Source organism: Lissotriton helveticus, chromosome 12 (genome assembly GCF_964261635.1).
Source record: "Lissotriton helveticus chromosome 12, aLisHel1.1, whole genome shotgun sequence".
Lineage (NCBI taxonomy): Eukaryota > Metazoa > Chordata > Amphibia > Caudata > Salamandridae > Lissotriton > Lissotriton helveticus.
Window position 1 is genome coordinate 165,220,474 of NC_136073.1, and position 72,089 is coordinate 165,292,562.

Sequence of the window (72,089 nt, forward strand, 5' to 3'; positions counted from 1 at the left end):
GCTGACTCTGCTTACGTTCCGAAACAGGGGTCATATTCAGTGACCCAAACAATGGAGACAACATAGTAGAAACAGTCTCTGTCATTCGTTGTCGAACAGAAGGAGAAGAAGCAGACATAAGAACAGGAGAATAAGTATTCTGAGGCAAAGAAGGTGTAGGCATAAGAACAGTAGGAGTCGAAGAAGCAGAAGTAGAAGGCAAAGGAGTCTGAGGCAAAGCTGGTAGCAAAGCTGGCGACCCTAGAGCGGGTTGCGCAGGAGGAGGCAAAACCATCTGTGGAGCACCAGGTGGCTGAACAACAGCAGGAGGTTGAACAACAAAGGGTGGAACAACCAGTGGTAATAGAGGTGCAGTAGCACCCTGCACATAAGGAGGTGGCAATCTCAACAAGTGAGAAATCAAAGGATCTTTTTCAAGATCTTCAATCGCTTTTGGAGGAGGAGACGGCAAGGCTGGATAACATTTATCTATGGCCATACAAAGCTGCCTATCTAGAACTTCACTCGCTCGCTCCTCTCCATCATCCCTGTACTGCCTAGCAGCTTGTATTATTGACATATTCTTATCTTTCCCATCTCTCTTAGCTTGTTTAATTTCTCTCTGTTTGGCTTCCTTTCGCGCCAAAGGCGGAAAGAGTCAAACATTGCCGGCCGGGCTTTCTTCTTGAATAAAGCAACTTCTAGATTATCTAAAATATTTGATTCAAAACTACCATATTGGGGCCATCGTAAAACACCACCTTTTTTAGTGTAGCGGATCCATACTTCATTATAAGTAATAGGACCCACTCCGTGTTTTGAATAGAGCTCATAAGTCGGAGTTCCAACCGGAGGTATCGGACACGAGTTCTCTAGTCGGGAATCCTTGTTGCAACCATAACTAAACCATTTTCTAAGTTTGCTAAGACCAGGCATCTTACAGCTCACTAATCTAGCTTCCAACTTCAAGGGGTTATTGACTATCGATACTCTCGCAAATATACGAGCCCCTTGGCTTCGATTGCTGCAGCAGCGAATCAACCAAGAACCAAGAACCAAACCAAGAACCAAACCAAGAACCAAACAAATTCGTGGGAGCGACCCACTTATACTTAACCAAAAAATCGGTCACGCCACCAGAAGACCGTCTATCGTCTCGCTCTACAAATCATCTATCGAGGGTCCAAGACAGGGCGACAGTCAGGGCAGCAGTCCTTCGTAGCCGTCGGAAAGCGGGAAGCCTCGCAGCAAACACCTTCGGTCCACGTCGACATACAGGGGTCGATGAAGTGGCGGCCTTCCTCCAGAATTTCCTCACGAAGCTCCTCACGATCCTCGGGCTTGGACCGGTACCGCTGAAGTCGCCCAACGTTGGGCGCCAACTGAAGAACCGGGTCAATCAGAACCTGCGGCATCAGGGACACGCCCGAAGTCTTCGGATTCCCCTGTCCTGGCAAACAGAGACACGGAATACTTCTAGGTGGCGTCAGAGATCACATTTATTGGCTGCAGCCAGTAACAGAAGTCCTAGAAATCATCACGGTATAAGTTCTCAGGCGACTGCTCAATTTTACAAAGCAAGACATCCCTTTTTATGCCAAACATTATGCTTCAGGCAAACATTCCTTGTTTACAGTTTAACCAATCACATGTTTCTACAACAAAAGTATTGCATGACGACAAACCCATTTTTCAGTTGCCCAGCCCATGATCAATCATCGGTCAAACCCAACATTCTTCTTTAGACAGGTAGAACGAACCCATAATAAAAAAGGCCACAACCCAATCATAAATAGACCATAAAGAAAGGCACAGAAACAGGTGAGAGTAGGATAAGGCATATTTGTGTGCAGTAAAACTTTATGATGTCCTGTGATCTGATCCTTAATCTTGATCAGCTAAAGGGCAGGAACTGGTTTAACAAGGTCAGCTTCAGGCAACAGGGTCAGTTCACTCAGGTCAAACAGAAGTCAGCACGAACTGGAGCTAAGGTGTACATGTCCTTAAAAAGACTAGTTCAGCCACAGTCATCGGCCTATGTGAGGGCAACCACAAAATGGCTGCCATACACAAAATGGAACCCAAGGGTTCAGAACGAAATCCCTAAATACGTAGTGAATCCATCGGTCTAACATGATGAAAGCACTCGTACTTGCCGCACTAACTAGTTACGGTTCGCTAATATCAAATTCGTAACGAAACCATGACCTTTATGAAACACCAGCCTTGCATGTATTTGCATTTTAAGTCATATGAAGGAATTGGATTCTTTTGGAATCACAGAATGTGTTGGTCAAATATAGAATGGAGACTAAAACCACACCACTACTCTGTTGCCTTTAAGTTGCATTATAATAGGGTTTGATGAATGTGCTTTAAAAGGCAACAATTTGCACTTATTTCACCAAAACATCTCCAGCGAAGAATAATATGAAAATAGCAATAAACAATGAATACAGTACAATAGTGTTAATCATTTTTATACCAACCACAGTGTACTAAACAATCTCTACAGGAAAAAGTAGCACAACTACAAAATTAAACAGAACCTATGGTGTGCATTAATATCTAACCTCACTTTGCAACATATTTTCAAAAAAATCCCATCATGTTGAAGACCCTAACCCAAGGCCCTGATCAACAGTGCTCGTGAACCTTTAGTTCAATTATTTTATGTTCTTATCCTCACTGAGGGCCATGTCCCTAAATCCTAGGTTGTTGGTTACGGCCCTGTTTGCAATGTTGGGATATTGACATGAAAAACACAGGTACTGAGGTCTGTTATTTCATATCTATAATCCTCTACAGGATTTATTGAAATCACTACTTGGTGACATATAGCTTTGCCATATATGATGTACTGAAATGTCAAATACTGATAAAAAAAAATACTTGTGCATCAGTTTTGGCCACTTTGCGCCCCAGCGGCATTTAGTGAATGTTGTACTGTACCATTCCAAAAAAGACGGTGAAATCTCTGTGGTCTGGGTGTCGAAACATTACTGTGCATTCAAAATTTTTGTACTGCAATGTGAAACTATGGGACAAACTATAATTATTATTTCTTTACTGTGTAATTTCCCAAAGGCATGCATAGAAGCTTTGTTAAGTTGATAATTTCTAATCAAAAAACACAAATGTTAGCCCTGGTTGGAAATGCTGATGCTTTTTTTTTGCCACTGATTTTGTAATTAGATTTTTATATAAGCTAACTTACCTGAGTTCATTATATGTAATCATTGTTTTTATGACTCCAGGACTTTGTCCACTTGTTTTAGGACCAAAGGTTACACCAGAAGCAATACGTAAAACCTCAATTCGCTCAATGGAAGTGAGTGTGAGTACCTGCAAGGAAGGAAGAGGAGTGTGTTAAGAAGTATAAGAGAGACAAGTGAGTTAGTGCTTGCATTGGTGAGGAGTGTGAAATCCTTGCACCGGATAGGACGTTTGAGTCTTCAAGAGAGCCTCTCAAGTGTAAGCTTCCAGGGCGTGTCAAACCTCTCCTGGAACAAGCCTTGAACTGGAGAGAGAAGGCCTTCATTTGGACTCTGAAAAGGCTTCTGCAGCAGCATCCATGGCTGATCACAGGGCACCAGAAATGAACCATCAGCTCGATTTCTGCCTTGCCACTGAAGAGGACTATGAGGGGGTCATGGCCATTTCTGGAGACGTGTATAAAGGCGTAGACTACTTACCGGTCAGATACCACAGCTGGCTGCAGGACACCAAGCGCAGGACCTTTGTCGCCAAGCGCCAAGGAAAAGTGGTGAGTAAACCATGTGGATGGTCTTAGAATGGGAATCTCTGCTTGTTTTCTCATCACCTAAACATCACAGAGCATGATTGAGACCCGGTACAAGTTAGTCCAGTTTAAACATCACCCATCGTTGCCTTATGTACGTCTATCCTAAAAAGGCTGAAGTTGTCTCCTGTATAAATGGCATCTGTGTCCTACCAGTTTCGATATTACAAAAATAAATCACATCCTTTTCCTGTTCTTTATTAACACAAATCTGAATTTTGCAATAGAAATGCGTTCTTTTTATTAAATGCTTAGCCCTTGCATGTTTTTCTTGCTGATTTTCACCATTCAATAAAGAACACAGCAAACAGTAAAACGTTCTTTGTGCTCCATAAACTCTGTTTTATGAGAATTCGTATCGTCCCTGACTTTTGTGACTTCATGTTGGCCTCTGTTTTCCTCCTGTAGCTTCATGTTGGCCACTGTTTTCCTCCTGTGGCTTCCTGCTGGCCTCTGTTTTCCTCCTGTGACGCCATGCTGGACTCTGCTGTAGCTGTCTGATGAACTCTCCTCTGCTTCTGACCAATCCGTGCCCTCTGTGTGACTGCATGTGGCCTTTGTTCCCAATGTGGTGGTTGCTATGTGGCATTTGTTTCACCTGCCATGGTTCTTTGTTTCACCTGCATTAGTTGTACAATGAATTCTGTTCTTCTCCAGGGTGGCTGGAAGATGTCCAGTTTTCCCTATCGCTGCTACATAACGACCTCTGTTCCAGCTACTTTAGCTTTCTGATGGTCTCCGTTCTTCCTATGGCAGCTGTTTGATATCTTTTCCTATCGCACTGTTGCAGAAAGAACTCAGGGGCATATTATCAAGGGTGGCGATAGGGAATTTTCGCCCCTTTGGCGGCCGTTTTCGGTCGCTAAGCGGCGATAATTCTATCGCCCTATTAGCAAGCTGTCGCTAACAGCAGTTAGTGACAGCTTTTAGGTGATAGCGAGCGGTTTGGGCCCGCTTTGCATGTTAGCGATATTTGTCGCTAATGACATGCAAAGTGGGGGTACCCAAACTGTTAGCGACTGAAAACAGTCGCTAACATCGCTATCGCCTATTAGCAAGGCAGGCGTAGCGATGGAAATATTCGCGCTAAGCGCAAATATCTTCAAATACTAACACCTGCCCAGACCAGTTCTTAGCCACGTTATCCAATGGTAGGTGGATAACATGGCTAAGAGCATTTCGTCGCTAATGTGTGAATATCGTATTCTCAGCGATATTCACGCATTTCGCCACTATCGCCGGAAAATTTATCGCTTTGGAGATAAACGTTGCTAAAAGCACGTTATCTCAGCGATAAATTCCGGCAATGCTCAGCGATAAAAAAAATCGTCGCTAAGCCTATTTAGCGATAAATATCACTGCTTGTTGGTAATATGCCCCTCAGTTCCTCCTGCTGTCGCTGTATGATGGCTCAGGCTCTTTCTGCTATGGGACTGTGTGATAGTACAGCTACTGTGGATGTATGATAGCCCCTGTCACCCTATTGTGTCTATATGAAGGTATATAATCACCTATGTTCCCTCTGCTCTGGCTTGATGATGACCACAGTTCTCTCTCTGTGAGTGTATGTTGCTCTCTGTTACCTTTAAGATACTTTCTGGTCCCTGTCTGTTGTTGAGCTCTTTTCCCCCTACTCTGGTTGTGTGAAGGCCTCTGTTGCACATACTGTGGTTGCATGATGGTTCATTCCCCCTGTGGTTGCAGTTTGATGGCAATGTTCTCCCTGAATGCGCTGAATGATGGCTCCATACTGCGACTGTAAGATGCTCTTTGGTCTCCACGTGTGATTTGTGGCAGCTCCTGTTCATTATGCTCTGTCTGTATCATTGCCTCTTTCTTTACCTGCTGGGTTTGCATGGGGTTGCATGGAGCCTTTTTTCCTATTCTTCTGGTGACATGATGTCTTTTTTCTCCTTGCTGTGACCGTGGTATGCTCTTTGTTGTTTCTGACCTGCCTGTGTGATGGTCTTAGTTCTCCACAATATGACAGTATAAATGCCTGTACTCTCTCTGTTCTAACTGTATGACAGTCTCTGCACTTCTTTTTCTGACTACATGTTGCATCTGTTATTGCACTGACTGTATGGTGTCCTCAGTTGCCTCTGTTGTATGCATGATGAGCTTAGTCCTTCTTAAGGTGATTCTGTGTTGTTCTTTCATCTCCAAGATTTCACTGACAAATAATCTCGCTGCTCTGACTGTCGGATGTTTTTCGGAAACCCTTTGTTCCCTCTGCTTTTACTCCTCCAATTCTCTTTATTTTCCACATTTACATTATAAGATTATTGACATTTTCTCTGCCTTGACTGTACTATGGCATATATTGTCTGTACCCTTACTCCTCTAATGCTCTTTATTTTCGATATGTTAATAGTCTCTCTTCTTTCTGCTTGAATGCATGATGTTTGCAGCCTTCATGCCCTGACCACATGCTGTCTTCATTCTCCTTTTTGTGACTTTTAGATGTTGTTTCTGCTGTGGGTCCTATTGTATTGTACACACATTGGCTGTATGATGTCTGTGATCTATGTGCTTTCAGTGAGTGATATTCATCTCTCTGCTCTCAAAGCAGGATGGCTTCTGCTCTCCTTACTCTGTTAGTTTGATGTTCACAATATTAACTCGGTTTTCTCTTCTCTGCTTGCTTGTCACTCTTATTCCTCTGTGGTAGACCTCAATTCTCTCTTCTCTTACCATATGATGGTCCCTGTATTTTCTCCTTTGTATGTGAATGTCTCTGTTGAGTTTGCTGTGACTGTTTATTATCCAAGTCCAACTTTTATTTAATTCATTTTCTCTTGAACTCATTTTATTAACTGGTTCTCTTCTAACTCTGTATAAGGGCCTCCCTACTGTGGCCATATCAAGGTATTTGTTCTTTCTGGATTATCGTGCCTGTTGTCTCTGTTCTGAGTGAGTGATGGCTGTTTCTCTACATGCTCTGACTGTATCAAGACTCTGATCTCCCAACTGCGTTAAATGTATGCACTTGTTCTCCCTGCTGTTCCTGTCTGACGATGCTCACTGTTCCCTTCACTGTCTGTCTCATTGTCTCATGTTTAGGTCGCTTTTGAGTCGATCTGCCTGGTGGATGACGGAAGCACTGCTGTTCCAGAAGGCCTGAGGGTGGCACCCGGGGAGAGGGGTCGCGGCGTTGCCGGGTTGATACAGAACTTTGCCAAGGGCTACATAAAGAATGAATTCCCTGCTGTTAAATATATTAGATTATCAAGAGTAGAAGACCCTCCTCCATCAATGCTTTCACAGTACAGACTGCTACAAGTCAAGGTGAGAGGAGATGGGGACCAGCCTTGTGGGAAGAGGGGCAATTGAAGACTGTGAGGGAAGAGGGTGTGATACAGGTTCACTTTAGAAACACTGGAGGCGGTGTCTACATGTTGCCATAACTGATAGTCTATTGGTTGCTGTTTCTAGAAAGTTAGAATCAATCACAGGAAGCCTGTGTAATAGGGTTTTAGATAGAGAGGAGGTAAAAATACTTATTAAAAACTCGGATACCACAGTGAAACAGAACTGACCCTTAGCATGACCAAACCGTGTTCAGGGGTTCCTTCTAGGTTAGTGTGAAAACCGGACAAAGGAAGAAAAACCTATTAGTGGATGATACAGCTTGGTTAAGAATTCAGTAGTGTAAGAAAATCCTCTGATTTTCCTTCACATACTACCATGGTAGTGAAGGAAATACCATCAGTGGACTCGCCTCTGAGGTAGAAATTGCTCCAGGAATGGAGAATGTTTAATTACCACCCAACTCGAAATCAGGATTAATGTATTTTCTACATATAGGTTGAAGGAGAAGAAAGACACAATGCAGCATATGGTGAGATAATAAGGAACGAGTTAGATGAAAATAGTGAGATGTTGAGAGATTGGAGTAGACTCTATTTTGAGTTATAGTGACTCAGGGATAGTAAAAATTGTGTAATGAGATCAGACTAACATTTCCAGATCTAACAAAAAGCAATGTACTGTATCCACTTTAGGACGTCCTGTTTCTCATCGGACACCACTCATTTCCCAACCATCACTCCATATTCCACACTCCTTATCCCATGTTAGAAATGGGAATTTCTGGTTGGCTGAGGCTTGCGCCAAAGCCAGGCAAAAACCACCACTCTAGTCAGGGCAAGGAAGTTACCCGCCAAGATAACCCCTGCTCACCCCCTTGGTAGCTTGGCACGAGCAGTCAGGCTTATCTCAGAGGCGATGTGTAAAGCGTTTGCGCGCGCACCCAGCAACAACACCCAAGGCCCACCACAAAGGAAACTCCACACAAGGGTATATATAAAAAATAGTCTTTGTTTTATACCACAAACATTAGATAATAAACATATACTTTACAAGGTGCCATGGGCACAGTCAGAATTTACAGGGGATAGGTGAACAGGACAGGGCCACATGGACCACTGTCAGGAATAATCACTTTTAGAATTAGCACGTAGAACGTAATCATACTGTAGTACCAAAACAGCGCATATAGCACACAACCAGTACTCACTGGTAACAGGTAAACACCACCTACGTAATCCTAAAACACCTTAGGTAAATATCACGCAGGGCACCATGACCTTACTGGCATCACTCTTCTAGGGCAAACAACCCCCTAGGCATAAAAACACATATTTAGAGGCATGGGCAAAAGCATTGCATCCATCACATTAGGCAGGAAATCACATCTGCGCAAAACACATAGGGCCAAACCTGTACCCCCCCCCGCAAGGGCACAACACAAGAACTCTCCCAAATGTCAGAGGCCTAAACGGAGCAGCTGCCCACTAAGTGCTGGGCAGCTGTGGAGACAAGATGTGGCCAACACGGTGGAGCCTCGCAGGCTCTGGCCAAAGCACTCGTGTCCCCCAAGAGCCTTGTGCCTCTAAACAAACAGAATGGCCCCCTGAGCCTCTCTCGGCTCGAGCAAATGTGGCAACAATGGGGGAGCGGCCCGCTGTCTGCCTGGGCCGCTCTATCACCCAACAATGCCCCCTGAATGTAGGTAGAGCCTCTCGGGCTCTAAATAAACAAAATGCCCTTAATAACGGGGCAGTCCCGCTCGGGGGACTCAGAACAATGGCCCCAAATCAGGAGGAGCACTTAGCAGGAGGGGGCGGGCACCAGCAATGTGCCCCGACGCCCCCTCTAACAATACTGAACCCCGGAGCCCCTCGTGGACTCAAACAACTAGTTGCCCCGATTTGGTGGAGTCCCTCTCGGGGGACTCGAACTACAATACTGCCCCCGGGAGCCTCTTAGGCTCGAAAACAATTATGCCCGCACGGAGGGAGCACACTGGGGGGGGCCCCGACGCCCCCTTCTGCCCCAAACAGTACCGTGCCTCTCTCACCGGCTCTGTAGGACTCCTCGGGTCAGTCCTGCACTCGGGGCCTTTCCTCCTCGAGCAGCGCGGGGCTCTTCTTCAGCACCGGAGCCCCGCCTGTGCTTCCAGCCGCTCTCCTCTCCCGGCAATCTGCTCGCTCTCTGGGTCTCTCTCTCTCTCTCATGGGAGCCCCGGTGGAGAGGATGCCGGCTTCCTCCAACGCGCCGGAGCGGCCTGGCAGGGTCTGCGCACACTCCTGGGCTGCGGCGGTGAATTGGAGGGGTAACACACGAGGGGTAGGCTCCCTCGGTAATTTAAATATGAAGCGAGGTGGGCACTCGCTTGGGGTCCAAAAGAAATAGCGGCAAGGTCCCTGGCGGGGTGGGCGCCTGCCAGGGGACTTTAAAATATCGGCAAATGAACGGGACAAATGCCGGGTGGGCACCGGCTGAGAACAAAAAGCGCTCCCTAGCGCTAGGCAGAATGAAGCGCTCTCAAGCGCTGGGCAAAATAAAGCGCTTCCAGGCGCTAGTATCCCAAAAGTCCAGGGACCAGCACAAAGTCCTTCAGGAGGTGGGGGGGGCAAGGCTGGGCCCAGAGCCAGCTCACAGGGTCCTCTTAGGCAGGGAGGCAATCCCCAGTGGTGGTCCCCCTGGCGCCCAGCAGCAGCCCCCTCAGCAAAAGGATCCAGGAAGAGAACACTTTGTAAAGGGACACAGCCCATTTTTATATAGTGAAAACCTTTGTCTGGTTGTAGGGTGGGAGAGAAACCAGTCGCATCTGGTTTTGGAGCACTCTTGATGTGCCCAGCCACCCTTCCTATTCACTAGTTAGGCTAGGGTCATCAGTCGCACCACAGGGGGCGGAGCCAGCATTGTGTGGGGAAAGGCCAGCCCTATTGAGGTCCTAGGTGCACCCCTCCCTCACATCAGCATGCTAATCTCTCCACTCACCACCGGGGCAGACCCATCCAGACTCCTGGAGCCAGGCTCACCAGCCATCTCCAGCCAATCACATGCCAGCACACTCACTGCACACGCACACCCATGTCTGGAAGTGGCACTTCCACACTAGACCCATTCACGCCACACACATCATTGCGCAGCATTCAATCTCACGAGTTCGCACATACCAAACTCGAGCCTGCACTCCCCACGCATCAGGAACTAACACGGTCACATACATTCCCCATGCATTCCTATGGGAGGGCAGGCCAGCCTCACTACACGCAAGCACTTTACCCTGGGACACAGGGAAAAAGTGCGCCAAGCCAGAAATCACAAACGCCAGGTCGCCATCAAAAGCAAAACGTTCAGGGGTGAACCAGCCAAAAAGGCCCGGTTCCAACATCCCACATCTCTGAATTTTAGGTTGAGCCTGGGCAGCACATGCGCTGCTGTGCTAGGCATGCTGCAAATCAAGAATATTCCGGTAATTTTTACCGAAGACCCGTTATTCAAAAAAGGATTTAGTTGCATTGAAACTAAGTGTAGTAGGGACCTTATGGTCCTTACTATTGAAACTGCAGCTCGGATCTCATTACAATAACTAGAGGAAATTGCAAAGTTGGAATCAGAAATATCTAATAACCAAACAATAACAGATTCTAAGGCTTTATTAGAAAAAGTGGACAAAGAAATCCAGGAATTTAAGGACTATACCATCACTCAGAAGAATAACCCGTTCGAAAAAGACAAAAATATTTCTTCTTTAGAAAACGTATATCCTTTCTACAAGTGGATTTTTACACAAAATCGGATTCACGACGCTATTTACCGGATAATCGTGGAAGATCGCTGAACCAATTTATAACTTTTTCCGACACATCATCCTCCTCTGGAGGCGAAAGCGACAACAGCAACAGTAGACCCAATAGGAACCGCCAATGGAATCAGCCCCAACAACAACAGGGCTCAACTTCAAATTCTTGTTTAGGGAGAGGCCAATCCAGACCAAGAGCAAGGGCAAGATATACACAACCGTGGGAAATGACAACCCGCCGCCAACATTACAAAAATGTGCGACGTCCCCGATCTTCAATTTATCTGCAAGAATTCTAACTGATGCAGAAGAGAGTGTCCTCGCTAAAGGATTGTCATTCGTGCCATCCAAAAAAACGGATTTTGTAAAGATGAAAACAGAATTCATCGAATTCTGTCGTAAACTACGACTAACTAAGTTTTTCGCTGACAGCACATCTATAATACCATCTGAAGTGACTGGGCTATGCAAGAAATCTACCTTTTGTCCTCCAGGCAATAAAATACCTAAAGAAATAATGTTGTTTGAAAAGACTGTTTTGTCCGCTATTTCTGATATGGAAAAACAAAAAAAGTTTGTCAAACAGAACATCTCTAAGGAATAGACTATTGCTTTAACCACCTTACGGAATGACCCTACAATTACTATAAAGCAAGCAGATAAAGGCGGGTCCATTGTTGTTTGGGATACCACGCAATACACCGCAGAGGTAATGAGGCAACTCAATGACCCGGCGTGTTATCGTAAAATTGCTAAGGATCCAACTATTGAATTGCAGAATCAGCTATTTTCCATTATACAGGAAGGGTTCGAACAAGGCTTCCTAGGCCCCAAGGAATACGAATTTCTGCAAAATAAACACCCGAAGATACCCATGTTTTACATCTTGCCAAAGATTCATAAGAACCAAACGAGCCCCCCGGGAAGACCAATTGTGGCAGGGTGCGATTCACTACTCGAACCTTTTTTTTTTTATTTTTTTTTATTTGTTTTCAATGGCAGAGGCATACAAGGTACAGGGATGAAAAAGAAACATTTTAAATTTGACATAATAATGCTCATTCACGTAGCAGTCGATACATTATTAGAAGAACCAGAGACGAGAAAATAAACCAAAGAAACATTGTTAAATTAAATCCAATTATCAATAGGAGACCATAATTTCCTAGCAAGTATTCTCTTTCTCTGTCCTTTCAATTTATACACTGCTTTGTCCATTCTATACACATCTAACAGCTTACCCAGCCATTGTTCGAAAGATGGTGGATCGACATCTAACCATCTTGAGGTAATACAGAAACGATAGATAGACATTCCGATAAACATGAAATATTCTTGGTCAGCCGTTAGACTCTTGGATGGAAAATATAAACCAAAAATAATCACAGATGGACATAGCTTGATATTAATATTGAGCAAATTAGTCAAAAACTTTTCTATTCTATTAATATATACAATTAATTTAGAACAGCTAAAAAACATATGACAAGAATCTGCTGCTACAGTACCACATCGGCTGCAGTTAGTGCCTTTAGTAGCTTTCCATTTGGCCAGTTTTGCCGGCGTATAGTAAAGATCTAAGCAAGCCATATAATGTTGGCTTTTAAGAGAACTATTGATTAATATTTTGTTGCTAGTCTCAAATGCCCTTGCCAGATCTATCCCTTCTATACACAGCTTCCTTTCCCATTTTTGTGTTTGTTGGTCGAGATCATCGTGCAACCTATTGACCATTAATTGGTATATTGTGCCAATACGGCTATCCCTCCTACCACTCTCCATAACAGCGTTAGCCTCCATTTCGTCATTATATAAAAGGTTTTTTTTCCCCAAAAAGCTACGGATTTGTAGGTATTTAAAAAATTCCTTTCTATCGAGGCCAAATATATCATGGAGTTCGGAGAAGGACATCAAAGCCCCATTATGGTAGAGTTGCCCAATTGAATGTATCTGTCCCAAACGAAATCGATTCGTAGGAGCATCCTCAGGGATATCAGGTATTGGTATATTACAGCAGATGGGTGAATAGAAATTATATTTTGAAATTATCCGTAAAGCTTTATTGATTTGTCTCCAAACCAAAAAAGCAGAAAGAAAGACCTTAAATTTTGTTTTTTTGTAATAGCTCTGTTCCATAAAAATCAATAAACATTGGCGTGCGTGAGTACCCATAAGCATTTCGTAAATGGAGGGTGAAACAAAAATTTCATTAACATGATCATGAAATAATAAAACCTTAATTGTTTTGAGAGTTATAGCCCAATAGTACACTCTAAAGTTCGGAAGTCCCAACCCGCCACATCCTTGTGGTAAAGTGCACCATTTTAGCGATCTCCTTGAGCGACGATACCCCCATAAAAATCTAGACAGCATCCTATCTATTTTGTTAAAAAGAAGCATAGAAAAAAATAAGGGAATGGTTCGGAACAAATAAAGAAATTTTGGGAAAATCAGCATCTTAATAACATTAGTCCGTCCAAATAAAGATAGATGTAAATTATTTATTCTTTCTAGGGTTCTATTAGTAGATATAAGTAATGGATCCAAATTGAGTCCAACAATATCTTCTACTTTCGATGATATAGTTACACCGAGGTATGTAGCAGTATCATTGATAGGAATATCGGTGGGTATACCAGTTTTAGAATGTATAATTTGGGTTTTTGAGATGTTTAATTTGTATCCGGACAGTTTACCAAATTCGCTAGCAATTTCTATTATTTTAGGTAGTGCAGAAGAGGAGTCAGAAGTTACGATGGCCACGTCGTCTGCGTAAGCTAAAACTTTGTGGTCTTTCTCATGAAGACGAACAGATGGAATACCAGGTTCTGTGATTAGTCTATTTAAATAAGGTTCTAAATAAAGTGCAAATAAAAGTGGAGAGCAAGGGCATCCTTGCCTGGTCCCCCTTGTGATCGAGAATGGGTTAGAAATATCCGTACCTAGTCTTATAACACCCTGTGCGTTAAGATAAAGTGATTGTATAGCTTTAATAAATTGTGGTGGAAAACCCTTCCATTTTAGCACAGACCAAAGGAACCCCCAGTCGACTCTGTCGAACGCCTTTTCAGCATCAAGCAAGATAATTCCGACTGGGGATTCCTTTGCCTGAGCCCAATCCAATAGTGCAATAACCCGTTTCACGTGATCTGTGGTGTCCCTATGTTTTATAAACCCATGTTGAATGTTAGAAACTAAACCCGGCATAACATCGTTTAATCTATTTGCAAGAATTTTGGAGTAGATCTTGCTGTCAGCTGTAATCAAAGAAATAGGACGATACGAACCTAATTCCTTTGGATCTTTATTCTTTTTAACAAATACAACTATGGTAACTATAGACCAGGAATCAGGAGCTTTATCTTGAAATGCCACATTAAAAATTTTTATCAGCTCTGGTTTCAGCAAAAACCTAAATGTCCGATAGAATTCGAGGGGAATCTGATCAGGCCCCATGGCTTTACCAGCAGCAAGACTCATAATGGCCCTTTCGATCTCTTCCCAACTTATTGGGCTAGTAAATAGATCTATGTCATCTATACACAAAGAGGGTTGGTTAGTGAGTTGGAGGTAGTCTATGGGATCCAGAGTCTTATCAATTTCATTATTAAAGTCATTATACAACATCTTATAGAAACCCTGAAACGCCGCTAATATTCCTTCCCTGCTTTCGCAGAGAATCCCATTTGTATCTTTAACGCATTGTATTTCATTATACGATGACTTTTGTCGTAATCGCTGGGCTAAAATTTTTCCCGTACGTTCGCTCAATTCGTAGCGTTCCGTTTTATATTGTTTAAATTTTGCCGCTACTTCTTCAGCAATATGCGTGCGGAGACCTGAACGTTCGATGGTTAATCGCCTTTGTACATCCTCTATGTTAGCCTTATTTTTGCATGCGATAGATAAATCCAGCTCGATCTGTCTAATCTTATTTAGCTTATCCCTGAAATCTGTTTGATTTTTTTTCCTCTTATAGTTTGCAAAACTAATAGTCTCACCCCGTACAATAGATTTAAAAGAGTCCCAGACTACTTGTGGAGAGGCAGTGTCATTATTAATCAGAAAATAATCTTTAATAATATTGACCATATTTTGAAGATAATCTTCGTCTAATAATAGATTTCTTTGAAATGACCAGGGTCTAATGACATTTTGGCAGTCTACAGAAAATTGTATCTCAACCATTATTGGGTTATGATCTGAAATAACTTGTGGTAATATCTCAATACGAATTTTTTCTAAAAGAACTAATGATACAAAAAAATAGTCTAAACGGACAAATTTTTGATGAGGAGTAGAAAAGAAAGTATATCCGGGATCATTAGAATGAAATTTATTCCAGACATCAGTTAGGCCATTACTAAGTACTAGATCTCTAAGAGCTTTATATGATTTAACCTTTCGGCCCGTATATCTCTTCGTTGATCGAATATTCCAACTAGCTGGTATGTGTATATTTAAATCTCCACAAACTATAATCGGTTGAGTCCAAGTTGACAGCTCTGTATTCATAGTATTAAACAAGTCGGCGTCATCCAGGTTAGGGCCATAGATGCAACATAAAGTAAATTTACAACTTCCAATTTTTAGCTCGGCCAGTCCCCATCTGCCCCATTTATCGGAAAGTGTTTTTATACAGTTCCCTACTCCCTTTCGCATGCAAATTGCTACACCTCTTTTGATACCCATTTGTTTAGAGGTAATCAAAACTTCCAGTCCCAAATTATTCAAAAGAGAGCGTTTGTCCCATGAAATATGGGTTTCCTGTATACATAACAGATCAATATTCAACACCTGGAGCATTGTTCGAAACATAGCGATCTTCTTGACGTCGTTAAGACCATTAATATTGATAGTACATATTTTCACCTTTTTATGCATGTCAAAAATGTAAAAAAAAAAAAGAAATTTATCGACCAGCATCACAAATAATTGTTCCTTAATAGTATCATTTAAATGCCTTGCAATCATCCCTGCATTGAGCACCTCTGCCTTACACCCCCACCACCAACCCTTACCCTTACCCACCCCCACCCTTGATCCCCGAACCCCTCCCCCCACCCTCCCCACTACATGAGGCACAGGAACTATCAGTTCCTGAAACGTATGGGTGCCGTGTCCCTAACCCATGGCGTCCTTGCTAAAGAAAAAGTAAGGAAGAAGAAAAAAGAAGAAAAAGGAAAAAAAAAAAAAAAAAAAAAAAAAGAGGGGAAGAAGGAAAGACAAACTAAGGAGGAAATACAGGAAATACCGAGAGGCAGAAAAACAAGACAAGAGTATAAAGGAGATAATAGTCCAATGTTTGAGTAATTATTAAACAATATAATTATGCCCAGGATCTAAGTTTATCCTACTATACATTACAATCCTTCTCATTTATTCAGAGAGAGTCCAGATACTCTTTAGCTTTGATAGTAGAGATAAAGTATTTCGTTTGGCCCTTATATACTGTCTTTAGTTTTGCAGGGCCCTGCAAAAATACTGCTACTTCCTTCTTTTGGAAATCAGGAATTAGTTGTTTCAGTTGCCAACGTTGAGCCACAGTTGCTTGGCAATAGTCTGGTCTCACAAAAAACTTACAGCCAAGACCATCCGCTTTCTTATCTGGTCTGGCTTTTGCAAAATCAGTTCTCGGGCAAGAAAATTATTAAATGAGACCAATATGGCCCTGGGATAGTTTTCCTGACCTTGTCGCGGTTTCCTAGTTATAAATGGGAACCTGTGCGCTCGTTGTATTTCACGAGCCCAGTCCCAGTCAGTAACTTCTGGAAAAGCTTCAATCAAAAGGTTAATAATAAACTTCCTCGGGTCCCCTCCTTCTTTATTTTCTGGAATCCCCAAAAAACGCAAATTACTTCTGCGGGCCTGGTTTTCCAAGCTAGCCAGTTTATCGGATAGATCATCCTTCTGTACTTTAAAGTCTCCCACTTCTTGTCTTTGGGCCATACATTCTTCTTCAAGTATAGCTATCCTGGCCTCTGCTTCGGTGACCCTGTCAGCAGTCTCAGAGCATAATTTCATTGCACGTCTAACTACGTTTTTTACTTTAGCACATGTCATTTGCGTACGTTGATTCTCGGCCTTACTTTCTGCTCTATGGCACATCATGGTGTCGAATATTGTTTTCAACGTGATTTCATCACTATTCTCCTGCTGTGAACTAGGGTCCTGCGTGACATTATGACTCGACCCTAAAGTGTCATAGGCAGCAGGAGCAGCAGATTTAGAAGATGGGTAATTCGTGTTGTTAACCGTATTATTTAGTATATTAGAGGCAGCCCCTTGGCTCGTTGTACAAGAAAGTCTCTTTGTTCTCCGCTTCTTTTTTATGGTGGTAGCCGCGTTGGCATTATCAGGGCTCACACTAGTCTCGCTCACAGAGGATATACTCTCGCCACTAAGATCTGCCCAGTCTTTATTCACTTCATCGGATGAAAGTTCTGATAGTGAATAGAAAGTTTCAGGGAGCTCTTGACCATGTTGCTGAACAATAGTTTCTTTCACTGTTTCATTTGGGGCTTCATTCAATAGTAATGCCAGCGATGGAAGAGAGCATGCTCTATTGATAATAGCACCACCCAAAGCTGGAACTACAAGTCCCATAACACCACTCCTTGATGAGTCCAGCGGTGACTGAGTAGCGGCCACAGTGGCAGAATTAATAGGATTACGTTGATTGTCACCGTTTACAGATAGTTGATTAATAGGTTGTACTGCAGTTATATCAACTAACTCAGTATTTTGGTTATCAGTGTCAGTTACTTTCTTTCTTGCAGCATGCTTTTCAAACAAATTTGGTAAAGTTTGAAATACTGGACTTTTTATGCCAATGGATTCATTAGATTTAGCAGTAGCCCCTTTATTAGAGTTCTTACCCTGTTTAGTAGTGGTTTTTTTGCCAGAGATCGATGGTGCTGCCTCTGCCATCTCAATCTTCTCGTTCTCTTGCGCCGCGTTACTCAACTCAGACCCAAGGACAGTTTTCCTGTTACTGCGTGTGGTAATAGAAGGTGGAAGCGGTGTCCTCTTTTTCTTCCGTGAGCCACCTCTGCCAGGAAAAACGTTACTCTGTGCCCAGCACAGACAGAGTGTAGCACGCCACAGCGGTGACCGCCGGTTGAACTCAAAAAAATTCAGCAACATTCGTATCACCGCCTGATGTTGATGCTGGGATAGCTTGTAGCAAATTGTAGCAGATTAGTGGAGCAGCACGATATAATTGTATCTTTCCCAGTTTCTACGTGGCGATGTAAGTTGAGTTTTGTACAATCTGCTCAAGCCGAACTCCAGCGGTATCAGCGTCTGTCAAGCATTCCCCCCTCTGCTAGAGCCCGCTCGAGGGTGGGCGACGCCTTTCCACCAGCCGGGAGCAATCAAGTCCAGCCCTCCGATTAGAAAGTGAAAAGCTGCTTTCAGACGCCAGAAAAGCTCCGTTCTCCGTCCCCAACTTTCACAGAGCCCAGCCTGGGGTGGTCGGAAATGAAAAAATGAAAGGCCGCTTTCGTTCTCGGTTTCCGTTTTTTTTCGAGCAGCCGAGCCGCCGAGCCGAGCCGCCGAGCCCAGCCGACTACTCGAACCTATCGCTAAATATGTGGATTGCTTCTTGAAGGAATTTATGAATCTTGTGGTTTCAAACTTACAAGACACCACTGACTTCATTAATAAACTTGATAATGTCAATTTCAACAGAGGGATCGATTTACTAGTAACAATGGATGTAACTTCACTTTACACCTCAACTCCCCAGGATGAAGCAGTGGCAGTGCTTTCCCACTATCTGGATTTAAGAGTTAGACCAGTCCAGGTACCAACTCAGTTTCTAGTAGATTTGGCATCCTTTGTTCTTAGAAAGAACTACTTCTGCTTCGGCAAGGAATTCTTTTTTCAAACGAAAGGGGTGGCGATGGGATGTCCTTTCGCCCCGGAGCTGGCTGTTTTATTCATGTGTAACAACAAGTAGGGGAAGAAAGGGATCAATTGTGATCCAGTAGGGCTTAAATTGCCATTCACTGAAAGGAGAATGGAAGGTCCGGCCACAGTCGTAGCCCTAAGTATGTAAGCAACAAAAGAGGTGACTGGGCTGTTCCTAGAGGAAGGGAAGGAAGGGAAGGGAGGAGACGGTCACTAAGGAAGGGGCTAGTGCTCAATTTGAGGACCACCCCATGGTATACAATTTGTTGGATATAATGGCCTCACACACCCTTGCGAGTGTCATGCTTTATCATCGGCGATGCTCCTCGTTGGGCAGGCGGTGCAATGCCCAACAGGCTCACCTCAAAGAGGGGCTCTTTATCAGAGATCTTTTATCCAACTGCCTTATGGTGAAGTGAGGGTGAGGGGCCAGGAAAGAGTAGATAGTGTGGGTGAGGGTAAAATGCGGCTCAAGGTACCGGAAACAATTTTATTCTGGTGGTCCTCTGCCACAAGTAAAATCAAGGATAGCCGGTACTCATGGGAACTATGGTTTCCCAGAGTGATCCAGGGCTAAAGTGCAAAAGGTGTGGTCAACATGTTTCTCGCTTCTAGTGCATTGACAGCGATTCTTCAGGACCTAGTGGGAAACTAAAATCTACAAAACATGATCTAATAGTTAGTATCAGTTTAAATAAAGCACATTAGTTGTACTACCTGTATGACACTGCTCTTGCCTAAAAATGTGGGAGACAAAGGAGAACATTACAACAGGTAACTAACAATATGTGACCCTGTAGTGACCGTGAACACACTGTGCGTAAGTGACATACTAGTGAAAAAAGTGACTAGTATGTGGTTAAAAACAGGTTAAAAACTCAAAGCAGCAGTATCCAGTAGAACTATATCACATATCCTTGGAATAGGTGTTGGTGTTACTCACCTAAGGGTTAGGCTTAAGGGGTGTCAGCAGTACCCAGTGGATCTGGCATCGGGCGAGAAGCCAATGGTATTAAGGCTGAGGAGGGAAGCCAGTGTATATGAATGGTACCGTTCACAAGGGGTGTTGTACACGTGCCCCGCTACAGAGCATGTATTATCAATGTTACCCGGTTGCACCTAGTACGGGTAGCTACTGAATTCTCCCCCATGTAGGTTAAGAGTAGGATTAAGGAACAAGAACAACCGCTGCATAGTCCCTGATTGATTGATACATGAGATTCACTTGAAGGTGGAGCCCCCCTCTCTCTCTCTCTGCTCAACATGCAAGATTAGAGGCCATGAATTGGTGCCTGGGCTAAAATGGAAGGGGCGCTAACTGATAGTGGACAGTGGGCGCTCTGGGCTCGAGGTAAAAGGCCTTTGGCAAGGGCCTCCAGTGAACCATATGTGTAAATGGCGCCACTGGTGTTCAAATACAGAAGCATAACCAACTGATCATGACCCGTTTGTTACCAGGGTCCGGTGAACAGGGCGTGTGCACTGGTAATTTAATATAGACATATTGAGTCTAAAGACGTTCCCAGTTTCATATCTCTTCCAAGGGGGGGAAAAAAGACTTGTAAATGCTGAGCCATTGCGCTTTGCGCGGCAGGCGATTCTGAGATAATTCGCCCCAGTCGCTTTGCTTAACGTGAGTAGCAAGTGCCCGTAACTGTGCGGGTCAGGAAAGCTGCGTAAGAGCGAGCCAGTGATTCTGATGTAATACCCCAGTCGTTTTGTTTAACGTGAGTAGGAAGTGCCTGTAGCTATGCGGGTCAGGGAGGCTTCGTGAGGGTGAGCCCGTTGGGCATTGCACCGCCTTCCCAACGAGGAGCATTGCCGATGATGAAGCATGACACTCGCAAGGGTGTGTGAGGCCATTATATCCAACAAATTGGATACCTAGGGGTTGTCCTCCAATTGAGCACTATCCCCTTCCTTAGTGACCGTCTCCTCCCTTCCCTTCCTTCCCTTCCTCTAGGAACTTTACTGTTTTATTTATGTCCCTGTATGAAGACACCTTTGTTCACAACAACAATCCATTCAAAGAACACATTGGAACGTGGCTACGTTTCATAGATGACGTTTTTATGACTTGGACAGGCGGCGAGGAGAAACTTTTACTCTTCCACAAATGGCTAAATGCTAGGACAGCTGACATCCAGTTCAGCATTTCGTACTCGGCCAATAAAATACCGTTCCTAGATGTGGAGATGTTCCCTGCTGAAGGCAAATTAGCCACTTCACTCTTTACGAAGGCAACAGACAGGAATAAGGCATTAATGTTCTCAAGCAACCATCCGCGAAGCATGAAAGAAAACCTGCCATATGGCCAATTTTTGCGTATTTGCAGAAATTGTTTGTTTAATGAAGATTACAACTTGCATGCTGGGAACCTGGTAACTAAATTATGTGACCGCGGATATCCCAGAAAATGAGTGCGAAATGCAAAGAAACAAGCGAGTTGGACCCCTAGGGAGTGCCTTTTGGAACGCAGAATTAAACCTCAAATAAAACGCCAAGTGTGCGTCACCACTTTTTGCCCCAACGCCAATAAACTTAAAATAAATTATTGGACAAAACTGGCATCTTATTAAAAACCTGGAAGAAAACCTACGTGAACCACCTCTTTTTGCATTCAAAAAAGAGAGTTACATTGCTAATTACGTAGTACGAGCTGCAGCTCCGAGGGAAGTCCAACCTACTTTGAGACATTTAATGGGCCTAAGTCCTGTAGTCGGCCACCACAAATGTGGAACAGGGATCACTGAAAGAATATCGACTGAAAGAATATCGACCATCAAAAATATCGTTGAGAAAATATCGACAGTCAAAATATCGAGTTTCTATCTACAAACAGGTAAGTACAAAAATATAGAGTTAAAAATATCATTTACAAAAATATAGTTGTAAAAAATATTGTATTTACTAAAAACAGTGTTAAATTAAATTAATATTAATAATTAATTACTAAAATATACTTAAAATTACTTAAATTAACTTATAATAATTAAATAATTAATGAAAGTTAAATAAATATTTTTTTATTTCATATTTATTAAACATATATATATAGTAATAAAATATAATAAAATAATACCCAAAAACTGAAAACTGACCCTGAACCCTAAAAATACCCCTTTACCCAAAAACTGAAAACTGACCCTGAACCCTAAAAATACCCCTTTACCCAAAAACTGAAAACTGACCCTGAACCCTAAAAATACCCCTTTACCCAAAAACTGACCCTGAACCCTAAAAATACCCCTTTGCCCAAAAACTGAAAACTGACCCTGAACCCTAAAAATACCCCTTTACCCAGAAACCCAAAACTGACCCTGAACCCTAAAAATACCCCTTTACCCAAAAACCCAAAAGTAACCCTGAACCCTAAAAATACCCCTTTACCCAAAAACCCAAAACTGACCCTGAACCCTAAAAATAAAAACGATATTACTTCACTTACCTTAAAAACGATATTACTTCACTTACCTTAAAAACGATATTTTGGCTGTCGATATTCTGTCCTGTAGATATTTTCTCCAAACGATATTTTGGAGTCGATATTATGTCCAAACGATATTTTGGAGTCGATATTATGTCTGTGTACCTACGAACAGTTGTAAGTTGCGAATACACCATGGAAGGGGCACTATTCCAACACAAAGGAATTTCATGGAAACACGACGCCTTTAGCAACTGTAAATCAAAATATGTCGTGTATGGAGTACTGTGCCCATGTGGGCTCCTGTACATTGGCAAGACAAATCAGGAAATTCGTCAACGAGTTTCCCAACATAAATCCAGAATCAAAAATAAAGTGGAAACAGCACCCCTTGTGAATCACTGGATAAGATTAAAACATCAAATTAGTGACCTGAAATGGACAGTTATCTCCAAAGTTGAAAAAGACCCACGTGGAGGGGATCATGATCTTAAACTATCCAAAAGAGAGGCACTGTTGATCGTAAAGTTTGATACAGCTGTATCAGGCCTAAATGAATTATCCGAGATCTATAAATTATAGAGTCCTGTTTGTGTCTAGAACGTTAGCTTAGACCTGCCAGTCCGCTCAACCTCCCTAGATAATTGTGACTCTGATATCAAATCATGCCCCAGCCTTGAAATTAGATCCGACACTCCCCGGCTCCCAACCCCCCCCCCCCCCCCCCCCCGAATGTGTGACTTTTGATGGCACTTTCACTATGCCCTTGGTTAAGATATGCCTTACATCTCCCTTTTCATCCAGTTAGTTAGCCCAAATATTATGTCCCTCCCTTTTGAGGTGTGCACCCTCACCGTCATTTCCCTACTCACGGCCCAGAGTCCTGTCATAGCGCCACCTTAGGGACCACATCACCCAAGATCCCACGCTCCAGGAGGTGCGTGCGCAGCTTCCTGAGTCTCGATGGCCGTCGAGACTATATTACCCAGAACTTATTGCGTGAACGCCTACGCAGCGTGATTTACCCTGATTGAATCTAGGACTCGGCTGTCTTTTCCCGGTATAGTACCGGTAAGTGTCGCGTCCCCTGCCCTTGAGATATCATTCTCCGTTTTATCCCCCACTTTGGCTGTTAGGACGCTGCTAACAGGTTTGTTTCTCCGTTTAGCTTCCTGCTCGGGTAATCCCGTGTTTGGTCCACGCCAGACTCTTCGGCTCCACACTGCCCTTACCTGTATGGTGGCTCACCACCCAATTCGGTAAGCTGTAGTTTTCCAGTCGTGTGTCTGACATTCCTGTGGTAGACCGGTCCCCGCTAATTATTATGCTTACGGTGACTTTATTTGCACCCACAGGCTCCACAAATATGCTAAATCAATTCCTTTCAGTTAAGAACCTCACAACAGCAAACTTAGAGTATGGTGCTCTCTTTCAGAGGTAAGTCACTACTTTTTGCCTTTGTGCACCACGCCAGGGCATTAAATGAGTGCCTTTTTGATTAAACCTTGTCCCCCCCCCTTTTTTTTCCTTTTTTTCCTTTCCTTCCCTCACCCTTTTTGCAGGAGATCTTCTATATAAACAGGACATCTGTTGAAAAAAGATTAATTGGTAAGCTGACTGAGTACCATCGTGTAGTAGCGCTCTTCTTGAGTCTTGATTCTTTTACACTAGAGATTAGACTTGTGTTTCTTTTCTTCTTTTTTAGAGAGCTTTTTGGCCCTGAGGAGAATCCTGTCACCTTCCAGGATTCGAAACGCGTAGGCCTGTTGGTCTGCTTCTTTGCGTCTGGGTGCCTAATGGTTCCGCATCTTGACTGACATCTTTACACTTTAAAGTTGATAATTGTGATTTCAATGTTATGATTTAAAAGTGCATTACATGTAGTGTATTGTTTAGAATCTTAGGAAAGTTCTTTTGAATTGTATAAGCAGACCGAGTACTGCACCAACTGGTTTACTGATCCTCCAGTTTGTGTGGAGTACAGTGTTTGAATGTTGGAATGTAAGAGGTTTGACTGCGATATGTTTGAAGAATTATGAGTGACGGTATGTATGAGGTTTTTATCCCACCTGTTGTGTCTTTACCTTGATTGTTGGTATATAATTGTGTCTTTACTGCATTAATTCAAAAAATGCGCATAAACAAATTTCAAAATAAATAGCTATTAATTAGCATCCACTTGTATTGATTTGGTATCTTTACATTGGGAATTCAGTTGTCTGGAAATTAAGTATCAGTATTGGCACCTCTCCTTTGTTGTTTAGCTATTTGGCTCAGCCTTACTGATTAGAGCCGACCCCAATTGTTACTAGCATTAGAGTATGGACTTGAAGCTCCGCCCACTCTCCACCCATATTTTTCATTGGTTTGTGTTATTGTCCTTTGTAAATGCTGGCTTCTGATTAATTAATAGACTTGTTTGTCCCGCCTTAGTACTGCCTTGTCTTCATTTGTAACCTTCCATGAGGACTGGCCCTTTTACTTCTGTTGTTACATGGGATGCTTTATTTACAGCAGAGGCTGGCACAGGTATGCGCAGTGGGGCAGAGCAGGGCGCAGCAGAGTGGGAAGTCGACAGACGAGGGCCTCCCACCCCTCCCCGCCTCACCGCATTTAAATGGGCCAGCCTCCACTGTTTATTTAGTCTGTAGGCACTATTTTCTTTAATGAGTTTTGTCCTACTGCAGGCACGTAGGGCTTACCTGCAACATTCAGCGCACCATGTGCGGTTTCACTTTTCAAGCATCCCAGGACAATGGTGGACTCTTCTTTGCAATGCAATCGGTCTCGCATTAATGAGAGTTTGAACAATTGCTATTTAAAATGACATTGCCTTTTATATATGTGTTAATTTTCAAAACAGATAAACAGGAGGCATTGTCATTTATAATGCCAAAAACTGAAACTTTCGCAAATGAGAGACCTATTGCATTGCAAATGCTTGTTTAACCTGTTACTCCTCATCTGCCTCTTCCCTAATTAATCACTCCTAATCCCTCGATCACTTATCCACCAGCCCTCATGTATCATCCTTATTCTTCATTCCTCATCGCTCATTCCCAGAACCTCATGCTCCACTCCTCTTGCCCAAGTCCTCACCTATCATTTTGCTCTTGTCATCCCTCTCTTCTCACCCCCATGTGGGCAGAAGGTAACTACATGGAGTGATGGCAGGGAAGTGACTCCTGCTCAGTTTCACAGCTCCTGACCACGCCCGTGCAGTGCTGGGACATTGCCCTTTTTGGGGAGCAATGCAGAGCTCCACCTCTGTCTTTGGGCAACCGCTTAAGACTGTGGCCAGACCTCACATGTAGCTGCCTACCTATTACAAGTTGAGTGAGTATTCTGCGGTTGCAAGAGTAGCTCCCCTGCAGCATGGACGTCAATCATGGGCCACCAGCGGTCATAGGTTTGACCCCTGGCTTGCCTGTGTGGCCCTTGTCACTGGCTTTGCAACCCCTTGCGCCTCAAATGACAGAATCAGTGCCTGCAACACAGTGGCAGCTCGTCCTGCTGGTCTTTGGCTGGAGCTTATTTCCCTGTATTATTGTCACATTTTTTATTATACTAACAGTGAAAAACATTATTCACTATTAGTGTGATAGAAAATTGAGCATCATTTGCTGGAATATGACCCTATCTGGCAATTAAGGTAAGTACAAAATGCTTTAAATTGTATATTGTATGCATGGTTGAGTGTTTATCTGAGGGAGAGAGTGTGAATGTGTGTATTTGTAAGCAGGTGTGTTTGAGTCAAAGCAAAGTTCAAATGGTGTGTGATGTCACTTCCGCTACCCCTGCTACTTGGTGAATTAATGCCCATGCCGTGCAGGCGAGAATGTAATAGCGAGTAAAGTAGATTGAAGCTGTCTGTACTGCAAAGACAATGACGCTTCCACCGCAGGGACAGGAGCACCTGCACTGTGGCGACTGACACCAGCTATTGCAATACTCAGTCCTCTAGGGTGAAGGGCTGTTCTTAGTAGGTATTCCCACAAAAACAAGCATTTAATGTTGGGTCCTCAACAGGGAGGTGATGTTGCTTCACAGCCAGAGCTGCCAACTTTAGTTTTTAAGGAACCAGGTTTGAGTCCTGACTTCTACGCAGTATTGAATGATTTTGGGCAAATCACTGTGCTTAAAATAACAATAAAAAAAGAATAGTAATAATAAAAATTAAAAAGTGTTCCATAATTTAGTTCTCAAAGTAAAGCCCTCTAATGTCCTTGGGCCAAGTTTGAGTCTTAGAAAACGGCAATAAAAATCATTTGAATAGACATTAAAATAAATTAAAAAGCTGCTTGTTTCTTAGGCCCAAATGGTTTCACAACAAACTTTAAAAAATTAAGAAATACATTGGTTTTAAATTGCGGAATTATCAACAACGCAGGCACCTTGTGTTGAACAGTTTTGCCCGGCACCCTTTTTATTATACTGTGCTTCCAAGTAATACTGATGTCCCACCCTCTGAATATGATAAAATAATCCGTACATCTCCCTCTCCACAGTGTCCTTTAAGATTGAGAGAGCGCAAACTGACCTAAATGTATGAGTGCATCACACTTACCTGTAGTAAGCACAAATCATGAGGAGAAATGCCATGAGTGCTAGTAGTATCTGCAATTATATTCTGAATGTATAGCTAATGTAGAGATTTAAGTAGAAGTGGAACTAATACAGAAATGTGTGACACTATATGATTTTATTAGATGTGATTATTCCTGAATCCATGTCGTGTAGCTGCTAAAATGTAAGATGGCATGTGGTTAAACGCAGAATGTGGTAGGCCTCAGGGCCAGAGCTAGAAGGGAAGGGGAAGGTGTTTCTTTTCACGACATAGATGAACTAATGTTTTGGTCATTGCATTAATGAGCCATGATTTATAGATGTGTTTACTGAATAATAGAATAAGAGTATTAACATGCTTAATTAATGAAGAAGTTGAATGCTATAATCATTATGAGAAATGCTGTAGGCCTGAAATGTTTTAACATTGATTTACACGTACATGTCTGGGCCGAGAAATGTTGCGAACCTTTTTGGAAGTCTATGAGAGTTGGGTTCTTGGCTGCAGATGTCTGTCTGCAAGAGAAAGGGAGGATCCGATTATAAATAATATGAATAGAGGTCTGTTCAGTAGACGGCCCAGACATGGAGGAGGGTTCCGGAATGTTTTAAGGGGTATCAGCGGGCCGGAGAAGAGTCTGAGAAGCAAGGTCAACTCCAACGTATGAGGCCCAATACAAAGCAGCATGGAAAAAGCCAGAAGATACACCACGTGAGGGGCGTCTCATGAGGGGCGTCTCAAATGTTGTTGACTGTTTTGTATTAGGGACAGCACCCCTGGGTGGAGTTAGAGCAGATGCCTGAGGACCCTTTAGAGAGCGGATGGGTAGGCAGAGAGGGGTCATGACTGGAGAACTATAGGTTTTCACCAAGAGACTAAGAGTGAGTGACTTCCCTTGGGGGTCATTTACTGCTGACACCTTTGTTAGGTTGAGACTTGGTTAAGTAGGGATACCATCTAGAGCAGGGTAGGGACAGCCTAACCTGTGTGTTTTCCTCCAACTTAAATGAAGGAGAGATATGCGTCAATGCTGATAGCTTTATTATTCTTAGAACTTGTGCTGGTAATTTCCGTTGCTCGTCTGAGGGCTTTCAGAGAGCACATGTATGTAGTTGGACCTGTGTATCTCGTGAATCTCATTCTGAGATGTCTGTATTTGCAGCTTATCCTATCCTTACAATAAACTTTTGAAAGCTAGAAGTTGTTTGTGATCTTTTGGAGCGGGGTCCTTTATTGGGTGAACTAGCTTGGTAACAGAGGCACTTTCTTCCTTCAATGACAGGCAACAAAGGTTCAGTCGACCAGATCGGGGTTTAGATCAATAGTGATAAGGTATCGATCAAAATCTCGCCCTTCCAGTTGGTAGCTATAGAGGATGGTTGCCTTCTTGAGGACGGTGACCTAGGCCAGGTTAGCTTACCCCAAGGCCCCTAGAGATCGATGATCGGAAGAACCGCCCGCCGAAGAAGATCCGGATGACGTGAGACAGAAAAAGCAGCAGTATCGGTCGAGAGTGAGTATGTCATGCGTGTTAGATTGCGGTGTTTTTGTATTGTATCTATGTTGTAATGTCTGGCGGAGTTGGAATGTCTGTAGAGTGACTGTGGAACAGGTTGTGAGCGCGCGCAACCGGTGGAAATCTTAAGTTCAAGGAGAGCTTAAGTGGTTCGGGTGTATCGGACACCCAGAGTAATTGTCAAATAGTGTGAAGGGGGTCATGAGGTACCATTGATCACCCGAAAGACCGAGATAGGGGGAACGTAAGAGTGAGTGCGTGAGTAACGGACGCTGGTCGGAGGTTACTGTGTGTGTAAGCAACCTATCAGAGAGACGATAGACATTTCGTCAGTTGTGTTGACAATTACATATAGACTGTGGACGTACAGTCGAGGGAAGTGACCGCTTGGTCGGAAGTAGTCATTTTTCGGTGTATGAATGGGACGCATGCATGACCGGGAGACGAGTTGAGAAAGGAGGGGTGCTGCTGCGAAGCGGAGAAAAGTGACGTCAGGAAGTGTCGCGCAGTGATTGGCTGACCGGAGAAAGACCGCGCTGTGATAGGCCAGCTAGCAAAGTCGTCAGAAAGTGTCGCTCTGTGATTGGCCGACCGGAGAAAGACCGCGCTGCGATAGGCCAAGTTAGCAAAGCCGCGACAGGATTGGTGGATTGTCATCAGGAAGTAAACAGAGTAGCGAGGCTGGATATTGTGCGCATAATTATGAAGTGTTTTAAATGGCTGAGAGCGGCGTTTAAAAAAGAGAAGCGGGGATCGTATGAAGGGGAAGAAGCCCCGCCGAAGGGTACGCCGGCTCGTTACATGGCAGTGAATGTTGGGCTGCATACGATCCTTTGGATATCAGAGTGGAGTAAGATTACGGAAGGAAATGAGGAACTGACGTTCCCGAAGTACGGGACGTTCAGATTAGAGGTGTTACATCGATTAAAATCAGTCATGACCTCAATGAGACCCTTGCCTAGACCGACCCAGTTTGAAGCCCTTGATGCATGGATTAGGGCAGCGCATGAAAAAAATATGAACAGACGACAAGAAAGGGTGAAACGATCGGTAAGGGCAGTGCAGGATGCCAGGTGGGATGCGGATGCTAAAAGATGGAGAGTGCATAACATGGAAGTAAATAAACTGTACCCAGTGTTAGAGGTGCCCGGAAATAAAAGCCCCCTAGAAGAAGATGATGAGAGCGAAACAGAGGACAGCCTGATAAACAGATTATTGACAGACAGGCCACCCCCGTATAATAGAGCAGGGGGAGAGGTCGAGCATAGTGAAAGAGAAAAGGGGGGCAATGCAGGAGAGCATGGACCGCTTCCCAGTTCAGAGTGGGATCCTGAGGCAAAGAAAGAGCTGTCCCAGCCTAGTCAGGTGCAACAGGTAGTCGGGAGGTTTGTGGTACAAAGAGCGCCGGAAACGGAGAGCGCCACATCCTACGCATTACCAGATGCACTACAGGTACCTGTTACCATAGGTCCTATAATATCGATATATGACCAAGAGAGAGCAAGAGGGGAAGAACGGGTACGGAAGGACGGAGAAAGAGCAGGGACGGCAAGGAGGAACGATACGATCAATTCCCCAAGTCAGATGCCGATACCCAGAGAGTGGAGCACCCCGATGCACACAGCAGGGGATCCAGGAGGGGATCCTGGGGGCCCTAGATGGCCAGTGGATCTGAGGGGATCTGGACGAAAATCCTTTCAAGAGCTAAATGAGTACATGAAGAAGTGGGATGAGGCAGTGGAGGCTCACAAGAGCATCATAGCTGCAGAAGCTGAAAGGGAAAGTCAGGACAGCAGAGCTCGGACTCACTGCGGGGCTGGGGAGAGCAGCCCGGAGTGGGACTGGAGAGAGAGAGATAGTAGGGGAGTCACCCATTGGGCCCGGAGTGGGAATAGAACAGACCTGGAAAACGGGGGCCCCGGGAGTGGAGGGGTGGCGTGCCCAATACTCAGTGAAGGGGAGAGGAGAGCGCAAGAGTACAGAAACAGCTTTAAGTGTCCACACTGTGTGCCCGGCACCAGAGAACAGAATGGGAGTTGTGAGAGGTCGCACCATAGTCCCTGTGATGACGGAAATGAGCGCAGCCCAGGGAATATGGGGAACCAGGAAGGATCGTATCGGATACTGAGCGATACTAGGCAAAGGGAGAGTAGCGACCAGAGGGAAAATAACAGAGAGGCGTACGGCGAAAGGAGAGAAGCAGGAGAGAGTGGGCAGAGCAAGAGTGGGGGTAACAGGCCCGTGTTCCATCACCTTCCAAGATCGGATGGCCGAGCATGGGACCTGGAGAGATGGGAGCAAGGGAGAGCACTCATTAACTCTCCCGAGCCCAAACGTAGAGCTCGGAGTTGGGATGGTAGGGAGACTAGTGAGCCCCTTCGAAAGACATATTGCGAGCTGAGATAAAAGCTAAGAGACTCGATGTCGCCAGCTTAAGGTCAGACCTGGATGACATGATAGATGGTACCCTGCCTTTAGAAAGAATGGAAATGTATGAGCAGGATGAAATACTGTATATGGCAAAGGACATCACTCGAAAAGCGAGAGCAATCCATGAGAAGTTAGTCGAACTAGCAGGCAAATATATGGTGGACCTGTCAAGAACCAAAGCATTACAGGGTAACCACAGGCTACATTATACAGATCGAGACCTAGATGAGAGGAGAACGATCGGGCTGAAAACGCACATAAGGGAACTGATCACTGGAATAAGGACATGGAGGGCACTAGATAAGTGGGAAGAGAGGTGGTCCAAGAAAGGGACCGTCAGGAGAAGCACGCTTGGTACGACACCAGGAAGGCTGCAGGGAATAGAAGCATACCCTTTGCGTGAAGTCGCTAATGGGAATTATGTACATGTCCCTTGGAGTAGGGGAGATTTAGCTGCTTTTACCACCTCCTTCCCTAAATTGCGGGAAAGCCCAGTGGAGTGGTACAAGCAAGTTGAGAGATTTGTAAAAATCTCAAAGGTCCTATGGATAGATCTGAACACGCTGTTTGACATTGTAGTACCAGGAGATCTGTGGACAGCATGCAAGGTTAGCGCTGAGTGGCCCACAACGGAGCCGGAGAGAGATGCTAAGACTAATGGGCCGTCCGAGATTGTGATGGCAAAATTTGAGAGAGTGATGACTTGGCTGAAAGAGAAAGTGCCAATGCAAGACATAGATTGGGTCAAAATAGACCGAACCAGACAGGAACCCAAAGAGACAGTCCACGAATATTATGAGAGATTGCTGAAGGCGTTTAAACAGTATAGCGGCTTGGATGTAATGGATCCAAAAGACATAGGGCAATTTGTGTCCAAGTTCGTCCTGGGACTGAGACCGGATATTAGTTTAATGATTCAGCAACACTTGATTTGTTGGCAGAATAGACCCCTAGACGAAATACTGAGATATGCTAGGTACTGCTGTGATGAGATAGACTCCAAGGCTAAGAAACTAAAAGAAAAATTGATGGTGGTACAGATGCAGGCAGCAGGGAAGGGGGGACAGCAGCAACAGCAGCAAGGAACAGGTACGGGAGGAAAGAAGCAGTACAGTCAGAACAAGGGCAATGAGGAGAGTTCCACCTTTAGACCCAGAATAGACATAGCTGCCTTGAAGAAAACGACTAGGTGCCACCAGTGTAACGAGGTGGGGCATTGGAAACGCGAGTGTCCCTACAACGTAGAGATAGGAGAACAAGAGGAAGAGGAGGAAGAGGTCCAGAGAGCGCCTACGAGAGGGGTGACGCCATACCAGGGAAAGGTGCTAAAAGGGGGGGGGGCTCCTCCCCGAGCCCAGTTCCCGCAACCTCCCCGAGTAGGGAATATGGGTAAGACCTATAGACAGATGCCCCTGTTTGTAGAAGGAGAAGAGTGCTATTATGTGGACCCATTAACCGGACAGAGAGTGGAAAGAGAAGACTGCACCCTCGGGGCAGCCTTGGAGGTGGACCAGAGGGGACCCTATGTCGAAGCAGAAGTAGCAGGGTGCCCCACGACATTTCTGGTGGACACAGGAGCCACTAGATCCACGATCAGATCAGCTGCAGTTCCAGACCTGCCCATGTCTGGAGAGACCATACAAGTGGTGGGGGTCGCAAACAGGAGAATAACCAGCCAATTGACAGAACCAGTACAGGTGAAAATAGGGAAGTACAGCGATGAGCACCAGTTTGTGGTTTGCGATTCAAGTCCTGTGTGTCTGCTAGGCAGAGACCTGTTGTGTAAATTGAATTGTACAATATACTGTACACCTCAGGGAGTGGAGGTATTGACCAATGATGATGACGCAGACTTCAAAGTTGCAAACTCAAGAATATGCGTGGAGCTGTACCCTACTTTGACAGTAGATGAGCTCCCCTGGGACTTGAGAGAGACAGTGGCACCAGAAGTATGGGACTTCACTGGGGAAGAGATTGGATTGGTCAAAGGGGTGGAGCCAGTGAAAATTGTAGTGAAACCGCATGCTGAGTTCCCAAGAACACCCCAATATAAATTGACTCCAGAAACGATTGCAGGCATAAAACCCGTGATCGAGTCCATGATTAAACAGGGAATACTGAAAGAAATCGTGGGTAGTCCATGCAACTCCCCGATTATGGGTCTGCAGAAACCAAATGGGAAATTCCGGATAGTACAGGACCTTCGAAAGATTAATAACATAGTCGTTTCGTGTTGTCCAGTGGTACCGAATCCATCAGTGATACTGTTTCAGATTCCATTCCAAGCTGAGTGGTTCACTGTGATTGATCTTTGTCAGGCTTTCTTTTCGATCCCTCTGGACGAAGAAAGCCATTTTCTTTTCGCATTTAAGCTGGAAGGTCGCGTCCTAACATGGTGTCGTATTCCTCAGGGGTATACAGAGAGCCCATCGATCTTTAACCAGCTTTTGAAGAAAAATCTTGAAAGTCTAGTGCTGCCCCAGAAGTCAGTTCTGGTCCAGTACATAGACGACCTCCTCGTGGCGTCAGAAACAGAAGAAGCTTGCAGGGAGGACTCCATTGCTTTGTTAAATCACCTAGCTGCCAATGGGCACAAGGTGTCCCCGGGAAAGTTGCAGTACTGCCTGACAGAAGTGCAGTACTTGGGACACAGAATAGAGAAAGGCAAACGAAAGGTTTCACCAGACAGGATAGAGGCGATCATGAAAATGAATGCGCCTAAGACACAGAGAGAGGTCAGGATGTTCCTAGGGATGGTGGGTTATTGCCGACAGTGGATCGCGAACTTTTCACTGAAAGCAAAGCCCTTGCAAAAACTGACGCATAAGGAGGTGAGCGATCCGGTACCATGGGACAAAGACTGTTTGATGGCATTCTTACAGCTGCGAGAGGACCTGTGTCGTGCTCCGGCATTGGGAATGCCTGATTACAATAAACCATTTTTGCTTTACTGTTGTGAGAGAGAAGGTTGCGCGTTGTCTGTGTTAGTCCAAATCCATGGGAATGCCCGTAGACCAGTTGCTTATTTCTCGGCTACTTTAGACCCAGTAGCCGCAGCGTTGCCCGGATGTCTCAAATCCGTTGCTGCAACGGGTGTCAGCATTGAGAGATGTGAAAATATCGTCATGGGGCACCCGTTAGAGGTGTGCGTGCCCCATTCTGTTGAACTGTTGATGACCAGGACCAAAACACAGCATCTGACCAACAGCAGGCTCACGCGCTATGAGCAAGTTATTCTTGCTGCAGAGAATGTGACCCTCAGGAGATGCTCTGTTTTGAACCCTGCCACCTTGATGCCACTCCCAAATGATATCGAGGATGATGATGAATGTACAGACCATGACTGCCTCGATGTGACTGAACTATGCACCAAACCCAGACCCGACATCGTAGATGAGCCACTGACCGACCCAGACGAAATTTTCTTTGTCGATGGCTCATGTGTAAGAGACGAAGTTGGGCAGTTGAGAGCAGCTTACGCTGTTTGTACAATTACTGGAGTTGTGGAAGCTGGGTGCCTGGAAGGAGTACACTCCGCTCAGGTAGCCGAGATTATTGCCTTGACACGTGCTTGCTTGGCAAGCAATCAAATTCGAGTCACCATATACACCGACAGCCAATATGGTTATGGGGTGGTTCATGATTACGGGCAGTTATGGTCTCAAAGAGGGTTCATGACCTCTTCAGGCTCTCCCATTCGCAATGGAGAGTTTGTGCGCCTGTTGTTAGAGGCGTTGCAATGTCCAGCAGGTATCGCAGTTGTAAAGTGCACCGCACATACCAGAAATGAGGACTTCGTCTCGAAAGGCAATAGATATGCCGACGAAGTCGCGCGGTATTGCGCAGAACAAGGGTACTCTTTCACAGAGGTGGAAGTGGGTGGAATAAATGTAAGGACTGAATTAGCCATGATATTGGAAACTGTTGATACTTGGGATGAACTGGCAAACATGCAAGAAAATGCTCCTGATTTTGAAAAAGAAACATGGGAAAAGGCAGGATGTGTAGTGGGTGAGTCCCATTTTTGGGTCTCAGCAGATGGCAGAGCAGTATTGCCCAATGAGATGGTGAGCCCAATGGCCAGACACATACATGGTCCCGTACACCTAGGGAGAGACGCTATGCTGAGAGTGTTTAGACAGACCTGGTACAATCCTAAGTTTAGAATAGCAGCAGAAGCAGTGTGCCAGCGTTGTGTGACCTGTCAGCAGCTGAACGTAGGGAAAAGAACACCAGTTGCACTAAGCCACATAGGAAGGTCTGGAGGTCCATTCAATCGAATGCAGATAGATTTCATTGAAATGCCGAGGTGCAACCGCCTCCGCTATGTCTTGGTGGTTGTTTGTGTATTCTCCAGATGGGTTGAGGCATACCCTACACGTAGGTGCGACACCCTCACAGTGGCCAAGTTACTGCTTAGGGAACTCATTCCGCGCTTCGGGGTGCCGGCCTCTTTGGAATCAGATAGGGGAACGCATTTCAACAGCGAGCTTGTGAAGATGATTTGTGCGGCTCTGAACATAGATCAGAAATTGCATTGCAGTTACCGACCAGAAGCCTCAGGAATTGTGGAGCAGATCAATGGCACGATCAAAGCCAGAATTGCAAAAGTGTGTTCCTCAACGACCCTGAGTTGGCCTGACGCCCTGCCATTGGTCCTCATGAGCCTTCGTAGTACCCCAGACAGAAGAACGGGGTTGTCACCACATGAGGTGTTAATGGGGAGAGCAATGAGGCTGCCATCTGTCCCAACTACTGCACTGTTAAATATCACAGATGATATGATCCTGGACTATTGTAAGGGGCTGTCTGACGCCATTCATTCTGTGTCCCTTCAGGTGCAGGCTGCCGAGGTTCCATCGTGCCAGGGCCCGTGCCATGACCTGTATCCTGGGGACTGGGTCCTGGTGAAAAAACATGTGAGAAGAAGCTGCTTGGATGTTCGTTGGCGTGGGCCCTTCCAGATCATCCTGATCGCGAATACGGCTGTGAAGGTGGGAGGCCTGCCCAATTGGATCCACGCGTCACATACGCGAAGGGTTCCAGCACCTCGAGAAGAAACAGCTCCTCTCTCGGATAGACGTCCAGCAGAGGACCGAGAAGCCATAGAGGGGGCTAGCCAAGCTGTAGAGGTGCCAGCGGAAGCAGGGAACGAGTCTGACCAAGCTGAGGACGGTCAGTACAACAGCGAAACAGACGACGCTACAGAAGGAGAAAGTAGCTGGGAGTACGAGTCAGACACTGACAGGTCTGACAGAGAGCGAGAGCAAACAAGAAGGAGAAGGAGTAGAAGGGCACGTGGAGAAGCTAATTGGCCGCAAAGAAGGAGCTCTAGCCTGAGGTCAACTCCAGAGATAACCCTCCCTCCGATATCAGAAGACTCAGACCCGGAAGAAGGTGCTCAGGGCGCTGAAGTACCGGACCGAAGAAGGTCAAGAAGAGTGCGTGTGCCTAGCAGAAGATACTCCACCCCTGAGTGGACATATCTGGCGACAAATGTCTTTGAAACAGGAGACAGGGAGGATTCGAGCGGTGGTGGTGTCCAGTTCTGAGCCCATCGTCACCGTGGAAATACGACTGTTGGTACCCGGAGTCGAACAAGAAGGGTCACTAACATTCATGCTCCCCAGACCTCCCCGCCTCAGCAAGTTAAAACACATGTTTCTTTCAGAATTGCAATTCCCCGACTTTGGTACAACGATAACAGCCCATGAAGAGCACAATCTTCGTTTGGAAATACTGAACTTTGCTATCGAAGCTGCAGGCACAAACCTGATAGTAGATGCTTAAAGGACTTTGTAAATAAAGCGAGCAGAAAAAGAAGATTACCTAGCGCCCAGGAAGCAGAGAATATTAGGGAACTTCCCTTGAGTTGATGGAGAAGGGCTAGGGTTGTCTTTATTGAACTGTTAAAGGACTTTTGCGAAAAAGGTTGTCAGCTTCCAGTTGTGTGGATTCTAAAGACAAAAGGAGTAAAAAGAGACTGTAAAGGAACGTGAAGAAAGGAACTTTGTGCCAAGATAAGAGAGAGCCATATTGTCTGACGAAATGGAAGCCGGCACCCAGAACCGCAGAGCTAAATGTATAATAGGTACACTAATAGTAGGAGTGATAATATTAATAGCTTTAGTGGTAACAATTTCTTATGTAAAGGGACATGAGGAAGAGGCGAATGTAACTGATGTGAAATCTGTAGAAACGCTTACACCCACTGTTGCTGGTGAGAAAAGGGAAAACACTCAAGAGAAAGCGTTATTAGCTGCAGAAGCCCGCAGGTTACACGTAGATGAGTCCCAAGGAGACTTTAGGTCAAATGCTTATGCCAAACTCTTATATGAATACGTGGATGCCATGGAGGTTAAGGATTGTTACGTCTGCATGCAGTTGCCGGCGTCTGTAGATGAAGGCATTAGATATCATCACCTCCCGCTGACATATGGCATTACATGTAGCTTATTGCTTAGTATATTTTATGAGAGAGATAGTTTTGAATACTATTTCTCCAACTATGATTCAGTGTTGCCAGAAGTCCCAAATTATAAGCAGATGAACAAATGGGACTACTGGAAGAGTGAAGACAGACTGGCCAAGTTCTTCATTCCTTGGATTACCTTAGATACTTCACATGCCCGTAGAAATAACCTGACATGCAAAGTGTCAGAAGTCGAGAAGAAGTTCATAGGGCAGGTGGATGATCGTTACAGGAGACAAAAGATTTTGAAAAAATCAGGACAATGGAAAACAGATTGGACCGAGGAAGAGAAGGCACACAAGAGAAAGGGTAGTAGTGGTCCAATAGCTTTAGATAAGACGCAGAGAGGAAAGCTATGTCTTCACCGAGCCAAAACGTATTACGAAAATGTATACGTGGGAGAAGTCAGTTGTGAACATGCTTTCAATATAGAGTACTATACTAAAGATTTCCTGAAGGGAATGCAAGTGATTCCAAATGTGTATTTTGTATGTGGAAGAAATGCCTACGTGAGACTACCTGACAACTGGTATGGATCATGTTACCTAGCAATTGTCTTCCCCAAAATATATCATGCACAAGACTTAGTGATCATCGAGGGCAAGACATCATCGAGGGGAAGGAGAGATATAGGAGATGCAGAAATGGTTGGAGATGTCTTTGGAGCTATGTTCCCTCTTTTGGGACTAATCCTTAATGATGTTAAAATTAGACGACTGGCAACAGTCGTCGACAGGTTGTCTGCCAGCACTGCTCAGTCCTTAATGCTGGTAGAAGGAGAGATGCAATCGATAAGGGCTATGGTTCTTCAGAACCGTCTTGCGTTAGACGTCCTACTAGCAAAAGAGGGCGGAGTCTGTAAGGCTTTGAAGGTCCAGGAATGTTGTACTTACATTCCAGACAATTCGAAGCCCCTTGAGAAAGTTATTAGGAACATAACTGATATTCACAAGGAGATCGAAGACTTGAGTAGAGAAAATGTCTGGGAAAAGGTGGGCCACGGAATGAGTGAAGTTGGAGGGTGGATCTCCACCTTAGGCAAAAGCTTTGTGTGGTATATACTAAAACCTATCATCATAATATTGATCTGTGGGATCATATTGTGGGGATTGGTGAGGGTATTCAAATGGTACAGAGCAAGAAGGTCAGAAAGGGCCCAAAGAGAGCAGCTGCAGAGATTGGCTGCCATACAAGATAATCAGTACAGGAGTCTGAGGGCTCTGGAAACGCAGAGACAAGTTATGCTAGCAATAACTGCAGTTTAAATGTTAGTGATGACCCCGAGAGGTCATCAAAGGGGGGAACTGAGAGAGCGCAAACTGACCTAAATGTATGAGTGCATCACACTTACCTGTAGTAAGCACAAATCATGAGGAGAAATGCCATGAGTGCTAGTAGTATCTGCAATTATATTCTGAATGTATAGCTAATGTAGAGATTTAAGTAGAAGTGGAACTAATACAGAAATGTGTGACACTATATGATTTTATTAGATGTGATTATTCCTGAATCCATGTCGTGTAGCTGCTAAAATGTAAGATGGCATGTGGTTAAACGCAGAATGTGGTAGGCCTCAGGGCCAGAGCTAGAAGGGAAGGGGAAGGTGTTTCTTTTCACGACATAGATGAACTAATGTTTTGGTCATTGCATTAATGAGCCATGATTTATAGATGTGTTTACTGAATAATAGAATAAGAGTATTAACATGCTTAATTAATGAAGAAGTTGAATGCTATAATCATTATGAGAAATGCTGTAGGCCTGAAATGTTTTAACATTGATTTACACGTACATGTCTGGGCCGAGAAATGTTGCGAACCTTTTTGGAAGTCTATGAGAGTTGGGTTCTTGGCTGCAGATGTCTGTCTGCAAGAGAAAGGGAGGATCCGATTATAAATAATATGAATAGAGGTCTGTTCAGTAGACGGCCCAGACATGGAGGAGGGTTCCGGAATGTTTTAAGGGGTATCAGCGGGCCGGAGAAGAGTCTGAGAAGCAAGGTCAACTCCAACGTATGAGGCCCAATACAAAGCAGCATGGAAAAAGCCAGAAGATACACCACGTGAGGGGCGTCTCATGAGGGGCGTCTCAAATGTTGTTGACTGTTTTGTATTAGGGACAGCACCCCTGGGTGGAGTTAGAGCAGATGCCTGAGGACCCTTTAGAGAGCGGATGGGTAGGCAGAGAGGGGTCATGACTGGAGAACTATAGGTTTTCACCAAGAGACTAAGAGTGAGTGACTTCCCTTGGGGGTCATTTACTGCTGACACCTTTGTTAGGTTGAGACTTGGTTAAGTAGGGATACCATCTAGAGCAGGGTAGGGACAGCCTAACCTGTGTGTTTTCCTCCAACTTAAATGAAGGAGAGATATGCGTCAATGCTGATAGCTTTATTATTCTTAGAACTTGTGCTGGTAATTTCCGTTGCTCGTCTGAGGGCTTTCAGAGAGCACATGTATGTAGTTGGACCTGTGTATCTCGTGAATCTCATTCTGAGATGTCTGTATTTGCAGCTTATCCTATCCTTACAATAAACTTTTGAAAGCTAGAAGTTGTTTGTGATCTTTTGGAGCGGGGTCCTTTATTGGGTGAACTAGCTTGGTAACAGAGGCACTTTCTTCCTTCAATGACAGGCAACAAAGGTTCAGTCGACCAGATCGGGGTTTAGATCAATAGTGATAAGGTATCGATCAAAATCTCGCCCTTCCAAGATCTATGGTGAAAGTGTTCTAAACATTGTAAGACAACTGTAACACTGCATATGTGTGATGTAAATTCCCAAAGATATAAACATTTATGCATATTTGTATGGGAATAAGAATTGAACTCATTTATATTAAGGGCTTCTAGTTTTATGATATTTATTTTGTTGACATTCCCCTCTGTATTTATCCATATTTATTTTTTGCTCATTTTATCTATATTTACCCATATTTATTTAGCACTTAGTGTCAAACAAAGAATGTTATAGTAATGGTGTCCCTGGTGTTGTAGTAACGGTCTCCCTGATGTTGTAGTATTGTTCTCCCTGGTATCGTTTGTCGTAATGGTCTCCCTGATGTTGTAGCAATGGCCTCCCTTATGTTGTCGTAATGGTCTTCCTGATGTTGTTTGTAGTAATGGTTTCCCTGATGTTGTAGTAATGATCTCCCTATATGTTTGCAGGCTGCTCTGTCACTGATCTTCAAGGTTGAGGAAATTGAGAAGACGGTCTATCATTTCATCACCAAACTGGAGAAGGAGGGACAACGCTTCCAACCACCTGTGGCTTTGGAGCTCGAGGATGTGAGGAGGATTTACACTAACGAAAAGGTGATAGAGAAGCTTCTGCCAGCGAAGATGCTAATCCAAGGCTGGCTGCCGGTTCTCCCGATCACATCCAACCTGGACTATTTACGAGCCAAAGTTGTCAGCTGGATGGCTGACAGCACAGATGAGCCAAATTTTCTAAGCCTGGGTTCCCACCCATTCAAGGTGCCCTTTGGGGACAATGCTTACCGATTTGACATCAATCTATTTGGTACAGAACCGAGATGCGCAAAGATTCATCTCCTTGCCCAGTTACTGGTGGGTGCAAACATAACTTCCGGAAGTGTGTTGTGCTGCTGTCTCTACATGGAGAAAGAGGTGTTCCAAACATTAGATATGTTCTGTGAGGGCATCAAAAAATATGACTTTTGGATGGAACAGATAGTGATGGAAAAGGATATCTGAAGTCCCTTAAAAATTCTGAACCATGCAAGTCTGCTACATTCTACCCTCATCTCTCTCCTGACTATCACATGGTCAGCCATGATTCTAACTTTTATCATTTGACATTTCCAGAAACACTTAATCAAGTTTTGTAAACACATTCATTTTTAGATCAAGCCTAGGCAGCACGCCTGCGCTGTCTGCAAGACCTGCTGCATTCACTATACTGAGTGTAATCCCGCCTGCTGCTTACTCCAGTACAGCTATTCTTTGCTGCCTCCTTATTGGTTCGTGCTCCTGATACATCACTTCCGTTTGGAGCTTAGGAACACTACTTAACTATATATTAATTTCCCTTAATTAGTGGATGTCCTCTGTGATGCGGATGCTATTTCTTCTCCTCCCCTCCTTGTCCTTCCTTACATTGTCTTTGCCTAGTCCCTTTATGTTGTGGTTTGGGAGAATTTTCTTTTTAAATTATTGCTTTTATTTCGCTTCAGCAGCTGTGCTTCATCTTCGCGTCTTTTCTTGCCGTCAGGAGGGCTGCTAATGCCTAATTCGGGCAGATGCTTTGGCCCGGGGACTAAAGCATCTGCTAAGTTTATGGAGGAGAGAGGCAACAGTATGATGCAGCAGGTTTTTTACTTTTTTTTGTGCTTGTTTTTTTCTGTTTCTGACTGTGCTTGTGGTAGGTTAGGTATTGTTTTCGTTCTTCGTTGGAAAGTGTTGGGAGGAGGCCCACAAGCTGGACATGCACTTCTACTTCCAAGCGGCTCTTTGTATTATGAGAAGCAGACCAGCGCCCACACCATGTCCATCACTCAGTGTCCACCATCCCCAGTGGTCGAAACCTTCATATGCAAGTCCTGCCAACCCCTCCATTAATCTAGCAGTTAGTGATCATTTTTACAGATGCTGCCTTAAATATTAACTCTTCACGGGCGACATCACCAGATAACTAGAGAAGACTTATTTAGCAACAGGATGAAACATTATTTACCTGCAAAGGTTTAGGCATAAGAATGATGCAACAAGAAGCAGTACCTAACATACAAGTCTGAATCTCTGTATGCGCATGCATGTTGTCTGTTAATGTGTGTTTGATTGTGCTTCTGTGTGTGGATGTGTATATATGTATGTGCATGCTTGTCTGTGTGTATGTCTGTACATACATGCATGAGCATGCATATGTGCTAGTGTGATCGTGCTTTGTTGTGTGTATGTGTCTGAGCGTGCATGTGTGGGTAACTGTGTAGAACTGCAAGGGTGCATGTGCATGTATGTGAGTGTGCGTATATTTATGTCCATGCTTGAGCAAGATGGCAAAGCCAGAGCCTGGAGAACCCAGCCCTTCTGGCAGCAACAGGGCTGCAAGGCTGCTGTCTTCAACTGAACTTCAGCAGACTCGGAACTGTATAAGGAAAGGTCACATACATCCTGATACCTATCTGTGTTTTGCCTTAAAAATGAAAGCCAGTTGCAGAGCTCTGCTGAAAATACAAACTCAACAGTTGGTACGGTATCATATCATATCCCAACAAACTTGATGGTACGATAATTATGTGTGTGTTTATGTGTGCAAGTGCATGTTTGCATACATGTGTATGTCTGAGTGTTCACTTGTGTGTAGGTATGTAGGAGTGCTTGCATGTGTGTGTTTGCTTGTATATGTGCATGCAAGTGTGAGTGTGTAGATGTATCTCCGCTTGGTAATGCTGTATATGTATGTGCATGCTTGCTTGTATGCATGTCTAGTTGCGCATGTGTCTGCGTTTTGTATGTATGTGCTGCTTCCTGCATGTCTGTGTGCATGAATGTGTGCATGTGCAGGTGTATGTATGCTTGTGTGTTTGCATGTATCTCTGTACGCGGCTACAGCTGGCTGTGTTCCCAAATGTGTACATGGCTGTGTGTGCTTTTGTGTATGTGTGTTTCTGTGTATCTGTGCTGGCACATTTGTGTGCGTCTGTCTGTGCATCTATGTTTATTTTGAAGTTTTTCTTTAATAGAGCATGAACGGCCAAGGGGGTGGGTGAGAGCGCTTTACTGCGAACAATATCTGTGGCAATAACTACTAAACATATGACAAATTGAGGAGCCGAAAACTAAACAATACAAACAAAATGGGTCAGTTACACACATGAACCTGTTATTATACCTTGTTGTCCTCCTTTGTGCACCTTTGTCTACTTTGTATTTATAGCTGCTTCTTCTATGTACGTGCTTTGAAGCTGATCTCTTGGCATATCAGCACTATAGACACTGGATGCATATATTCTAGTATTAACAACAACCAAACCATATTCAATAATTAAAACAATCAACATATGTTGTAATACGTCAAGTTTTTTGTGGGCCGTGTTGTATACCAGGAAGACATTTTAATTTCTTCAGACTGTGCCAGTCTGGATTGGATTGTGTTTTATTATGGAAAGGACATTTTTTTATTTTTATAACTATGTTAATACTACATAAAAACACACACGACGGAGTTCTTTATTTTACTTGGGTGAGAAGGCATATCTATTGTACAGGTAAAAAACATTGGCATTTACAATACCAATAGCTCCCACCTCGAACAAATGCCAGACCGATTGCATTTTCAATGCTTTTTTACATGGCAAGTCACATTCCTGAACTGTTCAAATATGTCCCACGAGTGTATTATTTACAATCAGCAAAAAGTTAACTGATTACAACAAATAACTTCAGCAGTCTTGACTTTGTTGAGCTTAAAAGATATGTCCATGAACCAATAAAGTAATCTTTCACTTCCTGCTACGTGGGAGTGTGTGTGTGTGTGTGTGAGTGAGTGCATGTCTCTTTGTGTTTGCATACAATTATGTGTTTAGGAAACTCACACATTCTGTTCTGTTCTACTTACTGTGTACCTGTGATTATGTGTGTGTGTGGAACATGTGTGTACTCAAGACAACATAGCATTGGTTGCTCTGCCACAATGTTTCTCCTGATTGTGAAGGAAGCTTGAACTACTATTAGTTAACCTTTTCGTTGTGTTTGAAGAATACGCTCATTACCTGGCTATACCTGCTTACACCTCTGGGATCCCCGATCTCCGTGCTGGACATGTTTAGTGTGTGTGAGAAAAGATTGCACGTTTCCATCTCATGATGCATGCTGGAAGCCTGCTCTTCGTGGATGCTGGCTGTACCTGTGCTGTCAGTGAGTGATGGAAGCTAGCTCTGTTGACAGTTGTGCATGTATGAAGCAAGCGTGCCCTGTCCGTGCTGTACTCACTGCATGCTTGTTACTGACACTTCCTTGTCCTGCCTGTGTTGTAACTGTTCAATGTGTTCCACAAGGTGCTGGGAGGTGTTACATTGCACTCAGTTGTGGGGTCTCGCGGAGGGCGATGGTGAGTGGTGCATGAGAGGAAGGGTGACCGTAGGCCTCATCGCCTATGTGCCCCCCTATGGTAAGGCCTACTCTAACTAATGGTGGAGGGGGAACATATTCTCAGTGTCACTGGAATTATGTGTCAAAGAAGCACCAAATTATATGGCAGGGTTGCCTAAATTATGTGGCAAGAAAAGAGAAATAATGCAATATAACGAGGCACCTTTTGTTATAGTATTACTTCATTATTTTATCATTTTTACACATGGTAATACTGCCAACGATTTTGCCTTATTAGTACAAGTTTAACAACAAAATACATAAATAAGTAACAGAAAGATGAACAGTTGACTTTTGTGAATGACCATCCAGTACTCTTGAACACTCATCACCACATTTTCAGTACCTTTTGAAACATTTGAGCAAGAAACAACATCTTTTTGGTTTCAAATCTGCAGATTATGCAGGCACCAGATGAAGGATTATGTGGCAAATGTGTCAATTCTTTAATTATTCATCCAGTGGCCCTGTCTATGCTAAACACAACAAAGAGTTGCTACTGGGACTGGCTCAGGTGGCGGAGATCCTCTTTTATTTATTCCTTGGACCACGCCCAGCCAGAGTGTTTTGTGCTTTGCTCATCACAGTCAAAGTCTATTTTGAGAGGTTTCATAAAGTATACTGGGATTCATGGTAACATATCTATCAAAGAATGGACAGCAGGGTAGTTCAGGAAAAAGAAAAAGGAATGAGGGAGAGTTTGAGTAGAATACTTGTACATAACAGGATAATGGGTGATGTCAATATGCTGACTAGTCAGACCAGGGCTACCACAGCTAATGACATCGGATGCAAGAGTACAGAAGAGGTTACTGCATCAATAATATCCAGGGGTTGATGACGTAAGACCAGATGCAAAAGACACAGGCCAAAAACAGTACCACAAAGAGTAAGCCCTTTTGAGGAGAGTTTTGCCAATGTGGTGAGGCTTTTGGTTGGGACATATGAGAAAGAAACATCTACAAGGACAAAACAATCTAAGAATTACGTGAGTGCCTCAGGACAGTTTTCAGGTTGCAAGAGAGATATAATTTACAACATGTTGGAGGCGGACAGGGTTTCCACAGGGTTGGAGAGCTTTGGAAGAAGGTGAAATAGAAAAATTACGAAGGATAAGTGGGAAGAAGGTTGGGTTGACGGTGCGTAACAGGATGTAGGAAATAAAGAGTGGTCACCACTGTGGTAGGGTGAAAGAACAAAGTGTAAAGGTGTATGGTTATCTGCAAAACTCCTGGGTGTTACACACATCTTAAGCATGAATCTCAGATGTGAGGTGGGGAGTTGGCCAGCTAGTGACAAATGACAGTTGTCAATGGCTAGAGAGGAAGGCCCAAAGACAGCATGTGACAAGAGGGTGACATTGTTGAAGAAATCACGAGAGAGAACTTCTGGGCGTGTTGAACAAGGCCCTCTATGCAGGGTCATCCCAGACTTTTTCCTTTCCAATTTCTCCCTTTGCTGAAGCCAGTTTGTTGACTTTTAGGGCTATCTTGATGCCCCCGGGCACCCACCAGTTGCACAGTTAAAGGGGCAATTTGGAAAGGAAATGTGGTTAAACTACTTTACAGAAACTATGTTGCAAGACGAGGCGAAAGAAGAGGAGATGAAACTAGAAAGGAGCCAGCAGCAACCTACTAATATTGATATTCATAGGTACCTGACATTCACAATATGCAGGAGCACATCCTGTGCTGATACTGCCACTCCCAGAGAGTAGTGCGGTATTACTTTAAAATAACATTAAAGGTACAGCCCTTATCAGATTTTATGGTGTGGCCTGGCCACACTATGATGATGAAATGTGGACTAGGAGGTCTGAGGGGAAGTAAACAATGAACTGTGGATGACTCTGCAGGCACCCTGCCTCTGCTCCATGCCCCCAATATATGGCATTTCAACCAAGGAGGGTTTGGAATCTAAACAAGGCACCTACAAGAGGTGCTTGCTGGTGTGTTATTAAAGGGGCTTGTTAGTGGTCCCTTTACAAATATAGAGGTGAACACCCATGATGCAACTCCAATCGGCACCCAGTCACCTAGAGGCGATCCAGGGAGGGTGTGCTGGACTAGTTTAACTGCAAGAGTTGGAATATATGGGTGGGAACCACCCATCAGAAGGGTTGATCTTGGATGCTTTCATTGATGTTTTCAAGACACAGTGTTAACTCTCTGTATGGGGTGAAGGACCGGGAATATAAAGTCAGTGAAAGAAAGGATGATGCAAGAAATATTGGATAGAGAAGTTGAGGAAGAAGGGATGAAGGGCCTGTTTGGGTGCCTGTCTGAGGCAGATTAAATTATTTTGCCAGATCAGAGGAGTAAATGGTCAATTGTAGTCTAAACTGGCAGTAGCTAGTTCAAAGAGTATTGATTAAGTTTAATTTACTGGTTATGCGCCTCGTCTTTTGGATTTTGTCTTTCATTTATTGAAATCAAATATATATGAATTTATTGTGTTGTCTTTGTTTAGGAATTTTGCTTTGGGATGTATGATGTTGTAAATTTACTTTAGTGTATATATGTATTGTTTTATTAATGTTTATAAATTGTAATGCATAGTAGTGTAAATATGTGAATGTACAGTTGTTCCTTTTTTGACATCAATGTGGAAAAAAAAGCCTTGAAAGAAAAACGAAAAAATGAATGGTAGAAAATAAAAATACCTGGTCAAACTATAAAAGTGGTTGTTTGACCTCTATAAGTAGTACCGTGTAGAAGTAAGGGTGGTGTAGGCACATTTTGTGGTATTTGTTTAGCATAGTTGTTCAGCAGAAGACCGCTGGAGGATTCCTACTCATGGACATTTCCCCTGGTGAAGATATGGATCAGTAATACACTTTATCAACAAAGGATTTTACACAGTGTTAAACCCTAATCCTGGTAAGTGATGCACTGCTGTCCTGCTCCTTGTGGGAAGGATCCATGCCTCCTTGCCCTCCCTAGCACTTCAGCAACTACCATAATCCTGCATGATCTGCAGTGCAGGAGGGTGACAGTGACACCTCTTCATGGGCACACATCATTTGTTGATTCACTGGACCTGAGAGTCCAGAAACACTGAAGCCGGACAGAATCCAGCTGCAAGGAAAACAAGTGCCCATGAGATTATTAGCAGTGCCAACACTCTATTGTCTTAAAACTGAGACTGGGCAGAATGTCAATTATGCCGAAGTAATCAGAGTAATGTTGGGAATTCTGTGTTACTCTTTGATGTGGAATTACTTATAATTAGTTAAGTGTTGCTCGCGTAATTAGGAGTCAATTGAATGGAAACATCCTACCTCAATATCATAGTTATCAATGAATTTGAATTTGAATTTAAAACATTTGTAAAGCGGGTCATACACCCTGCGGTTTCTTGGCGCTGTATAGACAAGGTTAGGCAAAACGAAGCTGTGGATGACTGGCCCAAGAAAATAACGTGAGGCACAGTTTACAGAGAAAATGCTTGTTTAAACAAAAAAGTTTTAAGATCTTTGCGGAAGGAAGGATAATGGGAGGAAAATCGTAAATGGTCGGGGAGGGAATTCCAAAAAGTGGGAGCCAGAGTTGAAAAATTGGCACCTCCCCACTTCTTTCGTTTGTAGCGCGGGATTTGGAGGAGAGATTTGGACGATGATCGGAGCTCTCTGACAGGGGCATATTCATTAATCAAGGAGGAAATAAAAGCGGGAGCAGACCCCTGGCGAGCCTGGAAAATCATACAACCAATTTTGAAAAGGGAGCGCTCCTTGACAGGGAGCCAATGAAGCTCCCTAAGGAGGGGTGTAGAGTGATGAGAACGCGAAAGACCATACACCAATCGTGCCGCTTGGTTCTGAATCAGCTGGAGCTTCCGCAGGCTGTATGCAGGGATGCTGTTGTAAAGGGCATTGGCGTAGTCCAGCCGCGAAATCACCAGAGCGGACATGATCATTTTGAGTGCCAGAGGGGAAAAGAAACGGGAGACAGTGCGAATAGTGCGGAGAGTGAGAAAACAGGAGGAGACAACAGAACTAATTTGTGAGTGTAAGGTGAGTTGGTTATTCACCCTAACACCCAGGGTTTTGACTGTGGAGGAGGGAGTGGGGGAAGGACCAAACGAAGGGGGCCAGAAAAGAGAGTTCCAGGGACTGGAAGATCCACCTGTGAGAACCAATATCAAGCGTGAGCGGTTGCTCACGTTCGTTAACTGTGCTCTGCTGCATTTAGCATTGTTTCTTAGCACAAAAGGCATATGCAAGGGTGCATTTTGTGCTAAGAACATTGCACTAAATTCTGGCAATAGTTTGGGGGGAAATCCTACACCAAGAGCACATTGAGCGAGCAGGAACAGTTGCTTACACTTGCTATTTGTGTTCCGTTGTATTTAGCACTATTTATTAGCACAACATCCATCTTGCATTCATTTTGGATAAGAGGGCTGATATTTGAGCTAAGAAATACTGCTAGACGTAGGATTACTCTTCTCATGTAATTTTGCATAAACTTGCGGAATTCTTAGGTAATTGTCGTGTGATTATGCTACACTTATTTAAACGAGTTACGCCGACCCCTACTTAAAACCTGAGTCCCCGACACGGGGCTGGTGGCTTAGTGGGCTAATGCATCTACCGTAGGGGCTTGTATTCGACTCCATGATCGCAGGTTCAAATCCTGGTGGATCCACTCAGCCTTTTATCCTTCTGAGGTTGATTAAATGAGTACTATTTGGTTAACAATAAACATCTGTTATTGAGCACGAGATACCCTTGGGTGAATGTGCATGTTATGTTATGTTATGGCAGTAAGCCACCACAGAAGCAAACGTTTATTTGAATTGCTTATTTCAGCAGCAGCCCACCAGCCCTCTGCTATTAAAATAGAATTTCATAGACACAGATAGCCGACCCACGTCCCTTAATATTTATGCATGTTATATTTTTGCATAAATTATTTTGCTCCTTTTAATGTGAGTGGTGGCTGGATTTTATTTTAATATAATTTGTTTTAGGTGTGATCTCATCGTTTCTACTTTCTTTAAGTGAGTAATTTAAATTACACTTTGTGGTTTAGTTTATTTTGTTCGATTGTTATTAAATTATGGTTTTGATCTTTCTTAAATGTGTTTGAAATGAGCCACAACTTGCCTTCTGCAAGATACTAGAACTCTGTTACCGATTTATTGTTGTTCTTCACCTTTTCCCCTCTGAGGGCCTTGGACATTGACCGAAGATAGCAAAGGCGCAGGGGCAGATTTATGAGGCCCTTGCGCCTCTTTGCGCCGTAATTGCGTCACTTAATTTGACGCAACGGCGGCGCAAACAATGCGCCCTATTTACAACGTGATGCATCTAGGAGATGCGTCACGTTGGAAAGCCCTGTGCCATAAGGAGGCGTTCCTGCGCAGGGGGGGCGTTCCTGCGCAGGAATGCCTCCTAAAAGTGGCTGAGTGAAATCTATGAGATTTCACTCAGTCACTTTCTACGTCAATTCCTTACGCCTACTTGAAGCAGGTGTAAGGGTGACGCACCATGCATTGTAGGGGTGGCCCCTGTGCATTGCTGGAGTCATGTCGCACTTGCGACATGACTCCAGCAATGCGCCACCCGTACGTCGAAAGATGCGTCACGCATCTTCCCTGCCTTGCACCATGGGTGGCGGAGCTGTGGCGCACTGTGGCGCACATTAACTGGCACATCCCTGGGGATGCGCCAGTTAACATAAATCTGCCCCATCGTCTTTAAGGTAGATATCCCCAGCTATTGGTAGATGTAAAGAAACCCAACCTCCTTATCAGAGGGCTCTAGAGGGCTCTAGATTAGCCATTACCTCATCGTCCCTCCCTCGCTTCCCTTCCTTACGAAATCGAGGCATCCCTGCCTCACCAGACACCCGTACCCATGTGATTTGTCACGTGGGGACTATATATAGCCCCCAGCCCCCTCATACCTCCTGTTTTTTTCTGTCTCACCACTGTGAGACGCGCGTCCCATTTTCTCTTTCTTGAGGGCTTCTCCCTCACTTGCTATCGCCTTCCTGGGTCTGGCGGCGCCGTCCTGGTGTATGCGAGCCTTCCCCACCGCGTTGATGTTTTTGCGGTGCACTTCTCGGCGGCTGGGCGGTCAGGTTCCGGGTGACGGAGTCACCGGCCCTGAGTGGCTGGGGCTGTGGTTCCGGTTCGGATGGCCGGAATGGAGGCGGCGGCTGGCGGATGTGCTGTAGCTTCTCGGCTGGCTGTTTCCGATGCTCCCATGCGGTAGGGGCCTCGTTTGGGGTCGTTTTTTATACATTTTCATGTTTTTGATGATTGGTTTCATTGTCTGCGAGGCTTCTTTATTGGTTGCCTCGTGTATCCTTTGTTTCTATTGGTTTTCTCCCGGCTGGGGCTGTGTTACACTTTATATAAGGGCTTGCCTCGGCTTTCTGCCCTGTCAGTTTCACTATGGCTAAACGGACTTCGAAGCGCTTGAGGGTTTTGTCCTCCTCTGATGAGGATGATGAGGTGCCTGTCCCGGCTCGTAGGACCAGGTCCCAGGGTCCGGTGGATTCTTCTGCCCTCCTGTCTGCTTCTGAGGTGCAGTCCATGATTGAGGCTGCTGTGTCTCGTGCTTTGGAGGCGAGGGGTGCTAAGCCACGGCGCAGGTCTTCTCGTGTTGCGGGGGGTCCGGTGGACTCTCCCTCTGAGGACTCGTCTTCTTCTTCGGACTCTGCCATGCCTTCTACGTCTTTGGGGAAGTTTGTGCGTAGGGAGGAGGGGCCTGCTATTCTCCAGCACATCAGGGAGAACTTGGGGTTTTCTCCTTTTTCTGCTCCCATGGGGTCCGAGGACATTTTTCCCCCAATATGTTAAGCCTCCTGAACTCGCTATGCCCTTTCATGGCCGCATCAAAGACTTGATTTCGGGGGAATGGCGGGACCTTGAGCGCTCCTCTGTTCCTCGCTTTTTACAAAAGCTTTATTCCCTGGAGGAGGGGGAGGTCTCTCTTCCTCACTCTGTGAAGGTGGATGCCATGTTGGCCACTCTTATTGGGCGCACTTCTATTAATCCTGAGGATTGTTCGCCTTCGGATGCCACGGATAAGAAGGTGGATGGTGCGCTGAAGAAGGCCTTTTCCGCTGGGAATTTGTCTTTACGTGCTGGCATCTACTCTGCGTATGCGGCGCAGTCTTTGGTGTCTGACTTTGGCAAGCTGGCCACGGCTGTTCAGGAGGAGTCGGACTGCTCTGGCTTGCTTGTCCACATGGAGCAGCAGGCTAAGCTCTTGGCTGACGTCTCTTCGGATGTTCTTCGCTCTGCGGCCATGGCCTCTGGCTCCTTGGTTTTGGCTCGTCGGAACTTGTGGATGCGTGACTGGAAGGCTGATTCTTCGGAGAAGTCCTCACTCCTTAAGATTCCCTTTGATGGCAAGTTGCTCTTTGGTGACCAGCTGGATAGTATGGTCACTAAGGCATTCAAGGACCGTAAGCATGCTCTGCCTTACAAGGGCAAGGCGTCTGCCTCTGGTTCTCGCCGTTTTTGGAATCCTGCTCCTTCCTCCTCTGCATCTTTTCAGTCTTCCCGCCAGTCCTCCAGGAACTTTTCTGCTCGTCAACGCCATTTCAGGCCCAGGAAATCTTCGGCCTTGCCTGGTCCCAAGCTTCCGGCGGATACCTTCAAGAGGAAGTCCTGACGTCGACTGTGTTTCGCCCTCAGGTCCTGTGGGCGGGAGGCTGATGTCTTTCCTGGACGCTTGGCGGCTGGATGTGAGGGATCGCTGGGCATTGACTATTGTCAGGAGAGGCTATCTTATCGACTTTGTCGCCGTTCCGCCCGGCTGGGGCACCATCCTTACTCCTATCCCCAAGTCTCCGTCCAAGCGGGAGGCTCTACTGGAAGGGGTTCGGGATCTTCTGTCAAAGAAGGCGATCGTTCCGGTCCCGCTGGCGCAGCGAGGTCTGGGATGTTATTCCATTTTGTTTCTGGTCCAGAAGGTGTCAGGGGGATTCCGGCCGGTTCTGGACCTGAAGAGGGTGAATGGTTGGGTTCGGACCGTTCACTTCAAGATGGTGACTTTGCAGTCCATCATTCCGTTGGTGGGGGTCCGGGACTTCATGACGTCTATCGATTTGCAGGACGCCTACCTTCACGTTCCTGTGGCTCGGACTCATCAGCAGTTTCTTCGCTTTGCGGTTGGCGGCTTCCACTTCCAGTTTGCGGTTTTGCCATTCGGGCTGAAGTCCGCCCCTCGGGTCTTCACCAAGCTCTTGGCCCCCTTGGTGGCCCTGGTCCACTGTCAGGGGATATTTTTACATCCTTATCTGGACGACTGGCTGGTTCATGCTCCCTCTTTCCAGTTGACTGTCGATCACACAGACTTGGTGCTGGCCGTTTTGAGGGGGCACGGCTTTCTTGTCAATCTGGGCAAGTCGTTCCTTGTTCCTTCCCAGGATCGTCTCTTCATTGGGGCCAGGTTTCGGACAGATTTGGGAGTGGTCACTCTGCCCGAGGCTCGGGTGGTCAAGATTCAGTCTCACATCCTGTCTCTGCTGTCAGGTCCAGTACAGGTGGCGGCGCGTTGGCTGCAGGTTCAGGGGGATATGGCTGCCACGGTGTTTCTGGTTCCTTGGGCCAGATTTCATTTACACACGCTGTTGGCTCATGTTCTGGCGCATTGGTCTCCCCATTGCCTTCCCCTCTCTTCTCCAATCCCGGTTTCCCCTCAGATCAGATCTTCTCTGGGTTGGTGGCTGGTTCGGGGTCATTTGCTGAAGGGTGTCTCTCTCTCTCCTCCGGCTCCGGTTGTGGTGACGACCGATGCCAGCCTCTCGGGTTGGGGGGCATGGCTGGGGGTTCATCAGTCCAGGGGCTTCTGGTCTCCCGCTCAGAGCAGGATGTCATCGAACTGGAGGGAGTTGGAGGCTGTCCGTTTGGCTCTGTTGGCCTTCTCCCAGTTTCTGCAGGGTTCCGTGGTCCTGGTCAGGACGGACAACGTCACGGCCATGGCTTACGTCAACAGGCAGGGGGGGACGAGGTCCTCTTCTCTGGCCCTAGTGGCGGGGCGGTTGTTTGTTTGGGCGGAATCTCATCTGTTGGCTCTCTCGGCGATCCATATTCGGGGGGTGTCCAATTCCCGGGCGGATGCCCTCAGCAGGGCCATTCCGTCGTCTGTGGATTTCTGCCTTCGTCGGGAGTTGTTTGTGGCTCTGACGTTGCGTTGGGGTGTTCCGGTGGTGGACCTCTTTGCGGATGTGGGAAATGCCTTGGTGTCCCGGTTTGTCTCCCGCTGTCGGGAGGGGTCGGCCTGGGCGGTGGATGCTCTCTCTTGCCCTTGGCCCCGCGGGCTTCTGTATGCGTTTCCTCCTTTCCCCCTTCTTCTCCGCTTCCTGCTGAGGGTCCGGTCCTCGGGGGCTTCTGTGATTCTGGTGGCTCCGGCGTGGCCTCGTGCCTCCTGGTTTCCTCTCCTGGTGGAGTTGAGGTCGGAGGTGGAGTGGTTGCTGCCTCTGTCTCCTCCCCCTTTGGTCTTCCCGGCGTTTCAACAGGATGTTCTGGGCCGGATGCGCTTGGCGGCTTGGAGGTTGAACGCCTAGGTCTTCTGCGACGAGGGGTTCCGGCTGGTTTGACCTCTACTCTGCAGGCGGCTAGACGCGCTTCGACCATCAAGTCTTACCTACGGCACTGGCGTTCTTTCAGTCGGTGGTGTCTTGTCAAGGGTTTGGACCCCTCTTCCTCTTCTTTGTTTGAGGTGATGCTGTTTCTTCAGGAGGGTGCTTCCTTGGGCTTGAAGGTGTCTTCCCTTCGTTTGCAGTGGGCTGCGATTCGGGCGTTTAGGAGCTCTTGGGGCAATCTCTCGGATTCTGAGGGGTTGGTCAGTCGCCTTTTTAAGGGTTTGAATAACGTTCTTCCTGCCCCTCGGCGGCATTTTCCTTCCTGGGATCTTTCTCTGGTCTTGGACGCCTTGATGTCGTCTCCCTTTGAGCCGTTGGTTTCTGTGGATCTGCGCCTGTTGTCCTTCAAGACTTTCTTTTTGGTGGCCATTACATCTGCTCGCCGCCTGTGTGAACTGGGTGCTCTTTCTTCCAAACACCCTTTTTGTCGGGTTTTTGATGACCGAATCGTGTTGCGACCTATTCTTTCCTTTCGTCCTAAGGTGGACTCTCAATTCCACAGGGATCAGGAGTTGGTTCTTCCTTCCTTTTTTGGTTCCCCGTCCTCGGAGTCTGAGGTGCGGCTTCACTCTTTGGATGTTAGGAGGGCTCTCCTGGTCTATTTGGAGCGGGTCGCTCCTTTCCGTCTCTCAGATTCCCTTTTTGTTCATTTTGGTCCTGTGAATAGGGGTTTGCGTCCTTCTACTCCTTCCTTGAGTCGTTGGGTTCGTTCTCTGATTTCTTTGGCGTACAAAGAGGGGGGGCACCTTTCTCCTTTGGGGGTTCAGGGTTGTTCCACTCGCTCCATGGCTGCTTCCTGTGCGGAGGTCCAAGGGGCTTCCATTTCGGAGATCTGCCGGGCTGCCACCTGGGCTTCCCCGCTGACCTTTGCCTCTCATTACAGGATTGGCCAGGAGGTTGACTGTGCGGATGTGTTTGGACACAGGGTTCTTTCCACTATGATTCCTGAATAGTGATTTTTCCCCTGGTCTTCTGTGTTTTTTAATAAACCTGTTTTTTGCATACCTTCTTTGGTTGTCCTGTTTGGCTTTGTACATCTCGATTTCGTAAGGAAGGGAAGCGAGGGAGGGACGATGAGGTAATGCTTCAATTACTTACCGGTAATTGCATTACTCTGAGTCCTACTCCCTCGCTTCCCTTACTTACATCCCTCCCTCCCTCCCTGATGGTCCAGGCCAACCTTTTGGTGTGGTTTCGATCTGTGTGGTATTACAGGAGGTATGAGGGGGCTGGGGGCTATATATAGTCCCCACGTGACAAATCACGTGGGTACGGGTGTCTGGTGAGGCAGGGATGCCTCGATTTCGTAAGTAAGGGAAGCGAGGGAGTAGGACTCAGAGTAATGCAATTACCGGTAAGTAATTGAAGCATTAACCCATCTGTAGGTTTCCGGCATGAGGCCACAATCCTTTCATTAATGCTGAGGCCGGAAGCTGACAGAAGTTCCAAATGATCCTGTCATAATACATTAGGCTTAAGACATTAGCAGCAGACAACACCCTTGCTGTCTTAAGTGTAAGGTGGAGGTGGAATACCATGCTGAGGAGTGATGGGGAACCATTTGGCAATGGTGCCGCCATCTTGTGTTATGCACTGCCCAGAGCAGCACTGGTTGACAGGGTCCAAGGTGTGCCAGAAGCCTGCACCGCATGAAGCGAAATCAAGCATGTGTTTAGCTGTCTAAGTGCTCTGACTTGAGTACAGTCGAAATACAAGTTAATTCGAAACCTCTGTCTGCCGTAAACTATCCATATGCTAAAACTAAGATTTGGAAGCTGCGGGCTCATTGTGAGCAAGCCACACCCCTTGACGGCAGGAAACAAGGGTGAGGAAGGAGTCTTGCATCGCCTCTTTTGAATAAACATATCTTTTGTGTAGCACACTTCAAACTCTATCGTTGTCTCTAGGCGCTCTTGTATGTTTTTTGACAGACAAGGGAACTGAGGCATAGGAACAAATGCTGTTTTTTTCCTGGATACAGTGTTGTAAAATTGAGAGAGTAGGGCTCCAAATATCATTCGTCTGACTTTAAAATATGTAATGATCCCACTTCACTTCAACTCCTGTGTATAAATTGGAACCCTAACCTAAAGGAAGCTGATCTTGTTGTCAGTGCTTCCTTTCTACTATTCAAGTCTTTGCAGAACAAGGTTTTTCTCCTATGGCACACCTCCAAAGAAGTCTGAATATTTCTGCAGCAGCATCTAATCTCACAGAAATTATTTCTATTCTGGTTCATTGTTAGATGGACAATATGGTTTGTATCAAATTCCGAAGGTTTTCTGTACTTGTTTTTAGTAGGTGCATTTTTAGGTCTCACCTACGCAGTGCGCACGCATTGCTTAGGAAAATGACCTTTAGCCATCGGTTCCCATTTTCGCCCAAAAACTTTCACGCGTTGCATTGCTTTCAATGGCAACGCGTGCACGTTTGGCGATTCCCTTGCAGGAGCAAGCAGCGGCGCCATATGTTATCAATTATCGTGCCTTTCTGCTCGCTCCCGCAAGGGAATCGCGCAGGCCCACTCCTCTCCCCCTCCTCCTGCAGCCGCGTGAGGCGCGCATGCTTATGCTTGGTATTTCTTTATTGGTCCTTCGTGGTGTAAGTGTCTCTTCTGTGTTCAGTTATCACATTTCATTTAAGAGCCACACGTATTTGTTGAATTCTTATGCTTATTGCCCTTGAACCTGGCTGCAGGCCCTCTAGTGTCATGAGTGTGATGATAAACCAGTCTTGCTTGTATTATACATCGGCTTGCATGCTGGAATCTTCTGTCCTGTAGGAAAAACAAACAGTCCTTCAAGTCAGGTCGAGGTGTCACACAGGATATGGTGCAGATTAGCAGTGCGTTCATTGTGGTCGGCAAATTCCAGTGGGGTGACAGTGAACGCCAATGAGTTGAATCTCACAGAGTGGCTGAATTTTGTTTTCATTGCAAATGTAGACCAGGGTCTGTTTCTGTCTGTATACATTTAAGTGGTGCATAAAGCAACACGTTATAGCTGTCAAGTGGCCTCAAGTTACCCGTGACACCATCATTCTGTTTTGGCATTCTCCCCGCCCCCTAGCAAGATGAATTCTGGGTCTTGCAGTACACATTTTACAGTGTGTTGCCCTCGTTTCACACTCGTGCACCATACATCTCCTTGAAGGCGGCAGTTCTATTCTGGGACCGATTAGTGCTAGCTTACAGAAGAGCTGGCACACTTCGATTTAATATAGGAACACATTACTCCTAGACATAGAAATCCGAGTGTCTTACGTTTTGGCGGTGAGCCCAGAAAACTCATCCGCCGTGTATCCTTTCAATAAGAACCACACACACAAGCAGACTTGTTGCCATACTTTGGTTGTATGCCTTTGATGAAATGGCTCACATATATAAAGGGAAAAACTAAGGCCCTCTAAAAACTGTGTCTAACCACTCACATTGTCTAACCATTGGCAATCATCTTGCAACTTGTTTTTGCATGCTCCAATGGCTCACACTCACACTAGTATGTTGACAACCATTCCCTAACAGGATATGTGAAGGGTATGACAGTGGCTGAAAGCAGATGCCTGCTGGAATTTTCAATTTCCTTAGAGTAAACATTCTACGTGACACCCTAAATCTCACCCATGGGGTGTTAAGGGTTTACTAGTTGTGTGTCGCCCACTTGCTGCCTTAACAGTGGATTGTTTGGTACATCATCTCTTGTCTGATCACTGTACCACGCCAGGGTAAAAAGAACGACCGAGACTTTTGGGGAATCTGCTTTCCCTGGTTGTTCGGTTAAGGTTTATTGCGTAGGTATCCAGCCATAGGTTCCCCTAGGATCCAGTCCTTCCTGTTAAGTGCGTGCTTTTATAAAACAAGGTACGTCATGTAATGGAGTGTATTAAGTCTGTGTAACCCATGCCCGAGTCCTAAAGAAGCTGCCCTGTGGCTCGTGCTTACACTGGGCATTCCTCTTACGTCGAAGACCAGGTCTTGACTCCACTGTTACTGGAAAAGTTTAGGCGCTCATACAAACCAATGCACGTACCGTTTGCCAGTCAGACATCAGTAGCTCTCTATCACTCACCCAGACTTTTGTTCCTTTTCTGGCACTTTAAATATTCTTCCTACTAGAAGGAGCTAGAGTCCACTCCCCCAATAATACCCTTGTGAAAGCACGATCCAGTAAACAGTCTGAGGTGGAAGATGTGTGTAGAGCGAAGCATTTGTTCCAGTAAAAAGATGAACATTATTAGCCAGCCACTGTTACTGTATGTCAGCATTGGCATAGCCAATAGGTCTCACCTTTGGGAAATTGTAAGTAAAAAAACAACTGAAGTGTAACACTTCACATTTACATATTACTGTATCCTAAATACGAAGTAAATGTAAACGTAAAGTCTTATACTTACTTACAAGGTCCCAAAAGCGAGACCTATCATCTATGCCAATGCTTGTTGTATTTGAAGACGTGTAATATCTACAACTAGCTTTCACTACTTTTCTTTGTATAGGGTGTCTTAGGAATCAAAGTAAGCTCAGGCATCAAAAGAAAAATATTTTTGGAAAAAAAAGAAAAAATAACTAAATTATGTTTTACAATGGTCAACTCAAATGTCAAATCTTGTGTTATTTCTTTAAAAAAGAAAAAGAAAAAAGCTAATAGCATAATCTTGTATTACTGATGCACCACTCAGCAGGGATTTACTGCTTGTATCCCTCTTGATGTATAAACTTTTAAAGCGCTCTGATACCGTCGGTGGTCATGTTCGCGCTATAGAAAACTTTCTAAATAAACAAAAATAGCTCAGTGAGTTAAATGCTCACTGTTGGGGGGGGGAGGAGCGGTGATGAATACACCATGAGTTTGAATTTTGGAAAGGGCAACTAAGGCGCATTTTCTTGGGAAGCTCATGTTTCTTCATGGAGAAGACACATGACGCCTATGCTTTGAGCACACACGAAAATATGCAGCCCCTGTGATACTTAAAGACATTTCTGTCTAATTCCAGCCCCTGGGGGAAAGGGGAGGCGAGTTTGCGTGGGTCCAGTATTCTTTGGTGCTTGTGGCATTGAGACCCTCTCTCCAAGCCTCATCCCTATCCGTCCATGGCACCTTAGGCTGTGACTGCATGGAGGCCCCAACACTATTTCCATGATCCGCCCCTCCAAGCCACACCCCTACTTCACATTCTTCTCCTTTCAAACAGTGGAAAATTATTAAAATTTTCCGAAAGTGGGCCAATCCACAATTCTTCTTTTTCTTTATTGTTATTATTATTATTATTATTATTATTATTATTTATTTAGTTTTATGATCTATCTGTTGTGTTGAAGTGTGAACAAATATAATGCTATCATGACAGGCCACCGGGTCTGACTATAAACGCAGACTGTAGGTGACCGACTATCTTCCTGTCCTCTCTGCCTGTCCTTCGCAGATTAATGCAGGTTACTTCTGGATGCAGTGTAGGTTAAGGTACACACCTCGCTGAGTCTCACCCGCTGAAGGGGTACATTAATGGTAAACAGTGGGTTTTTTAGTCACTCATGGACTCTTAAGGGAGCTGAATATTACCAGACAACAAAGGTTTTATTCACAAACCACATTTTGTAGTATATAAAGTAGTACTACGACATGCTATTTACAATCCTCCAGCCTGTGACTTGTACTTGGAAATGGTGAATAGCAAAAAAGTGTAGAGTTACACTTAAGTGTAGAAGTAAATCTACTCATCAGTAAACATTCACGTTTATATTTACCTTTGTGAATAGGCCCCAAAGGGTTTTTTCTCTTTCCAAAGGCTCACTCCAGGCATATCACCAACCCTCCCCTGCTCTGCTTCATTTATACTTATACAAGAAAGTGGATGCAGCTCTAAGACTGGATAGGTGCACTTATGTTTCATATTGTGCACAAATATCCGCACATTTTCACCCTGTCAATTGCCCTGACTGGTCCCGCCATGTTGTATCAGTTCTGTTGGTGAGAAGCCTGCACTTATACTGCTTCTGTATGGAAGACGCTTACAGTCACAGTAGTGTACCTGTGGATAAATAGATGCCCTCAGGTTCACCAAAGTCAAAATATATTGCACATCACAAATAATGACAAACATCTCATTTATGACATAATTACGATCTATAAACGTAACAGCCACAAGATGGGATTATATCAAGATATGACTAACACTGCGTCCATAAAACAGAGGTTAGTGTGTTCAAGGTGATGGTGCTGAAACCTTGCCTAGGGGTAAAGGAATGAGGCAAAACACAGGCCTGTAGTGTCTCAGGCGGTGCTGGTAGCACCTCATTCTGTAGGTTGCTTCTCACTGCAGTCGCTCTTGGATCTTCACGCTAAGGCACAACACAATGTTTTGGAAAAGGCCGAACAGCAGAAGGTATGAGGTTACACAAAATATAGAACAATGTATGGTCGGTTCACCAGGGACACCATACTCTGACACACATAAGGAAGACGGGGAACTGTTCCGCTCCCTGCGGAAAATGGAGAACTCTCCAAGCACTAGGCACAAGGATAAAGCCCAGAGATTGGCATGGAAGGGGTGTTCTAACTCCAGGGGGGCAGGAAGGGAAACACTGGAAATCACAGCCATATTCCAAGGGACTGAAAGAGAGAACAAAACAAAGGTGCAGGAATGGAGGGTGCTGGGTATGAACAGGTCGCGACAGCGAGAACCAAGGCGACTGTGCAAACCATTTCAAAGAATGAAATGCAGGTGAGCTTCCTATCTGTGCTTTGGTTGCCTAAAGTACTAGGGAAGTCCTGCCCACAACCTGGAAGTTCTACAGTTCTCAGCTACTGCTGTAGTATGTGACATGCCCCTTGCTAGTTGCCATTTTCCACTTCTCCATAATCTCAAAACCTAACCTTTTTTTTTTGCCTTAGGCAGACAGCGGTTTCTAGGGAATCAAACTCTCAATTTGCAGATGTCATGAGATGTATTTCTCACACAACCGCACATATCGATATTTAACATTTTAAGGCAAATGCACCAAGAAAATGCGAAGGGCCAAACAGATCACATGGTCAAAGTTTTTACTAAGGTCTTATATGTTTTTCTGTTATGCAAAGTCATCATGGGGCATATAATCAAGAAACAGCGTTAACATTATCGCCGTTTTAGCGGCAGAAAACGGCCGCTAAAGCGGCGATAATGGGCTTGATAATATGCCCTTTTGAATTCCCATAGAAGCCCATGTTAACACCAGAACATGGGCTTCTATGGGAATTCTCTGCGGCGTATTATCAAGCCCATTATCGTTGCTTTAGCAGCAGTTTTCTGCCGCTAAAGCGGTGTTAATGTTAACGCCATGCTTGATAATATGCCCCCAAGTGAGGCAAAGCAGTTTACTAAAGCCAGGACGGTCTCTTGAAGTCAGGTGCATCATTGGCTACCTCCAACTCAAGCCTTTAGTTTAGTGTCAAAATCAGGATTTCCCAGTAATGCACACTGCAGCACTAGAGTAGATTTGCTTGCTTGTTCCAAAATCAGGTTTCACCCTTTCACGGACCCCTGCCCTTCCATCAGCAGGCATAGCTCCTCTAGGCTAGATATCTTAGCCACTAGCTGTAAGAAAAGCCTTTTTCCTCATGTAAAAAGTTCTAAGTAGAGCAAACGATGATATATTTCCCTCTCAGAGTGCATCCTTCAAGAGGAAACCTCAACACCTTGTCAAAGTCATCAGGAAATCAACTAAAATAGTGTAAAAAAAAGTCCTTGTTGCTGGACAAGTGCCTACTTATCTGTCCTAGAGACCTCAGACCCTAAAGGAAGGCTTCGAAAAAACAAGTCATAGCTCTCAAGGACCAGTCCAATGTGGTCAGCTGGGCCTTATTCAAACTAGGCATCCCTATGCCCTTTGTGTTCACGGAGCAGCAACAGGAGGCAAATGACTTGACTTTGGAGTGCCAGCCAGGCCTTCAGTTACAGCAGTGGTCAGAATACTTTGTGTTTCAATTTCTCCAGCAGTCAGGCAGAGTTTTCTTACTTCTTGGTGCTTCTTCCTAGATCTAGGAATGTTCTCAGGAAGTGGGTAGTGTGGCAGTCTTATTATATGCTCAAGCCAGTGATTAGAGGATTCCTTGCACAGAGCCTTGCAACTTTCCGGCCCCAAACTAGCAATCTGTTTTGCCCTTGAGCATAAAATGGAAGTCCAGTTTTACTGACTGTGACTAACAAGACAGCATGCACAGGACCATAGCAATAAATGAAAAACAAGATGGCCGCGCCCATTGAGGACCGCATGGGTAAGTTTGCGCGATATTTCCCTTGCGAGCACGCGAAAACGCCCGCGAACACGTAATCGCGCGCCACATACGACGCGAGCATGCAACTAGCGCCCGGAAACGGAAACACATCACGCAAACAAGATGGCTGCGCCCGTACACGACCGCATGGGCAACCTCGTGGTCGGTGCACTGTAAACGGTCCGCAAATAAGCAAAAAAAGCGCGAACATGCAAAAAAAAGAAATCCGAAAATTCGCACGAATTCGTGGATTGCAAGTTCGATTTCGCACGAATTCGTGCCCCGCGAAATGGCAGAAAAACGAATTTTGGAAAACTGAATGCACTTAGCAGGTGCAAAAGTTCAAGCTAATTTGTAACCATTCCCTGTAGTGCTTCCTGAGGGGCCCCTCCAGAGTTCAGTTGCCTACTTGCAACTATTCTCTGACCCTGCTCTGACCCTCAAAGCAGGGTCAGAGAATAGTTACAAGTATGGCACAATGCTACTGTAAAAAAAATTAAACTGCAACAGGAAGCACTTACAGCTAAGGAAGCAGGTGCCAGACTTGAAGCTCAAATTCAGTGACACATTAACCAGCCCCAAATTAATTCATCTCAGTTGAGGCTGGGAAGGTGTGCTTTCCCCACCATAATCTACTAGGTAAGGGTAGGGGGACAGCTTTCATAGTTTTAGATTCTTTTCAGTCACAGCTGACAATCCCCCTGGTGACTTCTGTCATTCCAGGAAAAACAAGAGTGTATTTCTCGGCCCAAGTGCTCGTACCATAAGAGACGGATATTCCTTGTGCTATTTTGCTGTTGCTGCAGCTGACCTTTAAAATAGAAGCAACAATACACAGAGCAGAAATGGAAACATTTGTGCAGGGTTTTACCCATGCTTAAGTCTTGAACATATATATATCCATAGAACCCAACGCCTCTTTTTAAAATGTTCTTTCTCTGTTTACTGCAAGTCTTCCCAGAGTCCCTAATCCATAGTAGCCCTAGCTTTTCTCCTTCTGCTGGAGTCTTGTTCTCCATTCTAATGACTTCCAAATCCATATGTATTTACCCCTCTCTCAGTACAGGAACTGATTTCCCCACCTGCTGGAGCAGAGACAGAAGATTTAGAAATTAATGAGCATGAATGTTTTCACATAGCTGTGAAGGCCGCTCTTTGTGTTTCCTACACACAAAACACAAAAGGTTCGAGGGAACAGGAGTAAAATGTGGGCTACCGATATTCCGATATTCATATCCTTCCTACCATAATCCAAAACGCAGAAAGGCGAATAAGGCACAGCTGGATATCCATGAATGTCCGTAGCTTTCTTCAGGACCAGGAATCCCTATTCCCTAGGTCAGTGGTTCCCAAACTTTTTTTAACCACTGCACCCTTGACCCGTGACCCATTGGCCATTGCCTGTGGCTCCCCACTGTTAATTTTTTGGGAGGGTGGAGGGGATGTAAGCCCGGCCTCTAGAGTACTTGCATTTTTCTCCATGAAAATAATTGGGGTGAAGCTGATGAAGGTATTATAATCACATACGCAGGGTGTTTTGTATTTCTAAGGCGACATCTATAACAAAATATTCCTGTTACACTTCTTTGCCCATGCCTTTTTTAGAGTACCCTCTAAAACATTTGTATCCCAGTTACAGTGCTAGATAGCACCCCTATGCACGTAGGCTCCATTGCCAAAGTGTTTCTGCTCTTGAAGAATATTTGCAGGCACTTCCATTTCTACCCAAGTCATACGTGCCCACACAACTGTCTCAGCAGGGTGACTCGTGGTTTTATAACCCACATACAGCTTTATTTTTGCTGTCTCCTCCCTAAAAATTGCCTCCAAATCAATGCAAGCCACATAAATTCCTCTGATTTTATATTTTTTTCCAAACGTCCCTCATTCTTGCTTCTAAATGATGGCATTATGCTGTATATGGTGTTCTACTTCCCTGTGCTCAGGGAGAGAGCAGGTCTGTCTAGAGATGTGTGTGTACTGAAATAAATGTGTAATGGAAGTACCTATGGTTCGAGTACAAGTGTCAATACTCAATAATACTTAATGTATTTAATAGACAGGACAACTGTACTTTTCTGACAACATGCATTGGTGTGAAATACATTTGGAAAAAAATGAAACTATTAACGAATCTCACCAAATAAATCAGGCATCTTCCGCTTACTTTGGGAGTTTTGGAACATGGAGATCCAGTGAAATATGGAGGTCATCTCCCTCGACATGCCATCAATTAAGTACTACATTTACAGCTTTAAACATGTCACTTACAAATCATGAACATCACGTGTTTAAGTCTTATTAGTTTAACTGAAGCCAACAGACTCTTCAACATTATGGGTTACATGTACGACCATGAAGGATAGCGAGTGGCAAATTGTGCAAAATTGCGACTCGCAATTTGCAACTCTCTAAACTTAATGTACAACAGTGTCTCAGACACAGTTTGCGATTCCCAATGGGGTCGCAAATTGCAAGCGTCATGAATATTATTGAGGCTGTCGCAATTTGCAATCCCTTAGTAAATGGCTAGCACTCCCAGGGATGGTGGCCTGCTGGGGTCAGCAGACCACCATGTTTGTGACTGCTCTTTTAATAAAGCAATTTTATTTTTAAATCTCTCGGTGCTCATGACGAGCTGAGTCGTCATGAGGCACAGTGGTGCTGTCCTGCCGCGGAACGCCCACGCGGGGATAATTCCATTCTTGTGCGGGGTGTTCCATTGGGTGGGCGGAGTCGTGATGAGCTCAGCACCACCGTGCTGCATGACTAGCTGAGATCGTCAAAGCAACGCACGGCCTCCTCCACCCCGCATCACGGGGGAATAAGCCCAGCGTTGAAGGGGTCAAAAAATTGAACATTTCAGTTTCATTTTATAAGGGCAGGCAGTGGTCCCTGAGACCACTGCCTGCACTTAAAAAATATCTGCCAACCCATTCATAAAGGGGAAGGGGTCCACTTGGGACCCCTTCCCATTTGCAAGTGGCTTACCACCCTTTTTACAAGGGTGGCAAACTGCGACTGTTTTGCAACCGCAAATGCGGTCGCAAAACAATGGTACATGACAATTGCACTCGCTATTAGGAAGGGACGCCCTTGGCACGCCCCTTCCTAATAACGAGTCGCTAACCATATTTTGCAAGTTACTAATAGGTTAGCAATTTGCAAAATAGGGTCAGTACATTGGGTAGACATTTTTTGTGGTCGCAAAGGGGCCAAATTCCCCCTTGCGACTGCAAAAAATGGTCGTAGATCTGCCCCTAATTGCATTAAAGTGTTTGGTACGCTGCTCCCCTGGCTAGATTTGACGGCTTCCCAGGGAGCCACAGCGCACAGTTTCGGAACCACTGCCCTAGGTTCTAAGCTCACGGCTCTTGCAATCCATGCAGGCACACATGCACACCATACCCATTGGTATAGGTCTTTATATTCTACTAATTGGAGATGTGCTTAGTAAGCGTGTAGTTGATGATGTCCTGCAGAGACTTAATTGAACTGAAATTTTAAACAAACAAACAAAAATTAATTATAGACATACAAGGAACATATACCCAGGAGAGCATACTCCTTTGATAGCCACTGAATGCAGTCTATCCTAAAAGTTCATACTGCACAATAAAAATGAGGTCAAATGCACTTCACTGCACAATGTGAAACACTCAGTGAGCAAAATAGTGACTGTTCCAAATGCTCATCAAGCATAGTGTCTGGAATACGTGAGCGATGAATACACACCTACATGCAGAACTGAAGGTACACTGGCTCACATACATATTCGGTACTAGACTAAGGAGCTCCCATGGAAGAGATAAACAAGGATGGCCTTGCAGTCACCAACTGACAAATAAGAGATATTGTAAAAGAGATCATTAAGTACCCACACAAGCGTGGTGGAAAGGCCCCTGGTAATGAGACCGGAATTGTTACTCACTTCGTCAAAGGTTACTCCACGCCGGTTCATCTATTTCAGACGTCTGGCGGAGTGCCAGATTTTATGCACAGGGTTACACGTATGCCGGAATCACATGGACAGGTTGTGTCACGCGATCGCGTGTTCACGATGACGGGTGCCTGCACGTAGTCCTAGATTTCGAAAAAATTGAGTGGCACATCCTTATCACTGAGAATTAATGGCGATTGCGTGCTCAATTTACTGTGTTACACAGTGCAAGTTAAAATAAGAATATTCTATAAGTACAGAGAGATTTCTTAATTCTATCAGCCAATTTCCAAATAAATGTTCTGTGTTGGGCTATGCGTGTGCCGAAGTCTCGTGGGCACATAGCAGCAAGTGATCATGTATATGCAATTACTTAGGCCTGCATGCAGTGCTAGATTTCTGTAAATTAGAGTCCTATGTCATTTTCACAAGAAATCTAAGGCAAATGCTCGCCAAACCTAGTGTATTTTGCTGTGAAAGTCCAGGCTCTCTATATGGATGGAGATATTTTTTGTGTAATTCTGTCAGGCGTCTAGGTTAAATAAGTGTGCTTCTAATGAGTTCCTGTCCCAAAAAAAGTATAATGGTATTGTGTAAGAGATCTGTTTGTAACTGTTAGAGATTGGGTTTCTGGTTGGCGGAGGTATGCACCCTGTCCAAGCAGGGACCACAATCGTAATCAGGGTAAGTGTAGTGCACAATAAAAGTTTATCTGTACTCACCTTCTGGTAGCTTGAACAGAGCAGGCAGACTAACCTAAAGAGGCAATGTGTAAAGTATTTGTGCATACACTCACACACACATACACACACAGTCACACATTGAAAACACCACCAAGTACTCCACACCAGTTTAGAAAAATAGCCAAGATGTTTCTGAGTAGAGCAAGACCAAAATAGCAACAATCCAACATACACAGGTCAAGGTATGAACTTTGCAAGATTAAATCAAATGCAGTGCTTAGAAATCAATAGCTCTATCTGGTTGCGCTTAACCGAGGCAAATGCAAAAGTTCCGTCTGATCACGATGGAGTGCGGACCGGATACAGGAGTCACGCAGACCTGCTGACCGTCCCTAGGATGCTTTCAAGGTCGGGGATGTGCATTGAAAAATGGAGGGCATGCATTCCTTGTCGAAGGTGATGCGTCAGTTCCCAAGTCCGGCAAAGTCATTGATGCGTCGATGTCAAGAGCGCCATGAATTGGTTCCAAAGTTTCGATGTCGAACTGCTGGGCTGTAGGCGATGCTTTGGTTTGAGGCCGGGAATGCACCGGAGTTGGGGATGGTGCATCACAAACATTAGTGATGCGGTGTCTGAGACTCACAAGGCAGCAGTGATTCAGAGGCGCTGCATCTTCAAAGTCAGGGCTGCATTGTAAGTGGAGGTCATTGAGATGCGTAGTCAGCGAGCGGTATCCACAGCTTTGGTGCAGGCAGAGGCAATGCATCAATATCACAGGGAAAAGTGCCAGTTCTAAACTACACTTCTGTGTCAAGGCATTGGTTTCTTGGGATGCAGCACCAAACACTCACTTCCAAGGGCCCAGGACTGGATTTGGCACCACTTGGCAGAACAGGACTCACAGCAGAGGAGCCCAGGTGCTGGTAGCAAGATGCAGGTGAAGTCTTTGATATATCTGAGACTTCAGAAACAGGAGGCAAGCCTAAGAAGCCCTGAGAGAACCTTTAAAGATGTGGGATGTAGAAAGTCAAGTCAAGTCCTCTCACTCCCAGGCAAGAAGCAACAGTCCTACACAGCAAAGTAAGCAGCAAAGTGGCAGTCCCTTCTGGAAGCACAACGTCCCTTCTTCCTGGTAGAATGTCCTCAGTTCCAGAAATGTTCTGAGTATATGGTGCCAGAGGTCCAGTACTTATACCCCTTTCAGACTTTGTAGTAGGAAAGACTTCAATGAAATGTCTTTGTAAGGCATAAGACCTTTGCGAGCTACTAATAGGTTAGCGATTTGCAAAATAGGGTTAGTAGATTGGGAAGACATTTTTTGTGGTCGCAAAGGGGCCAAATTCCCCTTTGCAACCGCAAAAACGGTTGTAGATCTGCCCCTAAATGCATGCATGCTCTAGACACAGTACAGGGAAGTATGCAACTCTGTGCTTCCAGATGGTATACCCAGCATTGTTCCCTATTAAGGAGTAGTTGTGCCACGTTGCCCTTTTGTGGTGTGTAGATGTTTTCAGTAGTATTCGTCATTTGGTCCTCTGTGTGCTGGTCTCCCCATCTTTGCCAGGAACAGTCTGTTTCTTTGATCGAATCTTACACCCATGGAAGAATCTTATAATCCAAATGTTGCCATCATTTAGACCCAAGAAGTTATATTAGGTGTAAAGCTACCTCAGTAGTGCAAAATGAATCTCTGGCGATTGGCGTGTTTAGGACGGTATTATGACTTTCATGATAAAAACTGGAGAAGAAGTGTGAAAATGATGTTTTCCACTCCTTCCGCCCATGTATTATCTCCGCACACTGTTTTGAAGGTGATATTATCACTAGCTGTTAGGTGACTGCTTGTGCAAGAACCAGAGCATGTGTAATATGCAATCTGCTCCAAATGGGACCAAGTCCCACAATGCCATTTGCACCCATTTTAGCACTTGCTCATGAGTCTAAATAGTCACATGAGAGGTTCAAATGAAGAAGCAAAGCCTGGTTAAAGCCACAAGCCCCTCAGAAGACACACAACATCTCACAAGACATACGTAGACACTGTAAGAACCAGTGCTTAATTTGTAAAAGGTTAAGTGCCAGGGACCTTTATAGGATGCCACTCCAACTTGCACAACTCATTGCCCCTGCCAACAATGTCAATGATAGTACCAACACAACTACTAACCATAGCCCTCTAACAATTGTGACAGTTCAGAGAATTCTGGGCCACTCAATACATTAAGAATGGCATAGGCCATATTTTAATGTATGTTGAATACTGTATTTTGTGCTCAACGCAAAATTAGACAAACTGCGCCACCATGTGGTGGACTGTCATAAGTGCCAGTGGGGGTAATTAAGTGCCAGTGATGAGCACTGGAAGCCACATGCTGAAATTATGCACTGGCAAGCACATACAAGTATAAACAACACACAATCCAACGCTGGCTCATTCCCTTGCTAGTTCTTACCCCGGTAAAGAAGCACAAAATGATGAGCCTCTCCCACAGTATGTGGTGCAGAAGGCCTGCAACTCCCATAGAATCGGGTGGGCAAATCTTCCAGCCACGTGGCACAGCACTGCTGAATTCAGGCCGGCCAGGCCTTTGGGTCCAGGACATTGGCAGCCAGCTCCACAGTAACAGCCTAATTTCAGCAGTAGGGGAAGGGTAGCAGAGATGAGGCAAAATAAAGGGGAAGACTGTGTGCTGATCTGGCAGCTTTCACTCTGTGTAGCTAAGATCCCTATCTACTTAATCAATGAGGTAAGGAGGGGGCTTGCTGAACCTGCCAGTACTAGGGTCAAGAACACTCATTAGCTCTACCCCTGTGAAAGAGGGCCAAACTGGTCCTTACCTGCCCTCTTACATGAGAAAAGCATCTGGACGAAAGCCAGGGCTACATGCACCCTTGACCCACACCCGCACTGGAGTGGATCACCTCCTTCCTCACCGGAAGGACACAGAGAGTCCGCCTCCCCCCGTTCAGATCGGAGGCCACCGAAGTCATCTGCGGCGTCCCTCAAGGCTCCTCGCTCAGCCCAACACTCTTCAACGTCTACATGAGCCCCCTCGCAGCCATCGCACGCCAGCACAACCTGAACATCATCTCCTACGCCGACGACACCCAGCTGATCCTCTCCCTCACCAACGACCCCGCCACCGCCAGAGCCAACCTGCACGAAGGGATGACAGAAGTAGCCAAATGGATGTCGAACAGCCGCCTGAAACTGAACTCAGACAAGACGGAAGTCCTCATCCTGGGATCCTCACCCTCCGCCTGGGACGACTCCTGGTGGCCCCCCGCCCTGGGCAGCGCACCCAAACCAACTGACCATGCACGCAACCTGGGCTTCATCCTGGACTCCTCCCTCTCCATGACCAGACAAGTCAACGCCGTCTCCTCGTCGTGCTTCCACATCCTGCGAATGCTACGCAAGATCTTCCGATGGATCCCCACCGAGACCAGGAAGACGGTCACACAGGCCCTCGTCACCAGCCGTCTGGAATACGGCAACTCCCTCTACGCCGGAACCACCGCCAAACTCCAGAAGAGACTCCAGCGGATCCAGAACACCTCAGCACGACTCATCCTGGACATCCCCCGCCGCAGCCACATCTCCGGACACCTGAGAGACCTCCACTGGCTCCCGGTCAACAAGAGAATCACCTTCCGGCTCCTCACCCACGCACACAAAGCCTTACACAACCAAGGACCAGGATACCTCAACAGCCGCCTCAACTTCTACGCTCCCACGCGCCAGCTTCGATCGACCAGCCACGCCCTCGCCGCCGTCCCCCGCATCCGAAGAGCCACCACAGGAGGAAGGTCCTTCTCCTACCTGGCCGCCAAGACTTGGAACTCCCTTCCGGCCCACCTCCGCCTGACCCAGGACCACCTCGCCTTCAGGAAGCAGCTCAAGACCTGGCTATTCGAGCAGTAGCGGACCCCCCCCCCAGCGCCTTGAGACCCTCCGGGTGAGTAGTGCGCTATACAAATGCTCTGATTGATTGATTGATTGACATGTGCAGCCAGCTGAGCTCAGGCTTTCACCTCGGATAGCATAGTGCCATACAGCAGATCAGCATTTGATGGGGCTCGGCCCAACCCTCCTAATAAACCAGCATTGCTGCATATGTTGCAGTAATCATTAAGTACATGCAAGGACATTGGAATTATGAGATTATGTGGAAACAGCATTCTCTGCATAATTATGGTTTTCTGCATTTGCCACATCATCTATTATCTCCTGCATAATGTTCAGATTTTACCAACAAAAATATTTTTACTTCAAACGGATCAAAAGTTACTAAAAGTGCAGCGATATGTTGGGGAACAGTAAAAGGTCATCAGCAAAGATAGACAAGTCATCTTTCTGTTGCTTATTTCTTTATTTGGGTGTCAAAGTGGTACTAATGAGGTGAAACCTTTGCCCGAATATTGTTAACTTGTGTAAAAATTCCAAAATAATAAGATAACTCTAACCCTGAATGTGTTGCATTACTACGCATAATTTGCCTTTTCTTGCCGCATAATTTAGTCAACCCTGCCACATAATTTGGTCCTTCCCTGCTGCATAAATCCAGTGGCTTTGTGTATATGGGATAAAGCACCACCTGCCATACGTTATAAGGATTTTATTTATTTTTATTTATTTATTTAATGCAGTTTTATATAGAGCAGACCTTACCCAAAAGTGTCTAAGTGCTTCACATTAGAACCAAGACCGTTAAATGAGGATATTTACATACTTACAAGTTACAAAATACAACAAGGAAGAAGAAAAAGTGAAATAAAACAGTAGATGACAGTCACACAAAAGTCAAAAGGCACACTAGGATTCGGAACGTACAGGCATAAAATACATATTTACAACATTGTAAGAACTTCCTTGAGGGGCATGGCAAGGATATTCCAAGTCACTGAGAAGGTCCCTTACCATAAAGAGGAGGGAGGCCAAAGGCTAAGTTCCTTTATAAGGCCGTGGAACTCATTAAATCAGTGGAGTCTTTCATGTTTATTGCAGACATGGAGAATAAAAAAGCAGATGATGTACTGAGAAATTAAACACATCAACAAGTAGTTAATGTTTCTCAAAACATATTAGAATCAGTTTAGTGTAAATCAGATTAATTGAGCAGCAAGCAAAGTATGAGTCATTTTGACCAGCATTAACCGCATGCGTGCGGCGGCTTTTCCCGCTGTATGCGGCATTTTTAAAATTACCGCGATACATGATGAGCTCAGCTCGTCATCAGCACACGGCAGGTAACGCTGATGACGAGCTGAGCTCGTCATCAGCATGGAAGGGGTT

At 45.1% G+C, this 72,089-nt stretch overlaps 1 protein-coding gene across 1 annotated transcript; it reads left to right on the plus strand.

Moving 5' to 3' along the window:
* The first annotated feature begins 3,257 nt into the window (after positions 1–3,257).
* Positions 3,258–43,222, plus strand: LOC144799729 (histidine N-acetyltransferase-like). The gene is made up of 3 exons (XM_078671245.1): positions 3,258–3,745; positions 6,845–7,069; positions 40,369–43,222. The coding sequence occupies exons 1-3, from the start codon at positions 3,554–3,556 to the stop codon at positions 40,915–40,917; spliced, it is 966 nt and encodes a 321-aa protein (XP_078527371.1). The 5' UTR covers positions 3,258–3,553; the 3' UTR covers positions 40,918–43,222.
* Positions 43,223–72,089: the final 28,867 nt, after the last annotated feature.

Coding starts and splice junctions, on each gene's coding strand:
- LOC144799729 (XM_078671245.1), top strand. CDS start 3,554: ATGGCTGATCACAGGGCACCAGAAATGAACCATCAGCTCGATTTCTGC. Junction 3,746..6,844: donor CCAAGCGCCAAGGAAAAGTG/GTGAGTAAACCA, acceptor TCTCATGTTTAG/GTCGCTTTTGAGTCGATCTG. Junction 7,070..40,368: donor ACAGACTGCTACAAGTCAAG/GTGAGAGGAGAT, acceptor ATATGTTTGCAG/GCTGCTCTGTCACTGATCTT.